Below are 66,029 nucleotides of genomic sequence, written 5' to 3'. Positions count from 1 at the left end.
GGTCCCAGAGGACGGAGGCACAGAAGAGCCTTGCACTGTACACTGAACTGCTTTCCGATGCTCTCTGTCCCCAGGTACCAACGTGTGTGCGTTAGCCAATGGTGGGTGCCAGCAGCTTTGCCTGTACCGGGGTGGCGGACAGCGAGCCTGTGCCTGCGCCCACGGGATGCTGGCAGAAGATGGGGCCTCATGCCAAGAGTACGCCGGCTACCTGCTCTACTCAGAGCGTACCATCCTCAAGAGTATCCACCTGTCGGATGAGCGCAACCTCAATGCGCCGGTGCAGCCCTTCGAAGACCCCGAGCACATGAAGAACGTCATCGCTCTGGCTTTTGACTACCGAGCGGGCACCTCCCCGGGCACCCCTAACCGCATCTTCTTCAGCGACATCCACTTTGGGAACATTCAGCAGATCAACGATGACGGTTCCGGGAGGGCCACCATCGTGGAGAGTGAGCTGAGCCTGAGTCCTCCCCGGGAGGGGTGTGAAGGGGCGGTCAGCACGGGCTCACAGGCACCAACCAACTCAACACTGCTGTGTGGTCCTAAGGCAGGGGTTCTCAGCCTGCGGGTCGACACCCCCCTCGTGGGGGCGAGGGGCCCTTTCACAAGGGTCGCCTGTCAGATTTGCTACATATCGGATATTTACATTACCGTTTGTAACAGTAGCAAAATTACAGTTATGAATGAAGGAGCAATGAAAGTAACTTTATGGTTGGGGTCACCACAACATGAGGACCGGCGTTAAAGGGTCGCAGCGTTAGGAAGGTTGAGGACCGCTATCCTAAGGGCTGGCCAGACCCAATGCTAGTATAGTGACCTGCACATTTTTTGCTTGTTTAGAGCCAGAAGGAGGCCGGTTCCTTCCTTGCACTGGTTTATTCTGCCCCCGGATACACAACGCCGGCAGTAGACGTGGGCCCATGCAACTCTGGTCACGTAGGATTCAGTAACTCCAGCGAGTGTCCTACCTGACCTCACCTCAGCCAAGGTCTTTTTTTTTTCCTGAGACAGGGTTTCTCTGTGTAGCTTTGCGCCTTTCCTGGAACTCACTTGGTAGACCAGGCTGGCCTCGAACTCACAGAGATCCGCCTGCCTCTGCCCCCCAAGTGCTGGGATTAAAGGCGTGCGCCACCACCGCCCAGCTTAGGAGTCAGGGTCTTAGAAGCATGCACATACATGCAGGCTGAGCTCGGCAGCCAGAGGCTTTACCAGAACAGTGAAAACCTCTGTCAGCAGAAGACAGCCTTTCACGGTCCTTTACCCCCTTACCCCTTCTGTTGTCTGGTCTTCAGCTTCAAACTGTCTGCTTGGGATCTTTGGCCCATTTGCCCCACCCCCCACCCCACCCCTTTTTTTAACTTTCTTGGTAGCCACAGATGGCCTTGATATGAACAACTGATTCTCTTCCTGCCTGTACCTTGCCCTGGCCTAGTGCTGGGGTCATTGGGGGTTATAGGTGTGCACTACCACACCTTTTTTATATGTACTAGGACTTGAACCCAGAGCCTTGTGCATGCTGGGCAAGGGCTATCACCTGAGCTCATCCTCGGCCCCCATTAGTTCCTTCTCTTTATCGACAGGTCCATACGGACCATCTAGGCACTGAACTAGGCGTAGCATATATATAGTGTATACAGCAGAAAAAGAACAGGCCTGTCCTTTGAGAGTTCTAGAACATTTCCTTCACACTGTCCTGTCTGTGTCCGAATGGAGTGTCCGAGGGCTGGTGGAGCTCAGTGGTGGAGTACGTGTTTAGCATGTACAGGACCTTGGCTCTGTCCTCAGCTGCTAAACTGGATCCTCTCAATCTGAGCTCCCTCAGGAGAGACCAGGAGCCGGCCCCTCCCTTCAAGCTGTTCATCCTACAGTGTACTCTGCCTCTGGTAGTAGCCACACAGACGTGCACTGAGGAGCCACTGAGCCTCCCCTGGCTGTGGTCCGCACCACTGACGAGCTCTGTCTCTGTTTATGTTCTTTAAACCTCATGTCTGCTTTACAAAACGTTCCTGCTCAAGGCCTCTGCCAGTAGGGTCTTTCCAGTCTGGCCCCAAGAGGATTCAGTTACCTGAAACCTCCGCACACAGATAAGCGGAACCCCAGCTCCCAAAGATTGTGACATAGGCCAAGTGTCGGGGGGCAGGGGAAGAGAAGGAAGGTGGACCATGGGTCATGGCACAGGTGGTGTGATAAGGTGATGTGGGAGGAGTTGAGGTGAGTCTGAGCTACACTCCCACATCCCACAGTTCCTCAGTGGAACAGGACCTAGTCATTCCCTTGGTGCCTGCCAGACTGCCCCTCAGCTTCTGCTCTCTGGCCCCTCTCAACCCACAGCTGTTTCTGTCTCTTCACAGACGTTGGCTCTGTGGAAGGCCTGGCCTATCACCGTGGCTGGGACACGCTGTACTGGACTAGCTACACGACATCTACCATCACCCGCCACACCGTGGACCAGACGCGCCCAGGGGCCTTCGAGAGGGAGACCGTCATCACCATGTCTGGAGACGACCATCCAAGGGCATTTGTGCTGGATGAGTGTCAGAAGTGAGCTGCCGGGCCCGAGGGGTGGGGAGCCGTGGCAGAGGGGACCTATGGGGGAGTGGGTGTGGGAAAGGCGGGCGCCGCCGTTTCTTGCTGTGTTGCCTCCTCGAGATGCATAACCTCTCTGAGCTTGAGGTTCCTCAGTGATGGAGAACAAGGATGATAATTCAAGTGTCAGAACCCAAGGGGAGGTTGAGGGCTGTAGGGGATGCTTCCAGCTTTGTGACCAGCATCCGTCACAGCCATGTTCAAAGCATTGACGCTAGTACCTTGTGATGCTAGGACTCAAAGCATCCACAAAGGTTCACTGAACCTGAGCATGTGGAAGGCCTGGGCTGGACCTGTTCAAGCCCCTAGCTGAGCCGAGGCCTTAGCCGTGAGCGACGGGGAGTACACAGGTCTGTCTACAGTGACCAAGGGGCACCGTGAAGGCAGTTGTGGGCACAAGACCTCAAAGCAGGAAAAGCGAGAAGGGAGCAGGGCAGGAGGACAGCAAGGGGGACCGTCACCGCTCTGGGCATGGCAGGCCTTTGCAGGACAGGGAAGCTGGCCCACCTGTCTCCAGCCTGCCCTGGTTTTCCTCAGTTTGCTGGGTGGACCGCTGGTGAGCCACACCCTCCCGGCTTGTGTCTAAGACAGACAGACAGACAGACAGACACACAGACACACACACACACACACACACACACACACACACACACCACCCCTGTCCCAGATCAGCTAGCGTTGGAATGTTTACCAGCAGCTTCACTAGGAAGCAAAGGGACCAACAAACCCCAGAAACAACTACACAGGGTGGTATGACCCTCACTCCTCATCTTGGCATAACTCTAGCCAGGTCCAGCCCAGGAGGCCCAGTACAAGGACCTTTTGTTCCCCTCTGCCTCAGCTGTCTGAGGACACACAGATTCCCTGCCCTGGACCTTGGTGACCTCACCTGTCTGGGCTGGTCCCAGGGCCTGTCCTCCTGGGCCTGGAGCCTCTGGGGAGAGACTGTCATGCTAAGTTTTCTGCCATTCTAGAAGAGACAGCCGCCTTGGTACTCCCCGGGTCCCTCTGGGCTGAGCCCAGGAAAATGCCCTCCCTGTATCCCAGGGCCAGTGGTTTCTGAAAAACCAGCATGACCATGCTAACGGCCTGCTCTGGCTGGAAGTCTGGGAGCATGTCCTCAGGGAGGCAGCTCAGGCCACTCTGAGGAGCGACTGGAGGACACCCATGGTGCACGGCACCCGAGGAGAGATACGAGATTGTCTTGGGGACCTGGTAGCTAAGTGTCTCAGGATAGAGGCTCAGCCATACTTCTCTCCTGACCCCCGCTGGAGCACTACTGGTCTTGGGAAGCATACAGTGGACAGGTAGAAAGTCCACTGTGTCTCTAGCTGCTGGCCACCTACTCCAGGAGAGCCTCCCCTCCCCCATCACACGACCCCACAGAATGGCTTTGACAAACTCTTGACCCACAGTGCATCCCACGTAAGCCAGGTTGATGCTCCGCTGTGAGTGTGGTCTGGGCTGGACCTGAGGGTGTGGAAGCCGCTGGCTAGACTGTATGAGTCAAGAAAGAACACTTAGGCCAGGCATGGTGGGTGCATGCCTCTAATCTCAGCATCAGGGAGGTAGAGGTAGGAACAGTGGAGTTGAGGGTCATTAGCTGCATAACTAGTTGAAGGTTAGCTTGGGATACATCAGGCCTTATCTGAGGAAGGGAGAGAGAGAGAGAGAGCAAGAAAGAGTGGTATAGCTGATGCCCCAGGACAGGCTGAATGAGATGCCACCTTCATCCATAAAGAGTTCTCTCACTAGCCAGGGATAGTGGTGCCTTTGGGAGGCAAAGACTGGCAGATCTCTGAGTTCGAGACCAGCCTGGCCTACAGAGTGAGTTCCACGACAGCCAGGGCTGCACAGAGAAACCCTGAGGAACAGACCCTACAAGGGCCTCCAAGGAGACAGTTTTGCTGTGATAGATTTGAGTCAGGAGACTAAAGAGGTGGAAGAAGCCTTAGATGTGGCTCAGTGGGTAGGCTGCTTGCCTAGCTTGTGTACAGTCCAGAGTTCAAACCCCAGCATTGCATAGTCCTGGGATGGTAGCACATGCCTATAATCCCTGCACTTGGAAGACAGAGAGGCAGGAGGATCCTAAGTTAAAAGACATCCTTGGCTACATAGAGAGTTCAAGGCCAGCCCAGGTTGGAGATCTGTGAGAGCAGGAAGGGGCTGAGGCTTGGGTGGCCCAGGGCGGGTTCTATTCTGAAACTGTTTTTTATGTTCTTGGTGAGTCTCAAAGGAAGGTGTGTATAAAGGGTCACCACCCCAGGTCAGGTGACTGAGTCTCAGAAATCAAGGTCTGAGGGTGACCATGCTGCCACGGTTGTGTTTGATATCCGCTGAGGTCCTCAACTGCCACTTCACAAGCAGCAGGGCATAGCTGAGGGGTCAGACTCCAATTCACAGAGGCCTTAAAATTATGGAGAATGCAAATTTTGAGGACACGGCCCACTTGTGCCCAAGACCAAGGAGACAGCCAACACTTATCAAGGGTTTCCTGGGTGGCTTGGTGAGGAGCTTCAGTACAGAGAGAACAATTAGCAATAAACGCACAGAAAACTCTGTCCTTGAGGTGAATATACCCTGTTTAATTTTTGCAACCCTCTGTGAGGCAGCAGTATTATCTCCCACTGAACAAGGGGAAATTGAGGCATGGAGCGCTCAGGTAAGTTGCCCAAAGGCACCTAAATGGAAAGTGGTGGAGGCAGGAGCCTGACCTGCTTGGCAACCTGGCCTCCCATCTCAGCAAATGCAGGTGGTCCTTTCCCACACCACAGCGCATCCCTGCGGGCACACGCAGTACATCGGGTCTGGCCATGTACTGCAGTAACTGCGTGTTCGGTGGCTAGGCTCTTCTCAGGCACCTAGGCTGTGTTGGCCTTTGCGGCTGTCAGGTTGTGGAGCACATCCTGGGCTCTAGTTGTCCCCGAGGCTGGCCGGTATCCTTCAAGGCAGACCCTGAGGTTCCTGCCCCCTCTGCCCCCTCCCGCCAGCCTGATGTTCTGGACCAACTGGAACGAGCTCCACCCAAGCATCATGCGGGCAGCCCTCTCGGGAGCCAATGTCCTGACGCTCATTGAGAAGGACATCCGCACGCCCAACGGCCTGGCCATCGACCACCGTGCGGAGAAGCTGTACTTCTCGGACGCCACCTTGGACAAGATTGAGCGTTGCGAGTATGATGGCTCACACCGCTACGTGAGTCTGGGGGGCAGGTGGGTGGGGACGTGAAGGGAAACCGAGTCAGAACCGCCAGGCTGCCCAGATACAGAGCACCAGACAGGGAGACCCAAGACACGGGTGAGAAAAGCCAGGAGAATAAAAATTGCCACCTGCGGTCTTGCCTTTGCCCTGGGGGGTTCTGACGTCCTTAGCCGAGGCAGAAGGCAAGAGGCATCACAAATCCTTCCCATTCCGTAACTTCCCAGGCCCCGCTTGCCCTGACCCCACTGTAGTGTTAGCATTGGTAAGAGGGCTTGAACCACGCGGGCACACTCACGCTCCTGTCTCCACAGGTGATCCTAAAGTCGGAGCCTGTCCACCCCTTTGGGTTGGCTGTGTACGGAGAGCATATTTTCTGGACTGACTGGGTCCGGCGGGCGGTGCAGCGGGCCAACAAGTATGTAGGCAGTGACATGAAGCTGCTGCGAGTGGACATCCCCCAGCAGCCCATGGGCATCATCGCAGTGGCCAACGACACCAACAGCTGTGAGTAGGGCCTCGTGCTCCTGTTCTCTGTGCTTGCACACGCGTGTGTACCTTATAGTCTTGTGTCTCTCCGGACTTCTGTTGTACAGATAAATATCTTTACATACCTTTAGACCTCCAGAAACTCCAAAAGCCCTAACATTCCTCAATCCCAGCTCCCTCAAGACATCTGTAGACACGCATGGACTTAATATACTTCGATCCATCTCGTGCAAACTGCGCGCGCGCGCACGCATGTGTGCGCACACACACACACACACACACACACACACACACACACACACTTGTATTGCTCATGCCTCTAGGAGCTTGTCCCCATCCCTGGAGATCCTGTCACAGAGCCTAGTAATTCCCTCCACCCAAAGCTACCCACACCCCAAACCTGACCTCATACCCACATGCCAGGTGCAGCCTATGCCCACCCTCATGACTGTACATAAACACATGCCTACACCTGGCCCACATGACCTGGTGTGTGTGTGTGTGTGCGCGTGTGCGCGTGTGCGCGTGTGCGTGTGTGTGTGTGTGTGTGTGTGTGTGTGTGTGTGTGTATTTCACTAACAGGCTTCCCCAAGTCTTATGCACACCCTTGGCCACCACTATACACATATCTCAAAACTTCTTAACCTAGAATCTCCTTCAAGCTTCATCTCAAAGCCCTCAGTGCTCACATACCTCAGCATCCCATGCCAGGTCCTCCCCACCGCTGTGAACCCCCCATGACTGCTGGGGTCGTACAGAGCCCTGGGATACTAGGTGGGCATCTTGGGAGTGTGCAGAATAGGGAACACTTTGCAGCTCCCTGTCTCCCTGTCTCCGCTCAGGTGAGCTTTCCCCCTGCCGAATCAACAATGGAGGCTGCCAGGATCTGTGCCTGCTCACCCACCAAGGCCATGTCAACTGTTCCTGTCGAGGAGGCCGGATCCTCCAGGAGGACTTCACCTGCCGGGGTGAGGAAGCTAGTGGGAGCCGGGGTAGAGGCTGCTGGGGGGACCTCAGTACAACAAGGGACCCTTCTTCCAGACTGCAGCCCAGGCTACAGAGCTGTACTCGGGCTGGGCCCCCACTCACGGAACCCTCTCCATCCCCAGCTGTGAACTCTTCCTGTCGGGCCCAAGATGAGTTTGAGTGTGCCAACGGCGAATGCATCAGCTTCAGCCTCACCTGTGACGGTGTCTCCCACTGCAAGGACAAGTCTGACGAGAAGCCTTCCTACTGTAGTAAGGAGCACACTCCAGCTCCCCTCTTCTCAGACTGCGGCCGCCTAGGACCTTCTCCCCCAGGCCCCTGCCCCGTGTGACCCAGCTCCTTAGTCTGAGCTCATAGAGGGCAGAAGGATTAGTCTGAACAGGGACCCTAGGAGGGGACTAAAGTCATCAGAGTTGCCCCCTGTGCCTCCTGTGACCCCACACATCCCCCCCCCCCTTTGCAGACTCCCGCCGCTGCAAGAAGACGTTCCGCCAGTGTAACAACGGCCGCTGTGTATCCAACATGCTGTGGTGCAATGGGATGGATGACTGTGGGGACGGCTCGGACGAGATTCCCTGCAACAGTGAGTGGGATGCTGCATGCCCCAGCTTCAGCCCCCGACCTTACCCTGGTTAGGTCTCAGCCTCCACCGTGTCCTCGCTCTGGCCGAGCGTGTGTCCCCAGGCCCAAGATAGCTAGTTCAGGGCACTCCAAAGACAGGCTGGAGCTCTGTCCTGGGCCTTTGTGCCCTACAGAGGGACTTTGGGCCTGATGGTACTCACGGGCCCTGTTCTAGAGACAGCCTGTGGCGTGGGTGAGTTTCGCTGCCGGGACGGGTCCTGCATCGGGAACTCCAGTCGCTGCAACCAGTTTGTGGATTGTGAGGACGCCTCCGATGAGATGGACTGCAGTGAGTGACATCCCTTCCGTGCCTACTCCATCCTCTGACCATCTCTGTCCTTTGTCCCTCCTGCCTCAGGCTGTTCTGCCCTATTTCCTCTCAGCCTTCCTGGCCCCACATAGCAGCCTGTAGCCCTTTGGGGCCCTGTCTCTGTCCCCCTTCCTGCTCCTGGGATCCATGGAGGAAGGGAAGGAAGGAAGGAGCAGCAGGGCATCTTAAGCTTTCTGAAAACAAAGGCAGCTGTTCCCAGAGTGTGTTTTAGAGGGAACTGGGAATAAACCCTGTCTTAGTTAGGGTTTCTGTTGCTGTGAAGAGACACCATGACCATGGCAACTATTATAAAGGAAATGTTTAATTGAGGTGGCTCCCTTACAGTTCAGAGGTTCAGTCCATCATCATCATGGCAGAGTGCAGGCAGACATGGTGCTGGAGCAGTAGGTGAGAGTCCTGCATCTTACAGGCAACAGGAAGTCGACTGAGACACTGGGCAGTCTCCTGAGCCTAGGAAACCTCAAGGCCCGCCCCCACAATGACACACTTCCTCCCACAAGGCCACACCCACTCCAACAAAGCCACACCTCCTAAGAGTGCCACTCCCTGTGAGATTATGGGGGCCAACTACATTCAGACTTCCACAACCCTTCCCCGCCCCCTCCGTCCACCAGGCGCCACTGACTGTAGCAGCTACTTCCGCCTGGGTGTGAAAGGCGTGCTCTTCCAGCCCTGCGAGCGGACGTCCCTGTGCTACGCACCCAGCTGGGTGTGCGATGGCGCCAATGACTGTGGAGACTACAGTGATGAGCGTGACTGCCCAGGTCAGCCCGTGGTAGCTGCCCACCGGGTAAACCTGGGTAAACGGTAGGCCCAGGGCTAGCAGCGGCATCTTCACGCCTCCCTTCCGCCCCCAGGCGTGAAGCGTCCCAGGTGTCCCCTCAATTACTTTGCCTGCCCCAGCGGACGCTGCATCCCCATGAGCTGGACGTGTGACAAAGAGGATGACTGTGAACATGGCGAGGATGAGACCCACTGCAGTGAGTACCCCAGCACCCCAGCATCCCCCACGGCGGGCATGGAGACCCTACCCGGGCTCCACACTCATAGTCCTTACGGGAAGTGCCCTTCACGGAGAAGACCCTGGCTTTTCCGTTATGCCTCACTCCCTCAGACTCAGAATAGGGTCGCCTCAGCTTTGGATGAGCCTCTCAGGAAGGGATGCCATGGGCATCATCTCTCCTGCCCTACCTGCCATCCCTCTCTCCACCTCACTGCGTTCTCCAACTCTCCCAGACAAGTTCTGCTCAGAGGCCCAGTTTGAATGCCAGAACCATCGATGTATATCCAAGCAGTGGTTGTGTGACGGCAGCGATGACTGCGGGGACGGCTCTGATGAGGCGGCTCACTGTGGTAAGGCATGACGGAACCGGATTCTGGGAGGTGCCCCAAGAACAGACGGTCGCCCTTCCCCTACAGGAGAGTCCACACGTCAGTGGGGCCCGCTAGGCCCTGCCCTCTCCTGAGCCCCTCTGTGTCCCCCTTGCTCCTCGTGCAGAAGGCAAGACTTGCGGCCCGTCCTCTTTCTCCTGTCCTGGCACCCACGTGTGCGTCCCCGAGCGCTGGCTCTGTGATGGCGACAAGGACTGTGCAGATGGCGCGGATGAGAGCGTCTCGGCCGGCTGCTGTGAGTGGGAGAGGCCGTGAGGCCCGGGTGGGCAGCGAGCGTCACAGCCGTGCTTGGCAAATGCTGGCAAACGAGGTCAAGGATGGGAGGAAGAAGTTCAGTGGGAGCCCCATGTTTTGTTAGTGCAGAGCAGTGACTTTAGCACCTGTGTCCAGACCAGCGCCCCGGCGCCCCGCCCTCCCCAGCGCCCCGCCTCCCCGGAGCCCCGCCTCCCGGAGCCCCCGCCCTCCCCGCCCTCCCAGGAGCCCCGCCCTCTCCACCTCCCCGGGCCCCGCCTCCCAGGAGCCCCGCCCTCTCCGCCTCCCCGGGCCCCGCCCTCCCCGGAGCCCCGCCTCCCCGCCCTCCCCGGAGCCCCGCCCTCCCTGGAGCCCCGCCCCCTGAGCCCTGCCTCCCTGGAGCCCCGCCCTCTCCGCCTCCCCGGAGCCCCGCCTCCCCGCCCGCCCCGGAGCCCCGCCCTCCCTGGAGCCCCGCCTCCCCGGCGCCCCGCCCTCCACGGAGCCCCGCCTCCCCTGAGCCCTGCCTCCCTGGAGCCCCGCCCTCTCCACCTCCACGGAGCCCCGCCTCCACGGAGCCCCGCCCAGGGAAGGGCTGGAGCCGGGCAGGCGGGCCTGAGAAGGGCTTCTGTCTCCGTCCCCAGTGTACAACAGCACCTGTGACGACCGTGAGTTCATGTGCCAGAACCGTATGTGCATTCCCAAGCATTTTGTGTGTGACCACGACCGGGACTGTGCAGACGGCTCCGACGAGTCCCCCGAGTGTGGTGAGTCCTGTGATTGGAGGGGACAGGCCCCTGCCTAGCGGGGAGGGTACTGTGCCAGGGTGGCGCCTCATCGCCCTCTGTCCCCCCCCCACACACACACAGAGTACCCAACCTGCGGCCCCAACGAGTTCCGCTGCGCCAACGGGCGTTGTCTGAGCTCCCGCCAGTGGGAGTGCGATGGCGAGAACGACTGCCACGACCAGAGTGACGAGGCTCCCAAGAATCCGCACTGCACCAGCCCAGGTGAGCCTCGACGGCCCGCCGGCGGCCGCTCGCCCCTGCCCCTCCCTCCTGCCTTCTCTCTTGTGGCCCCACTGACCTGTTCCCGCCACCCCTCCTCGACAGAGCACAAGTGCAATGCCTCATCACAGTTCCTGTGCAGCAGCGGGCGCTGCGTGGCCGAGGCGCTGCTCTGCAATGGCCAGGACGACTGTGGCGACGGCTCGGATGAACGCGGGTGCCACATCAACGAGTGTCTCAGCCGCAAGCTCAGTGGCTGCAGCCAGGACTGTGAGGACCTGAAGATAGGCTTTAAGGTACACCGGGATCTGGCCAGAACAGTTTGCTCCACCCCTTGGTTCATACATCAAGTACTTGCCCAGCACTCACCAGGCAGGGTGCTGGGCTCTGGGGATGTAGCAGGGGCAGACAGAAGTGCCCGTTAGGTCAGAGTCTCCATCCGTGTGGGTTTGTTCACAGATAAAGGCTAGGAGAAAATGGCTGGGGCTGTCAAGCAGGCAACAGATATTATGTAGCTCCGGGGCCCAAGGGAAGGGCCCAGCCTGGAGGAAAAATTGTTATCCTGGAGATGCTGTCTAAATCCCCAAGGAAATGAATATAGATGGTAAAGAGCCTTAGTCCTCCCTAAGCTATGCTGAGGGACCAGGAGATGAGAGACCCGTACTACAGGGGGGTGTGAGGGATACCACCTAGGTAGGCTGACAGCCACGTAGGAAAGCTCTGGGGGACAGGGTGCACACTGTCTGTGTGCCATCTGTCTTCCCATGCCCTCCAGAGGTCCTCCTGGTCCCTGGTTTTCAGAAGGGGAAGCCCAGACCCCCTGCTATATCCTCAGCCCCAGATTCCCTCTACCCACAGTGCCGCTGCCGCCCCGGCTTCCGGCTCAAAGACGACGGCAGGACCTGTGCCGACGTGGATGAGTGCAGTACCACCTTCCCCTGCAGCCAGCTCTGCATCAACACCCACGGCAGTTACAAGTGTCTGTGCGTGGAGGGCTACGCACCCCGCGGTGGCGACCCCCACAGCTGCAAAGCTGTGACAGGTAAGACCGGCATGTGGAGGGCGAGATGCGGCTCCGGGAGCTGGGGGCGGGGTGGGGGTAGGGGTGGTGGCAGGTCGGGAGAGGGCGTGGGACGGTATAGCTGAAGATCAGCTACGAGAATGTACCTGAGCCAGGACCCTCTGCCTACAGACGAGGAGCCCTTCCTCATCTTTGCCAACCGGTACTACCTGCGTAAGCTCAACCTGGACGGCTCCAACTACACACTGCTTAAGCAGGTGCCAAAACCCAAGCCTTCCTCTTACCTGTCGACTGCCCGGGCCCAGTACAGCCTCCCCAGTTCTTCCCACTTGTGCCATGGTTGTCTTCTACCTCTCCCTCCCTCCACGTCCTGACTTCAGACAGCCCTCCCCAGATGCACACGTGTCCCAGCAGCAGCTGACTCCCCTGTCCCCGTTCCAAACCCAGGGCCTGAACAATGCCGTGGCTTTAGACTTTGACTACCAAGAGCAGATGATCTACTGGACCGACGTGACCACCCAGGGCAGCATGATCCGAAGGATGCACCTGAACGGTAGCAACGTGCAGGTGAGGAGAAGGGCCGCCCCTGGTCAGCTGACAGGCACACCAGGGGCCCCACAGATGAGCCCCACACCCCTTGGCACACAGCTCATCTCCTCTAGTGATAGTGCTTCTTCCTCCTCTCGGAGCCACGGAAACATCCTGCCTGTTTTAACTTCTCCCTCCCTAAACTCAGAGAGCACTCTCCCTGCCTGTGTTCTGCGGTTCTGTGTGTGTGTGTTGGTGTTCCTGGAGCCCCTGCTGATAATCGGTGTCAGTCCCAGGGCAGGGCATATTAGATGTCATCTTCCTAACGAAGCCAGGAGCTGTGCTCCGTTTCACAGGAGGGAGAGGCCAGGCCCCAGAGAGACGGAGGGTTCCACTCGCCCACTCAGGCGTCCTCTTCCCTGGGTTCCCTACAGGTGCTGCACCGGACAGGCCTTAGTAACCCAGATGGGCTGGCCGTGGACTGGGTGGGCGGCAACCTGTACTGGTGTGACAAAGGCAGAGACACCATTGAGGTGTCCAAGCTCAATGGGGCCTATCGGACCGTGCTGGTCAGCTCTGGCCTCCGTGAGCCCAGGGCTCTTGTGGTGGATGTGCAGAATGGGTAAGTGGCCAAGAGGGGTGGGGGTGGGGAGGGGTGCCCCGGGAAGCAAGCCCAGACTCCCTGCAGGCTTCTGGCATCATCAGTCTCTAGATTCTTGGGGTTCACTGCCCCCCTCCACCTGCTAGGTACCTCTACTGGACAGACTGGGGTGACCACTCACTGATCGGTCGGATCGGCATGGACGGGTCTGGCCGCAGCGTCATTGTGGACACTAAGATCACATGGCCCAATGGTCTGACCCTGGACTATGTCACGGAACGCATCTACTGGGCTGATGCCCGTGAGGACTACATTGAGTTTGCCAGCCTGGATGGCTCCAATCGTCATGTTGGTCCGTTTGCTCGTGAGGCCAGCAGGCCTGCCTGGGGGTCTAAAGTAACCGGGTAGGGTTTAGGGGTGCAAGAAAGCATAGTGTATACAGAAACCACAAACCAGGGATCTGGGGGTTTCAAATACCCTGGTGTTTCTCCTCATCTGGCCCAGGCACCAGGCCTCAATCCACCTCCTTGCACCAGGTTTGTGTGTGTGTGTGTGTGTGTGTGTGTGTGTAATTCCATGTTCCGCCCAGGATGATGGCCTGAGGGTGGGCACATGAGAACTATCTGAGGAACATCTGTGATCTGTACTTCCGTGGAGGATTTGTGTGCTCCTCTAGAGTAGCAGTGTGGTTGTTAGACAGGCCGACACTATACAACCTTAGGAAGCCATAGAAACATCTGGAACTGGGGTTCATTCCCAACTCAGGGTTGTGGTAGGAGCTAAGGAGGTCAAGTAGGCGTGGGACCCAGTCTATACTTGTTGCCAACTACTGCTGTGTTTTTTCCCTGCATTCCCCTCTCACAGTACTGAGCCAAGACATCCCACACATCTTTGCACTGACCCTGTTTGAAGATTATGTCTACTGGACAGACTGGGAAACAAAATCCATCAACCGAGCCCACAAGACCACGGGTGCCAACAAGACACTCCTCATCAGCACCCTGCACCGTCCCATGGACCTACATGTCTTCCATGCCCTGCGTCAGCCAGATGGTAAGCAAGCAGACTCGGGGTGCGGGAGACATGGGGACCAGGCATGAAATGCCTTGTTCTCAGCACCACTCGGGACACACAGCCTTGACGGGAGTTCCTGCTCTTCCCTCCCTGGCACTGACTGAGCGTCCCTGCCAGGTCCCAGACTTACAGAAGCTATAGACAGGGTATAGTCAGGCTCTCCAAAGCCTCAGTCCACCCTGGGTTCAACACTGGGGTCTCCTGGCAGCCAGGCCATGAAGTTAGAGAGCCCAAAGAACAGTGAGTGTGGACAGAGCATCAAAGGAAACCCTGAAAGCAGGCAGAGATACTGGGGGACTGACTTCAGGTGTGAGTTCCAAGCCTGAGCTGATCCTGGGCCTTGCAAGGTCCTTTCCCTCTCTGGTGGTCTTAATCCCCGATGAAAGCGTCAGGATAAAGATCTCCCCTGCCTCTGTGCAGGATGGAGCAGACCAGACATCCTTTAGAAGGCCAGAAGCCATTCCCAGCAGGATTCACCATGACAGTCAGAACCCAGTGACCTGGGAGTCACATACCAGGACCCTCCTGACCCCGTTCTCTCCGGCAGTGCCCAATCACCCCTGCAAAGTCAACAACGGAGGCTGCAGCAACCTGTGCCTGCTGTCCCCTGGGGGTGGTCACAAATGTGCCTGCCCCACCAACTTCTATCTGGGCGGTGATGGCCGTACCTGTGTGTCCAACTGCACAGCAAGCCAGGTAAGGTTCCCCTCGAGACTCGCTCTGTCCCGTGCCTCAGCCCCCTGACCCCTCACGCCAGTGTCCCAGCACCCACTCTAGTGCCCACACACCTGGCATTGCCGTGCTAACACCTCCACACTTCTTGCCCGCCTCTTGTCTTCCCACAGCAGTGCTTAACACTTGCCACCTTACAAACCCCTCTGCACCTCAGTGCTGACCTCGCCAGTGCGCTAGCCCTGCCCTTCCTGTGCTCTCCCGTACAGACACCCCTCACCCGGCCTTCCTACCCTTGTCATACCCCAACTCTTGGTCCAGCCCCACCTCCCCACCAACTCTAACCCCACACTATTTCTTGGAAACATTTCTGCCCCTTGAAAGTCTGAGTTCCCCGTGCCCCACCGACCCCGACTCGCCCCCCTGCCCCCCACCAACCCCGTCTCGCCCCCCTGCCCTCCAGTTCGTGTGCAAGAATGACAAGTGCATCCCCTTCTGGTGGAAGTGTGACACCGAGGACGACTGTGGGGACCACTCGGACGAGCCTCCAGACTGTCGTGAGTTTCCGGGGCGTGGGAGGCAGGAGGCTCCGCGCTGGCCACCGGGACAGAGACTTTAGTGACGCCCTTTCTCCCTGCGTGTGAGTGTGTGTGAGTGTGTGTGTGTGATGTGCATGTATGTATGATGTGCATGTGTGAGTGTGTGTGTGATGTGCATGTGTGATGTGCATGTGTGAGTGTGTGTGTGATGTGCACGTGTGTGATGTGCATGTGTGAGTGTGCATGTATGAGTGTGTGTGTGATGTGCATGTATGAGAGTGTGTGTGTGATGTGCATTTGTGAGTGTGTGTGTGATGTGCATGTATGAGTGTGTGTGTGATGTGCATGTATGAGTGTGTGTGTGTGATGTGCATGTATGAGTGTGTGTGTGTGATGTGCATTTGTGAGTGTGTGTGTGATGTGCATGTGTGTGGTGTGCATGTGTGTGTGTGATGTGCATTTGTGTAATGTGCATGTGTGTATATGATGTACATTTGTGAGTGTGTGTGTGTGATGTGCATGTTTGAGTGTGTGTGTGTATGAGTGAGTGTGTGTGTGTGTGTGTGATGTGCATTTGTGAGTGTGTGTGTATGTGCATGTGTGTGTGATGTGCATTTGTGAGTACAGGCGTATGCATGCTCAACATGTGGAGGTCAGAGGGCAACCCTCAGAGATCAGCTTTCTCCCACCGTGGTTCTGAGGCTCTTCGGGTCATCGGGCCCAGGTGACAAACCTCTGGGCCGTCTCACGGAGCCACCTCCTACCCTTTTGACTCTGAGCCTTCCTTCTTGGCAGCCGAGTTCAAGTGCCGCCCAGGCCAGTTCCAGTGCTCGACCGGCATCTGCACCAACCCTGCCTTCATCTGTGATGGGGACAATGACTGCCAGGACAACAGTGACGAGGCCAATTGTGGTAAGGGGCGGCCTGGACAGCAGCCCTTCCTTCCCCCTGCCGGCCCGCCCGCATCCTCCACCTGTGATTAGTTACCTCCCCTCCCCCCACTCCCAGACATTCACGTCTGCCTGCCCAGCCAGTTCAAGTGCACCAACACCAACCGCTGCATTCCCGGCATCTTCCGGTGCAATGGACAAGACAACTGTGGGGACGGCGAAGACGAGCGGGACTGCCGTAAGTGGGCGTGCTCTCCCATACTTGTGCGCGTGCGCGCGCGCGCACACATAGACACACACACAAACATGCTTCTGCTTCCCCCAGAGGTGCTGGTCCACTCAGGATGACATGAGTCACAGTAGATGTCTCCTGATTGCTTATAAAAGCAACATGGCTCAGAGATTAAGAGCACTGACTGCTCTTCCAGAGGTCCTGAGTTCAATTCCCAGCAACCACATGGTGGCTCACAACCCTCTGTAATGAGATCTGGCGCCCTCTTCTGGCCTGTAGTCATACATGCTGTATATAAAATAAATAAATAAACCTTTAAAAAAAAGCAACCTGCTCAGTACGGACAGACAGCAGACAGCAGGTCCAGAAAACAAAAAAATACTAGACTGAGGATAAACCATTCCTTCCACCGGGTGGCAGTGGCGCACGCCTTTAACCCCAGCACTCGGGAGGCAGAGGCAGACGGATCTCTGTGAGTTCAGGGCCAGCCTGGTCTACAGAGCGAGATCCAGGACAGGCACCAAAGCTACACAGGGAAACCCTGTCTCAAAAAAACCATTCCTTCCTCCCGACCAAGGCCAGGACCAGACTTTTGGAAGAGGGAGAACATGGCGACCAGAAACTGGGAGGGGGTGTCCAGGTAGCGTCCTCATTCTCTCTTCCACCTTGCAGCCGAGGTGACCTGCGCCCCCAACCAGTTCCAGTGTTCCATCACCAAGCGCTGCATCCCCCGTGTCTGGGTCTGCGACAGGGACAATGACTGTGTGGATGGCAGCGACGAGCCCGCCAACTGCAGTGAGTCGCCCGTCGCCCCCGGAACCCGTGTCCCCACCCCTCACCCCCAGCATCTGTGACTCCATTACCCCAGCAGGCACACCTCCGCCTCCCCTCGGCTGCTCTGCCGTTGCCCGGCAGGCTCTCCTCACCCGTGCCCGTGCCTTGCAGCCCAGATGACCTGTGGGGTGGATGAGTTCCGCTGCAAGGACTCAGGCCGCTGCATCCCGGCACGCTGGAAGTGTGATGGTGAGGACGACTGTGGTGATGGTTCCGACGAGCCCAAGGAGGAGTGTGGTAAGTCTGTGGTGAGGAGACGGCCATCTCGGGTGAGGGGCGAGGTTCAGCAGCGGGCCCTGGGCCGCCTGCTGGCCAGGTCTCAGCATGGCCCTGGTACTGTCGTGTAGAGCGGACACAGGAAAAGCCTTCCCTGTGGTCCCCACTACCTCTCAACTCCTTGTGCCCCCTCTAGCCGCCCCTCAGACCAGACTGGTGCAGAACGTTCTGTGCCTGCCCTGTGCACCCGCTCCCCAGATCGGCCACCTCCCCCCACACCCCTCGGCCAGCTTGCCCAGACCCTCCTGGGGACACCGCGCGCGTGCATCTACCGCCAGAGTGTCTGTCGCCTGCTGAGCCCCAGAGCCAGGCTTTCTCAGACCGCAGTGACCACCTGCCCGCCCTATCCTCTGCCACCCACCCCGTCCCTGACTGCCCCGTATATCTCCCTCCCGCCGCCCCCCCAGACGAGCGCACCTGCGAGCCGTACCAGTTCCGCTGTAAGAACAACCGCTGCGTGCCAGGCCGCTGGCAGTGTGACTATGACAATGACTGTGGGGATAACTCCGATGAAGAGAGCTGCAGTATGTCCCACGCCCCGCCCTGCCCATCACCGACCCCCCCCCCCACCAGCACCGGCGTCCCTCCTGCCACTGTGCAGGGGGCTGGCCCTCCCGGGGCGAGGCGGTCAGGAACCCCTCTGCCTCTGCACTCCACCCCCTCCATGTCGTGTGTGCTTGAGCTTTTATACCATTTCACCTCATTCTCATGTTTCTCTCCATTTTTACACTGTCCTCTTGGGGTTGCAGAGGTAGGTGTCTCCGATGTGCCCCTGTTCCTGCCGCCTCTGCCCATCCCTGTATTGCCTGTCCTTCTGCCTATCATCCTTAACCGGCCTCTCCCCGGACCTGGTGCTTGTCTCCCCTACATGGTCTGCCCTAAGGACAGGACCAGGGACCCGTGCCCTCTCCCGTGGTGTGTCTGTTCCTACTGGGATCCGTGTGAATACCAACCTTTTGCCCAGCCCGTCTGCTGCCTGGGATTGGTTGATCATCACACCAGTCAGCTGTGGCCTTCACAGGCCTAGGAATGAGCCTCGGGCTTGGGAGTAGTATTTCCAAGGGCCGGAGATGCCCTGTGCCCACTGTGCTGGGGCCTGTCTTTCCCCAGCCCCTCGGCCCTGCTCTGAGAGCGAGTTTTCCTGCGCCAACGGCCGCTGCATCGCTGGGCGCTGGAAGTGTGATGGGGATCATGACTGTGCTGACGGTTCAGACGAGGTGAGCAGATCTCAAGGAAGTGGGGGGGGGTGTGGCCTCGGGAGAATCGGGGCAGGGCCCCAGGGGGCCTGACCAGGCTGCTGGCTCTCATGCCCACAGAAAGACTGTACCCCCCGCTGTGACATGGACCAGTTCCAGTGCAAGAGTGGCCACTGTATCCCCCTGCGCTGGCGCTGTGATGCCGACGCGGACTGCATGGATGGCAGTGACGAGGAGGCCTGTGGCACCGGGGGTGAGCCCCTCCTGCCTGGCCTCTCCACCCCCCTCCTCCCCCCAGACTATTATGTGGCCAGGTTTACTCAGTCTTTTCCCTCAGTCATGGTTCCTGCAACAAACCTTGATTGAGCATGTACTAAGAGACGTGCTAGGTGTTGGGGACGTAGCAGACAAGGCTCAGGTCCACTGGGTCTATCTTTTATGCAGGTTCTGCCCTAACCTTGCTGTGGGGGCTAGCTAGGTCCAGCTGAGGCCTGTAAGCTGTGTCCACCCACCGGCCTACCCACCTCCTACTCACAGCTGGGTGTGTTCAGAGGCCAGATCCTGCTCATCTTCCTTCCAGGGGCAGTGAGCCAGCATCTGCTCCGTAGCCCAGGGGAGCGGTGGGACACTTGTCGGGAGAGAAGCTGAGGGTTGGAGCAGGGGTTCCCACCTGGTTCTGCCCTGTAGGCTGAGGATCACTGACCTACAGCCTGCGCCTGCCACAGGCTATCCTCGGCTCAGGTGTCCTAGCTCATCTACTCAAGAATAGCATCCTGAACGCCTGTGGATACACCCCCTGAGTAGCCTCTCTTCCCCTAAATACCAGAGGAAGCCGTTGTCCCTCTGTCTGCTGGGCAGGAAATTACGACACCAGAGTCAGATTATGCTACAGCTTCCCTGGTGGCCCCAGGCCGCGGCCCCACCCACGGAGGGAGCGACAGGCACAGCCTGCCTTCATTTTTACCCCCTTTCCTCCCCGCTGCACCCAGTGAGGACCTGCCCCCTGGATGAATTTCAATGTAACAACACCCTGTGCAAGCCCCTGGCCTGGAAGTGTGACGGTGAGGATGACTGTGGGGATAACTCGGATGAGAACCCTGAGGAATGCGGTAAGATGGAGGATGGAAGGCGGGGACTGAGCGGCAGGGGGTGGGGGGGACACACGTGACTCCCAAACTCCCCAGTGGCCAACTGTGCCCCACCCCTCCCTCCTCCCCAAGTCTGATCCTGGCTGTTTCCTGGCTTCTACAGCCCGGTTCGTGTGTCCTCCCAACCGGCCCTTCCGATGCAAGAATGACCGCGTCTGCCTGTGGATTGGGCGCCAGTGTGACGGCATTGACAATTGTGGGGATGGAACCGATGAGGAAGACTGTGGTGAGCTGAGGGCAGTGTGTGTGTGTGTGTGTGTGTGTGTGTGTGTGTGTCGGGGGGAGCTCGGGAGCCTCAGCTGGAGAGCAGACATACTGCAAGGCTGTAGAGGGGCCGGAACCTGGGGAGAGGAATGTCCTTGGGAAAGGTACCAGAGGCCCTGAGGTTGCGGGTTCACACCCACCCCTGCCCTCAGCTTGATGAGCAGTGGGGACATGCCTCTGTCAGCAAGGTCTCTGTGGAAGGAGCGGGGTGGTGAGTGTGGCCAGCACCCAGAGCCTGAAGCCTCTTCCCTCCCCAGAACCCCCTACGACCCAGAACCCCCACTGCAAGGATAAGAAGGAGTTCCTCTGCCGGAACCAGCGCTGCCTGTCCTCCGCGCTGCGCTGTAACATGTTTGACGACTGTGGAGACGGCTCTGATGAAGAGGACTGTAGCATCGGTAGGACCAGGCGTGTGCAGGCGCAGAGGGGTGGGCGCAGGGGGCGGGGCTCAGGTGAGGGACCCCCACGGTTTGTCTCCCGCAGACCCCAAGCTGACCAGCTGCGCCACCAACGCCAGCATCTGTGGGGACGAAGCACGTTGTGTGCGCACCGAGAAAGCTGCCTACTGTGCGTGCCGCTCCGGCTTCCACACTGTGCCGGGCCAGCCAGGATGCCAGGGTAGGAGAGCCGGACGGGAGGTGGGCAGGAACCCCAGCTCTTAGACTCCCCATGACTCTCACTGTGACCCACCCCCCACACACACCCCAGACATCAACGAGTGCCTGCGCTTCGGCACCTGCTCCCAGCTCTGCAACAACACCAAAGGTGGCCACCTCTGCAGCTGCGCCCGCAACTTCATGAAGACGCACAATACCTGCAAAGCTGAAGGTGCTGGAGTCGGGGGAGGGCGGGCGGGCGGGCGGGCGGGGCGGGGCCACGTGGGCATGGAAAATGGAGCTGGGCTGGCATGGAACATTCCCAGGCGCCCGTCCATGCTCAGGCACGGACCCAAGACTCAAGGCACACCGGGCCACCGTCCTGAGCCAAGCATTGGAAAGTTAGAGGACACCCACAGGGTTTCTGGGGGAGTTCTGTGAGAGCCGCACTCCCCCCGTGGCATACAACCCTACCTCCCCACCCCCAGCTTGAGAGTACCCTTAGACTCACAGTCACGGGGGCCCACCCGCCTATTCCCCCATGCTCCGACAAGGCACCGCACGCTCCATGTGCCCGTGCTCACACACCGTACACGCACATGGGTGTGTGTATACACACACCCCAAGTATACACACACCCCAAGAGGACTCACGTGCCTGTGCCCTCTCAGCAGCTGATGCTACCCAGAGACCACAAGGCAGAATTCCTGGAACTGTCGGGTAGGGAAGTGAAGCACAAGAGCAGATTTCTAAAGGACCTGGTCACTCTGTTATCAGTTTGGGGCACAGGTTGGAGTCCTCAGGCCTGGTGTTAGATGCACCAGCACAAGAAGCGTCTCTGTCTGGAACAAATGGTTTGATCAGATGGGAGGCTACTGTAGACGGGCAGGGTCTTGGCTGGAGGTCATCTTTCTCCAGTGCTTGGCCATCCGAGTCCCAGGGATCGAACTCAGGCCCTGGGCTCTTGCCTCTCCCCTCTCAAACCCACCTGACAGGTGGTCTCTGACCCTGGCAGGCTCCGAGTACCAGGTCCTGTACATTGCTGATGACAACGAGATCCGCAGCTTGTTCCCGGGGCACCCCCACTCAGCCTACGAGCAGGCCTTCCAGGGCGATGAGAGCGTCCGGATAGACACCATGGATGTCCACGTCAAGGCCGGCCGTGTCTACTGGACTAACTGGCACACGGGCACCATCTCCTACCGGAGCCTGCCGCCGGCTGCACCTCCTACGACTTCCAACCGTCACCGGAGACAGCTTGACCGGGGCGTCACTCACCTCAATGTAAGTGCCCAGCCTGTCAGAGATTTGGTGGAAGGACTCCCCAGAACAGAGGATGGTGGGAGCAGGCAGAGCATCAGGCTAGACGGCGGGAGCTGTCAGGATGGCCTTTTGAGGCACAACTAATGGCCAGAGCAGTGAGAACTATGGGTAGTTGGCCCTGCCATATGGACAGGCCCAGCATAGGACACCAGGACAGACTAACACTCAGCATCAGAGCCTGCTCCGATTCCTGCTTGTCACTCCATGTCAGTAGTAGCCCACTTGCTCAACTGCTTGGGGCCTCACATTATCGATAGTACCTATCCTAGATTTACATAGAGTTCAGTGGTAGAATGTGTGAAACCCTAGGTTTGATTCTGAGCAACAGTGATGAAACTATTAATAACCATAATGACAAATAAATGATACCCAATCTTACAAGCTTCTTTATATACCTAGTTTCTTGGGTTTTTAGTGCTAGGCCCTCACGTGTGCTAGGCAAGTGCTTACCAGTGAACTACACTCCCAGCTTCCTAGACTGCATTTTTTTTTACGTATGTGTGTGCCTGTGTGTGTGTATATATATTACATGCCATGGTGCACATGTATAAGTCAGAGGATTTATTTCTCTGCTTCTACCATATGAGTCCCAGGGATTTGAACTCAGGCTTAGCAGCAAGCACCTTTATCCACTGAGCCATCTCACTCCCCCTCCCCCACCCTGTAACCTTTTTTTAAAGTGAGGATTAACTTGAAAACATGAAAAGGTGCCAGGCACGGTGGCTCATGCCTGTAACCGCTGTGTGATTAGCAGAGGATGGAACACTAAAAGATGAGAGGTCAGCCTGGGCTACACAGTGAGTTCCAGATCAGCCGGACTGTGATAGAGACCTCGTCCAAAGAAAAGCCGTGGTGGTAGCCGTGTTAGTCAGGGGTGACAGGCCAGGCTGACGGACGGACGGACGGACGGGGGAGTGGGGGTAATGACCAGGGGAAGATGGTAATCTCTGAATACGTGACCTCACTTAGATTTCAGGGCTGAAGATGCCGAGGGGGATTGCCATCGACTGGGTGGCCGGGAACATCTACTGGACCGACTCAGGCCGAGACGTGATTGAGGTGGCACAGATGAAGGGCGAGAACCGCAAGACGCTCATCTCGGGCATGATTGATGAGCCCCATGCCATCGTGGTGGACCCACTGAGGGGGTGGGCAAGGGTCCTGGGGGGAGGTATTGGGGCTGCTGTCAGGAAGCGCTTAAGACAAGCCCAGCACCCACAGGCGACAGAGACCGCAGGCTTCTAGGCTCCCCCGGCCAGCCCTGGCCCTCCTCAAGCCAGTGCTGGGGACTCACAGCTGGATGGCTAACCTCTGCTTGACCAGCTGTCGTGTGCAGCCAAGAACTGGGTCCCGCTCCAGGGGCCGCTCTGCCCCAGCATACTGTAGTTAGAGTAGATGATGTTAACCCGGGTCCGAAGCTGTCTCCTGGGTCTCCCTGTGAAGAGGGCAGCCATCTTCCTCCCATAGCCCGGCAGCATCTCTGTTTCACTTTGGTCTTCTCCTTGGCCCTGGAGACCAACCTGCTCTCGCCTCTCCCTCCTTAGTACCATGTACTGGTCCGACTGGGGGAACCATCCCAAGATCGAAACTGCAGCGATGGATGGGACCCTACGAGAGACCCTCGTGCAGGACAACATTCAGTGGCCCACAGGTCCCCGGGGCGCAGGGGTAGGGCGCGGGAGGGACAGGCTCTGGTCACCCCGCTGCTTCGAACGTCACCCAGCATCGAGGGCAGTGAGGCAGGCGGTTTCCAACAGACTGGGCTAAGGGCCGTGGGAGCGTTTTCCAGATGGGTGACAGGGAGGGATCACATGAGCGAGGCGGTGCTGCCCTGGACACCAGACAGAATCAGCTCTATTCTCTGCAGCCAGCCTGGTGTGACAGAGGCTGAACCCTCACAGCATTCTCTCACCTCAGGCTTGGCTGTGGATTATCACAATGAACGGCTATACTGGGCAGACGCCAAACTTTCGGTCATCGGCAGCATCCGGCTCAATGGCACGGACCCCATCGTGGCCGCGGACAGCAAACGAGGTGAGAGGATGGCGGCGACCTCCGACCTGAACCCTGCCATCAGGCCTCCCACCCTTCCGTCCGAGCTGGAAGACCTCATGTCCCTGCTCCCGCCCTTCCGTAGCCGCCCGCCCTTCCGTAGCCTGGCCCCCCAGCCCATTCATTCACTACCAATACTAAGTGGGGAGTCAGCAGGGGTAGAAAAGTCCCCTGAAGTCTTGGGGTGATGAGAACTTTTGCCAGTAGCGGGGACCGTTGGTTTGGATGTGTGAAGTCTTGTGGTGCCCAGGCAGACAGAGCCAAGTGTCTTAGTGAGTCCAGGGCCCAGACGCCACCTTGATCTAACCTAAACCCCCCTCCCTGCCCCCACAGGCCTAAGTCACCCCTTCAGCATCGATGTGTTCGAAGACTACATTTATGGTGTCACTTACATCAATAACCGCGTCTTCAAGATCCACAAGTTTGGACACAGCCCCTTGATCAACCTGACTGGGGGCCTGAGCCATGCCTCCGACGTGGTCCTCTACCATCAGCACAAGCAGCCAGAAGGTGTGGCAGAGCGGGGAAAGCCCGGGGTGTGGAAGGGAGTGTGCTAGAACCTCGGGGCTCGGGGAGGAGCCCTGCTCAGCATCTACCCCCTCCACACACCCGCAGTGACCAACCCCTGCGACCGTAAGAAGTGTGAGTGGCTGTGTCTGCTGAGTCCCAGTGGGCCTGTCTGTATCTGCCCCAACGGAAAGAGACTGGACAACGGCACCTGCGTGCCTGTGCCCTCTCCAACACCCCCTCCAGACGGTAGGCCCGGCACACCCCTTCCCCGGGTACCCTGGGATCTTTTCCCTAGAGCCTCTGGCTTCTCTGACCTTTGACCCCACTCCTCTGCCCTGCTCACAGCCCCGAGGCCTGGGACCTGCACCCTGCAGTGCCTCAACGGGGGCAGCTGTTTCCTCAACGCTCGAAGGCAGCCCAAGTGCCGCTGCCAGCCCCGGTACACGGGTGACAAGTGTGAGCTGGATCAGTGTTGGGAGTACTGTCGGAACGGCGGCACCTGTGCAGCCTCCCCGTCTGGTATGCCCCCAGCCAGGACCGGCCCTTCTCCCCCAGCCCCTGCTCCCAGCCCCGGTGCCCCGGTGCCCACTCCTTCTGGTCGCTGCTTCCCTGGGGTCCCTCCCAGCTCGGTTGCAGGCCCAGGCGGTTCCCAGTACCCCAGTCCCACTTACAAACCTCTCCCCTCAGGCATGCCCACGTGCCGGTGCCCCACAGGCTTCACGGGCCCCAAATGCGCCCAGCAGATGTGTGCAGGCTACTGTGCCAACAACAGCACCTGCACCGTAAACCAGGGCAACCAGCCCCAGTGCCGATGTCTCCCCGGCTTCCTCGGTGACCGGTGCCAGTACCGTGAGTGAATCATCCAGGCCTCAGGGAAGGACGAGGGAAGCCACGGGGGTAGGCTGAGAGGAGGGGAAGCCATAGGCAGATGAGCCATGCCCAGGCTGTGGGTGCTGCCCACCATGTTGGCACACCTCCCCAGTGTAGGGAGCCTCCAGGCAGCAGGATTATTCAACGGGATGGACGCTCTGTCTGAATGCTCAGGGACACCCTTGTGTCCTGGGGTCCGTGATAGAGCAGTAGGGCTCAGGAGGAGGGAGGGAGTCATCCCTAGGTCCTGGAGATTCCTTACCCCTGCACACTGGACCCTTACGAAGGTAGGGTTTGGGGCACTTTGTCTCCGTCCCCAACCACAGGGCAGTGCTCAGGCTACTGTGAGAACTTTGGAACCTGTCAGATGGCCGCCAACGGCTCCCGACAATGTCGCTGCACGGTCTACTTTGAGGGATCCAAGTGTGAGGTGAACAAGTGTAGCCGCTGTCTCCAAGGAGCCTGCGTGGTCAATAAACAGACCGGAGACGTTACTTGCAAGTGAGTGGAGCCCGGTCACAACCGTGCACCCCGGCCCTGCCACCCCCTGGCCCTGTCCTAGGGTCACAGACACCTGCCAGCCCCAGCTGCAGATTCTGCTTCCTTCCCACAGCTGCACCGATGGCCGGGTAGCCCCCAGTTGTCTGACTTGCGTCGACCACTGCAGCAATGGCGGTTCCTGTACCATGAACAGCAAGATGATGCCCGAGTGCCAGTGAGTTGGGCCTGGGCCTCCCCAGGAGCAGGCGGGCCCTCTCCCTCCAACCTAAGCTTGAGAACCACCTGGGCCCCTGTGGCTGCGCTAGTTCCTGCTGCTGCGGAGGTCGCCGAGGTGACGCCGGCCCACTCAGCTTTGCTCTCCTGCCTACAGGTGCCCACCCCATCTGACAGGACCCCGTTGTGAGGAGCAGGTCATCAGTCAACAACAGCCTGGACGTAAGTGGGGGGGGGACTAGCGAGAGCTTTGTGGGGCCCCCCTGCCCCCATTTCCCTGTGCTTCAGACTCAGTCTTCCAACCAACGTCTGTCTCCAGATATGGCCTCCATCCTGATTCCTCTCCTGTTGCTCCTGCTGCTGCTTCTGGTGGCTGGAGTGGTGTTCTGGTACAAGCGGCGAGTCCGAGGGTGAGCCACTGGGAGTCTGGAAAAGTCTGTGATTTTACCACCCTCTTCGCCAGCGCCCCTGTTCCCTGACTGCTGCCTCTCCCCAGGGCCAAGGGCTTCCAGCACCAGCGAATGACCAATGGGGCCATGAATGTGGAAATTGGGAACCCTACCTACAAGATGTACGAAGGTGGAGAGCCCGATGATGTCGGAGGCCTCCTGGATGCCGATTTTGCCCTTGACCCTGACAAGGTAGACCAGAGGCCCCTGAAGGGGCTTCCAGGGTCCAAGGGCTGGGGGTGGGCAGGTCAACCAAACATGTTGACGGCACAGCAGGGACAGCTAAGGGGTGTCTAACCCTCTGAACATCATTTTTACAGCCTACCAACTTCACCAACCCGGTATATGCCACACTCTACATGGGGGGACACGGCAGCCGCCACTCCCTGGCCAGCACGGATGAGAAGCGAGAACTCCTGGGTCGGGGACCTGAGGACGAGATAGGGGACCCCTTGGCATAGGACCCTGCCCCCACCGGACGTCCCCAGAAAGCCCCTCCCCCAGCCAGCCCTTCCCCCGGCCCTGCCGGATGTACAAATGTAAAAATGAAGGAATTACTTTTTATATGTGAGTGAGCAAGCGAGCACAGTATTGTCTCTTCCATTCTCCTTCCTGCTCCTCAGCATCCCCACCCCACACCCCCCCATGCTGCCTTGAGGGGTCAGGGAGAGCTCTGTGGCTCAAAGGTTTGAAGGAGCCCATCTCCATTCCCTACCAGACACCCCTGGAAGCTGGTGGTACAGCCTTCTGCCTGTGACAGACACATGTCTGGGCCTCTTGTCCCAGGTTTTCCCTCCTCAGCTCTCTGGGGGTTAGTTCTGGGGAGGTGGCGTGCTCCACTGACCCTGTCTGGAAGATTTGGCTTTGTGAGGTAGGAAGAAAAGAACGGAGCCCTTCCTTGAGGGAAGTCCTCCAAGCCCTTGTAGGGCACCTCTGAGATGGCCTTGCTCAGTATCCCTTCCAGACAGGCCCTCCCTCTCCAGTGCCCCACTGTGGCTCCTAAGGCTGTACACATTCTTTGGTACCTGTCCCCCAGCTTCTGCTCCCGAGGACCAGGAAGAGTTGGGGCGCACCAAGGAAGGGCAAGCGGGCAGCCCCATTTTGGGGACATGAACGTTTTAATAATTTTTGCTGAATTCCTTTACAACTAAATAACACAGATATTGTTATAAATAAAATTGTAAAAAAGGAAAAAAAAAGAAAAGAAAAGAAAAAAAAAGCCACTGTGTCTGCTACCTGATAGTGTGAGACTCTGGGAGCTGGGGCGCTGTTCACCTGCTTCGGCCGCCAGAGGGAGCCCTGCTGTGCGCTGGAGGCCAGCCTGAGAACCCTGAGGTCAATGTCTCCAGCCTCACGCCATCCTCCAGTCTCCCTTATGGCAGGAAGAGCTGTTTTTTCTGGGTATATGACCTTGAGCCTGTGGCTTATGGTGGTTGGACCTGGTGTTCTGGCCCCAGCACACCAACCTGGAGATCTGACTACTTTATACCTTTCACTGTGCACCTGTCCCTCACTCCCCCCCACCCCCACGTGCCAGAAGAAATGAGGGCATTGGGTTGTGAAGGCTTTCCAGACCTTCAAGATGGTCGGCTCCAGCTCTCTGCTCCCAGCTCCCTTTGAAATGTTGACATCTCACTCTGATGAAGCCACGAGTAAACCCATGGCTGTATGGCCAGCAGGATGCTACCATGGGGAGACGTACTTGCTCTGCACGCCTGATGCCCGAGTCTGATCTTGGAACCCATGGAAGAGTGAGCAAAAACCAGCTCCATTGGGTTGGGGATTTAGCTCAGTGGTAGAGCACTTGCCTAGCAAGCACAAGGCCCTGGGTTCGATCCTCAGCTTAAAAAAAAAAAATTGTCCTCTGACCTCCACGTGTACACTTTGGCACACACACCCAGAATCACTTATTTTTCAATTAAAAACTTGAATTAGGGGAGAGGGGCTTGAGTGAAGTTTGCCCACCACCCTCCAGTAAATACTAGGGGCATTCCAGGAGTTGCCTTAGGAGTTGGGGATTTAGCTCAGTGGTAGAGTGCTCGCCTAGCAAGCGCAAGGCCCTGGGTTCGGTCCTCAGCTCTGAAAAAAAAAAAAAAAAAAAAAGACTTAAGCCTTCTAAGTTATTCCAGTCCTCCTTGGACCTCTCTCAAAGGGGACTGATGCTCTTGCAGAAGGTGATACAGCTTTACACTGTTCAGGACTGAGGGAGGGCTGGAACCCTGTGCTCCCAACAGCAGCACACACAATGTCTCCCAAAGGAGCAACCTTGCTTTTCTTCCCTGACCCTCACCGGCTCAGCTTCCCCAGGGCATTCTTCCCTAGCTTCCTCCCTTGGGGAAGTTTATGGGTAGACGCACGTCCAGGAACAAGAGTATTCTTCCTTTCCCCCCATCCTCAAGACCAGACCATCATCTCCAACTTTATCCCCAAAGCCCGCTCTGAGACCTTCCTCGGACTCCCTAGGGCCCTGGGATGAGCAACCCAGCTGGGGGAAGAACAGGAGTGTGTGTGTGTGTGGGGGGGGGGTGTCCTTGTTGATCCTGAAGTGATAGGCTTGGGCTCCTTCTGGCCACCAGGTGGCATATGGCATATACACTCCTGTAGCACGCTTCTCCTAAAGCCCAACACACTAATTATGCACCTGTCGAGGACCCTAGCCCAGCCTCTCACTTCCTTCCCTGAGGCGATTTTGTACTGACCCATCCACCCTGTCAGCCATCTTCCTCCCCTCCCCCAGAGCCGGCTTTTTCCACCCCCTTCCCCAACAGCAGGCCCCCCCCTTCCCAGGCCCCTCCTCCCGCCAGCCTGCATCTGTAGCCCCCCCGGGAGCCACTGATTCTCTGCCTGTCACCTCAAGATGATCCTGGGTAGAGCGAGATGGCCCCCAGCTGCAGCTTAGAAAGCACACCCCTCGGGTTAGCACCCTCCCTCCAGGAGCCGGCCAGGACCAGAAGGGTCCACCTGGAGCAGTCTCCCAGCAATCTAGCTAGCCAAGAGGGAGGGGGTCTCAAGATCCAAAAAGATACTGAACAGATACATAGAGAGAGAGGGATGAAACCAAATGAAAGGTAGATTGACAGATGGAGATTCTAGGGAACAGAGGCCAAGACTCAGCTAAGCAGTGTGCACGTGTGTCCTCTCCGAGAGGATCAGATGACCTGAGGTTAGTTAAAACAGTGATGCTGATGGGGTGGGTCTGCTCTCCTAAAGATGGACACTTTGGCCATGGGTGTCTGTCCTGGGCACCTAAGGCATGGGACCGCCCTTTGCCTTCATCCAGTACTAAAGCAGGCCGGGCTCTGGACCAGCCCTGAATTGGATGGGGCCTGGCTCCTTACTCGGTGGTCCTGCCCTTCCTCCTTCAGCCGTGACTGCGGCCAAATCGCTGCTTCCTGGTTTTTGTCTCCTTGGGTATCAGCCTCATTCCCCTCAGCATCCCTGACCTTTCCCTGACCCTCTCTTTTTGGTGTCTGTCACATCCTATATGTGTCTGTCTGTCCTTTTCATATTCTTGGGCTTGTCTTCAGGAGTGCCTGTGTGTGTGTGTGTGTGTGTGTGTGTGTGTGTGTGTGTGTGTGTTGTGGTCTCTGTATGTGTTGTGGTCTGTGTGTGGGGGGGGTATGGTGTGTGTGTGTGATGTGGTCTGTATGTGGTGTGGTGTGTATGATGTCTGTGTGTGGCATGTGTGGTGTGGTCTGTGTATGTGTGTGGTGTGGTGTGTGTGTGTGTGTGTGTGTGTGTGTGTGTGTGTGTGTGTGATGTGGTCTGTATGTGGTGTGGTGTGTGTGTGATATGCTCTGTGTGTGGCAGGTGTGGTGTGGTGTGTGTGTGGCATGTGTGGTGTGGTCTGTGTGTGTGTATGTGTCCAGCTCTGTGGATGTTTGCCTCTGTCAAGGCAAGGCAGAAGAGTGCTTTGCCTACCTAGCTGTTTATGCATATCACTGTGTGCTCCTGTGTGTGTAAATCCTGTGTGTCCCTCTGAGTGTGTGTCTGTGTGTGAATGTGTTTTGCTCTGTGTGCATTCACTGCACATACAGGCTACTGTGAACGTGGCGGGCGCCTGGAGACCCATCTTGGGGTGTGGGCCTGCCTCCTCCTTTCTGTGCTGGCTCCTGTCTCTTGCTCTCTAGGTGTTGGTCATGCTACCAGCTCAGACTCCGCCGCCGCTGCAGCGCATAGCAACAGCTGACAGTTGAAGACTCCCCGGGCAGGGAAGACAGAGACCAGTGGGAGGGGGGAACGGATGAAGAGACAGCCCGGAGGATGCGGACAGAGACAGAGCTGGGGACAGAGACAAGGACGGGGATAGCCGGGGACAGGATGAGCAGAGCTGGGAGAGGAAGACGGGACTGTGGGGGGGGACCTCAGGGACGGTACCAAGAGGCTGGGCAGACGGCCCTGAGGACTTCCTGCCCAGCCCCCACGTAAGGTTGCTCTGGGCTGGGCAGGGGTCAGCAGTGCGGGTCGAGGGGCGAACTTAAAAGGAGCCGCTCTAGCCAAGGGGTCCGGAGCCCGCAGGGGTGCCGTGGGGCGGGGGCGGGGCGGCGGGCACCGTTTGTCAGCCCTATTGACAGACGTGATGGGGTTTCCGTCCGTGATCAATGATTCTCATCTCCGGGCCGAATGAGCCGCGGGGCGCCCATCCATCCCCGTCAGCGCCACGCGCCGTGGTAGTCGCCCGAGGCCCCGCCAGCCCTCACCTCGGCCCCTGTCCCGCCCTCTGCCGGGGACCCACCTGGGCCTGGAGCAGAGAGGGGGACCCCTCTGCCCGGACCCCGGATTTCCGCAGGAGCCTGGTCCTGCCGCGCCCGCCGCCGAGCCAGGCGGGACCCCGGTTCCACGACGCCCCCTTGGCGCGCACAGTCCAGAGCCGGGAGCCCCGCGCCCAGTCCCAGCCCTCCCCCGCCCGCGCCCAGACCTGGCATCTTTGGGGTGCCGCCCCCTCCACCTACCCCCCCCCAAGCCCCTGGAAGCCCCTCGACCCTCTCCGGCTTCACACCTGAGCCAGGGGCGTGTCACACCGGGGCGTGTCGCGGTGAAAGTCACCTTCCGTGCCCCCAGCTGGGCGGGAGGGGGCGCGCGGGGCGCGGCCGGGATTGGAGCCCCGCGGAGCCCCGCCCCTCCCGCCCCTCCCGCCCGCCCGACTCAGACCCAACTTTCTCCCCCGCCCGCGCCCCGCCCCCAGCGCCGCCGCTCCGCTGCGCTCGGCGCTCAGTCCGCGGGCCCAGCCGCCCGCTCCCGCCGCCGCCGCCGCCGCCCTCTGCCCGGCGCCCCGCGCCCCGCCTGCACCGCCTGCACCCAGGCCGGCCCGCCCCGGGACCCGCCCTGCCCGGGAAGATGCGGCTGCTCCCGGAATGGCTCCTCTTGCTCCTTGGTCCGTGGCTCCTTAGGAAGGTAAGGGTGGCAGAGCCGAGGCACCGGGGGTGGGTGGGTGGGTGGGTGGGGGTCCCGGACGCCAAGAACCCCTGCGCGTGCCCAGGGGCTCGGTGCGTCCGCCCCGCCCCCAGCACTAAGCGTCCCAACTTTGTGCGTCGTGGAGGGGGGGACGACGCGGACGGACAGACTGCCCGCTCCAGGACTGGCACGCGCCCAGCGCAAGTTGGCTGAGGGTTAGGAGGAGGTGCGGGGTGGAGGCCGGGCTCCGATCGGCTTCGGGCGCCACGCCGGGGGGAGGGGACGAAGCGCGACCCGCGAGTGCGCCAGACAGGGAAAAGAGTGCGAGACAGACAGACAAGCCAGAGGGTGTTAGCCTAGCCTCCTCTCGGCGCCTACTTTGCTGGCCTCCCTCTCTGTCTGTCCTTCCACCCCTCACCCTCTCCCTACCTTGCCGTCTCGGTTCTCCTTACTTGTCACGATGCCAGGTAGGCTCTGCGATCCGAGCATGCACGGCCCAGGCACACGCGCTTACACGGACCCACACCAGCAGGGCCGAACTTGGCTACCATCTCCCATCACATTTCCCGCGGAGACACCATCTCCCCCGCACAACCTCACAGACACACCCCCCTTTCGCGCCCGCCCGGTGGATGGGGGTTGTCTGGAAGGGGAGTCTCTCCTTCCACCCCCTCCCTGCCCCCACCCTCCTTCACTGACTCTTTTCCGGGGGTTTTGGGGTGAAGACCCAAAGGCTAAAAAGGGCCCAGATCTCATCCTACCGGACTCTGTACTTGAAATCATCGCCAGCTCATATACATGGTGTGGTCCCACACGCCGCTGTGGAGTGTGTGGCTTTCACACCCATCGGCCCCTGTGTGCTAGCATGTGTCCAGGGAACCCAGGCTTGGTGTTTATCACCGGGGCCCAGAGTGAATGTCTGTGTGCCTGGTGTCTTTCCATGGGCGACTGCTTTCACAGAGTAGCCATCTATTTGTGCCTTGGTACGTGCTCCACAGGATGGTCTAGACCCTGGCCCCCCAACTTCTTCCGGTCCCAACTATGACCTACCTAGTTTAAGGGCAAGCAGATGGCTCCATAGCCTTCACTCTTGGACCTCAGTCGCCAGCCCCTAAGAGAGTCCAGAAGAAGCAAATAATTCTCTAAAACACCTGGACCCCAGGTGTCCTCAACCACCGCAGTAGGGTAGAGAGTGCCCCAGTGAGCTAGGAGAGCCCTCTGATTCTCCCAAGCCCGCCTGCCTAGTGACCTTGATAGGGTGGAAGCTGGGGAGTGGGAGGCCCCACCGCTGTGTGAAAATTGCTACCTCTGGTGGGAGCTTCCTTTGAACCCCAGGAAGGCTGCAGGAGAGGGTCAGGTCCAAACCCACAGTGTGTGAAGGCCTGGGGTCACAGAGGAGGGAGAGATACCAATGCCCTGATCCCCCTTCCCCACCCCCACCGTCTCCACTCTCTCTCCCCATCAAATTAACTCCCCTGTGGACAGCTCTGGTTTAATTTCCTTTGCCCCCTGAAGGGGAATGAAACATCTGGTAGAGACTTGAGGGAGGGCAAGCATGAGGATATGAGAGATGGGATCTATCTGCCCGTGAGAGAGCTGCAGCTGTGGGTGACTGTGTCGGAATCAGCAGGGAAGCGCCTATCTGCCGTCTGGTCCAGCCTGTGGACGTGTGAGAATCCATGTCTACGTGTGGGGTGCGAATGTGTGTAACTTTGCATAGGGAATTGTGTGAAGAGACGTGTCCTCTGATGGACTTGTGAGTAAGGTGTGTGCACATGTATAGATGTGCCCCCCCCAGGGTCTCTGATGCATTTGCATGCTGGGGCACATCTGTCGTTTGCGTGTGAGTCTGGGTTTGTGAGTGTCTATTTGTGGTGTGTTCATGGCTTTGAGTCCAGTTGAGTGTGAGCATGGATTGTGAGCCTCGGATATGTTCTGGTACACCTGAATGCAAACATGTGCACTCCTGAGTGTGCCCGCATTGGGGGATAGCTTGATGCCAGTGTTGAGAGTGGGCAAACGGTGGGGCTGTCCCTGAGAGGAGAGCTAGTGGGCACAGTCTCTGAGACAGAGAGGAGAGAGAGCTGGTGGGCACAGTCTCTGAGACAGAGAGGAGAGAGAGCTGGTGGGCACAGTCTCTGAGACAGCTCTTTGGGAAATCTTGACCGTCAAGTCAATACTGGGAGCCCTACCTTCCCTCAGAGGCTCTCTGCTTTCTTCCTTGACTTCTAGGCTCCTGAGACTCTTCTCTGGGTACTCTGGGCTTCCACTGCCCCAGGGGCTCTGGCCTCTTGGCTGGCCTGGCCTCTTCAAATCTCCGACTCCTTTCTGTCCTGTATCTCTGCCTTCCTCACCCCTTGCCAAAGCAGCTGCCTACTGGGAGAAACAGCAGGCGATCAATAGTCACTAATCACTAATCACTAATTACTAATTAGCTGGGGGAGGGCAGGGGTGGGGAAGCCTGGGGGACCTCTCAGCTCTATCCTGCCTCAGGGAAGAGATTAGACCTATGCAAGTCTCTCAGTCTAGGCCAGCTACAACCTTTGTGCCAACCACCACCTCACCCCGCTGCCTCCTACCTCCTTACCCACCTCAAGCCCCCTAGCTAATCTCTGGCTGGGCCACTTAGGCACGCGCAGCCTGGGCTTGGGCCCAGAGCTGCTGCCTGGGATTTGGGGGCGGTAATCAGGGGCCGCAGCTGGGCCAGGGACACTGGAGGAGGAGGGGGGTCTACAGTGACAGTTCCCTTGGGCCAGAGCTTGCAGCCAAGCCTCACATCCTGAATGGGAGGGGTTCTGTTGGAAGGGAGAATTTACAGAGAGAGGGTCATGGTTGGGCTGGGTGAGCTAGATAGATAGAGAAGAGATTGGGTGATGAAGCACCAGGAAGGCCAAGAAGAGTCACTGGGGTTGGGGACCCACACTTGGAGAGTGGCGAGAGATAATCCTTGAAGGACAGCAGCAGGTAAAGGGGTCAGGGATGGAATCCTTGGCAAGGAGCTAGGGAACTTTGAATAGGGGGAGCCCCTGCAACTCAGCATAGGCGCGGGCAAGGGGACGAGGTTAACAGAGATGGGGGGTCAGGTCGCAATGGAGAGGTCCGGGGCTCAAGCTCCAAGGGGATCCCAGGATAGAGGGCAGTGGAAGGAAAAGGAACCGGGATAAGGAGTGGGAGTGCGGCCTTGAGCACTGGAAATTGGCGAGTCTCCCCTTCTCCCCACGCCCGCCCCTCCTCCACCTCTACCCCGCCCACTCCCCCTCCGGCTCAGGCTTCGGGAAATTACATCCCCGCTCCGCGGCTCCCCCCACCCCCACCGCGCCCTGGAGCCGGCGCCTTTATAGGCACATTTATTGCAATAATAAAGTGAGGCGCGGGGCGGGGGGCGGGGGGGGGGGCCCGGCCGTTCCCGGGGGGACCGCGCCGGCTCTAGGAAGCAGGGAAATAAAATAAAATAAAATAAAATCAAAATTCAGATAACGGTGAGCCTTGCGCAGCAGGCCGCGGGCAGGCGAGCGGGTGGGGCTGCGCGGGGAGAGGGCGGTTGGCCCAAGGACAGAGCCCACCTCGCCAGCAGGCCCTCATCCCTGCCTGCTCTGTTGCAGAGTCTGGAGGCCCCTGTGCCTCCGCTTGCCAGGCCCCCTCCCCAACTTGATCCCCAGGCCCGCCTTCTGCCTTGCTCTCCTCCGAATACTTGTCCTCAAGTGCCTGTTCCCATCCATATTGCCTATCACTTTCCTGGCCCCCTATTTCCCATTCCAGTCCCCAGGGGCTCCCCCACACCCCATCTCCTAGGCCTGTCTCCACCAGCAACCTTGTTTCTACTTAATAGCCTCCTTTCTTCCTTTCTGTTCTGCCCCAGCCTGTGCCCATCACTGTCTCCCTGTCCCGTCCTCACGCCAGCCAGTTTCTCATTGGTCCTGTCCTCATGTTAGCTCCCACCCTGTCCTACACCCCATCTTCATTCTTCCGGTCCCTCACCCACCAGCGTCTAAGTCTCCACCCAAACACCTAGTCACCATTTCCAATCTCTTCATTCTTGCCCCCAGGCCTCTCCTTGTGGCATCCCCATCTCTGTGCCGCATGCTACCACCAGCCCAGTACCCAGCCCTAGGCCCAGTCCATGTCTGCCCAAGTAAATGCACCTCAGCCTGTCCTAGCCAACCCCACCCCACCCCCATACACCAGCCAGACTTCACCCCACCCTGTCCTGACTGCAGTGACGGTCCTCTACTTACAAGGACTCAGTGTGCCATTTGCTTGCTTCCCCGACCCAGGCCTAAACTGTTCCTTCCCCAAACACAGGATGCTGTGGCCTCCCCTGATCAATCCTAAGCTCCTTCTGACCCGAAGGGAAGAGGAAGCAGGACTAGTCTGGAGGCCCAGGGGAGGTGCACCCTGCAATGCGGCTGAGGGGGCCTGGCAGCCCATCCTCCCTCCCGATTCCCAGCAGTCCTGTCCCCAAAGAGCCCCTGCCTCCCCACCTTGGTGGAGTTTGCTTAGCATCAGGAGGTGGCCTCAACTCCCCCTCAGGTGCGTGGGCCTGCTGCCTTGGGGCAAAAGTGTTCCTGGCTGAGTTCCTCCAGAACAGGCCTGAAGGAGTGTCTGCTTTAAGGCCAGGCTCAACCATCACACACCTCTACCTCCCACCCCAGCTGACAACCAGCCGGCTAGCCTCTCCCCTCTGCAAATGTCACCGCACCCAATTAGTTTAATTAAACTAGCTTTCAAGTTGGGGGCGTTCCCTCCTTGGACAACACCCCCCCCCCCCGACTCAGGCCTTTAGTCGCTGGGGGGGGGGCTCTGGCAAAAAGAGGCTCCCTCACCACACCTTGTCACACACACACACACACACACACACACACACACACACACACACACACACCAATCCTCTGCTGGAGACTGACAACCAGAAGGACCGAAGGACAGAGCTGCTCGATTAGAGAGAGAGGCAGAAATGTCATGGGGTGGGGGGCACTTCCCAAACTGGAGATTAGAGACAGAGTAGAGGAAGAAATGGAGACTGAGAAAAGAGTGGGGGGAGAGAGAGATAGGGAAAAACAGGGAGAGAGGGAGAGCGAGAGCCTGAGCGATCAAGGAAGCCAGAGGGAGGATTTTATTTTATTCTATTCCATGTTCCCATTTCTCGGCTCGTTTCCTCTCAGACTCTCCCCCCTCCTGGTCCGAGCTCCCCACCCCCAAGGTCGCTTCGGCTGCCTCCCCCAACTCTTCTTCCCTTTTATCTTAGCTGTCTCCCGCAGTGGGTGGGGGCTGTGGGCACCAAAGCCCAGGGATTTGCCAGGATCACAGAAGCAGACAGCAATTTGTCTGGGATCAGAGGTGGGGGGACATCCTGGCACCTCTCTCTGCCCCGCCAGACCTCATTTCCACCCCACCCCTTCCTCCGAGGAGACTGAACCTACCACCCTGAGCAGTCCCAGGCTGGGTGCAGGACACAGAGTGCTAGGGTGTCTTGGGAAGTAATAGCTGGAGGCATTTGGCATCCTAGTGTTGAGCAGCTTTGGGGGGGCGGGAAGGCTGGAAATCAGAGGTTTGGGCCCAAGGGGGGAGATTTGGGTTAAGACTTCAACACCACACGCTCTGCATTCCCGGAAGCCTCACCCACCTCTACCTCCAACCCCCTGCCTGGGGTTCAACCCCACCTCCTAGGGCTTCTTCCTTGCCTCCTCCACCCTGACCTAAGTCTCTTTCTCTAGCCCCGCTCAGGTGTCCCCTCCGGGTGTCAGATGCCAGCTCAAGCTTGTCTGTCTGAGTCAATCACTCTTGCCGCCCCCGCCCCCCTCACCTGGGTTGGGAGGAGGGCTGGGTGGGAGAAGGAATGAGGGGGGCGATAAATATGTATGACGAGCGGGTGGCGGCAGCATTAATAACCTGGGATGGCGGGGCGGCAGCGACGGAGACCAGGCAGTAGAGAGTCTAGCCCAGCTCTGCCATTCTCGTCCCCTGTGGACACAGCGTATGGACTCCTCCTCGGGTGTATACAAACAGAGGGGTCACCCATGCTTCCGGGCCCTTTACCCCTCTATTCTCAGCCTGCAAATCAGCACGCCTGGCATCCATATACAATGTGTGCATGCTTGTGGGAGCACACACTCATTCCTGTGGTGTGAACACAGACCACTGTCACTGTGGAGACAACCCCTCAGACCCCGACACATGGACAGGTAACAGGGATTCATACAGGGAAAATGACATATCTAGACAATCACACAGCCACCCTGTACCCAGGCACACAACGACTGCAGCTACACACACACACACACACACACACACACACACACAAAACCACAGACACACATTGACACACAGCTTCACACACAGAGATCGGGACATAAGCATACCCCCGCCCCCAGCTCCCAGGTAACCCGGGCACAAATACACAATTAATCGACACAATCAATCGACTGGCAGCCACAAGTAGATGGGAACACCCACAGGGCCTCCTCTTGCTGATATACACAGGCATACTGTCACAGACACACAGAGAATCAACACCACCACACGCACAGCCATCACAGACTGAACACATGGACACATATACGCAACCATTTCAGGATAACCACCACCCCAGGCACACACAGAACTGCCTTTCCCAGGGGACTTGCAGGCAGTCAGGGCCCTACTACCGGTGGTGTCTGTCTAGCCCAGGCTGACTGACACACACTGACACGCTCGCTCTGCTCCTCTCCCTCCCGCTCTGGAGCGGCATCTCCATATTTCTTCTCACTCTCCTGTCGCTCTCTCCCAGCTCCTTCACTCCCGGCCACCCCCTCCACACACACCCCAAGATAATTGATGGCCCAGGCCTGGCCGGGGCCGCTCCCGCCTCTCGATCCATCTTGTATTGGCATCAGTACCGTGTCTCCCAGATCTCCGCCACCTGAGACAGGCAGGCTAGCAGGGTGGGCAGGCAGGGTGACTCCACCAGCTCCTCCAAGGAGTGGGAACAGGAGGAGTGCCCCTTTATTCAACCCGTGGTCTGGGGATCTTCTCTGCTCCGTTGGTTCTTAGAGGCCCCTCCCGGAAGGAAGGAGCTGGTCTCTGCAGAAGCCAGCTCTTTCCTGATGCTGGGTGTTGAGGATGCCACCGTCAGGCCTATCCCTGGGAACACCACAAGCCCAGACTATCCAGAAAGGGTCTCTCCCTTTTCCCACCCACACCAAGGCTGGCTTTGTCTCTGAGCCCACACTGGAGCTCTGTGTCAATCCAGGGATCATCAGGTCATTTCCACAGGTATAAAAGCTAGGGGTCCAGATACGTGAAGTGTCGTGGGGCGAGATCACAGAGCTTGCAAAAGGCCTACAAGGTCTGACCCCAAACACACTCCTGAGCCAAACCGCTGCGGTCGGCCCAGCCTAGCGTCTCTCTTCTCTCTCCCCACCCAGGCGGCCAGTGGCCAGATCGCCGAGTCGGGAAGGCCGCAGTACCTGGAACTGCGACCCGCCATGGCCGGAGGGGGCGCCCGCAGCCAACAGCTCCCGGCGCCCGGCTCTTCCGAGGGCCTGGGCACGGCGCGCTCCTGGAGCTGGGCCTGGCCCTCTAACCACACCGGGGCGCTGGCCAAGCCCGGGGCTGCCGGCGGCCTGCCCGCGCCGCGCACCAAGAGGAAGCCGTCCATGAAAGCGGCCCGCGCCAAGAAGATCTTCGGCTGGGGGGACTTTTACTTCCGCGTGCACACCCTCAAGTTCTCGCTGCTGGTGACCGGCAAGATCGTGGACCATGTGAACGGCACCTTCAGCGTGTACTTCCGCCACAATTCCTCCAGCTTGGGCAACCTGAGTGTCAGCATCGTGCCGCCTTCCAAGCGCGTGGAGTTCGGGGGCGTCTGGCTGCCCGGGCCTGCCCCCCATCCTCTGCAATCTACGCTGGCCCTGGAAGGGGTGCTTCCTGGACTGGGGCCCCCTCTGGGGATGGCGGGTCAGGGTCAGGGTCAGGGGCTGGGGGGCCGCCTGGGGGGCGCACTGGCCGGGCCCCTCGGAGGCGCGCTGGGCGTGCCGGGGGCCAAGGAGTCGCGCGCCTTCAATTGCCACGTGGAGTACGAGAAGACCAACCGCGCGCGCAAGCACCGCCCCTGCCTGTACGACCCGTCGCAGGTGTGCTTCACCGAGCACACGCAGAGCCAGGCCGCCTGGCTCTGCGCCAAGCCCTTCAAAGTCATCTGCATCTTCGTCTCCTTCCTCAGTTTCGACTACAAACTGGTGCAGAAGGTGTGCCCAGACTATAACTTCCAGAGTGAGCACCCCTACTTTGGATAGCCGCCCCTGCCCTGAGCCCCGAGCTTTTCCCACCAGACCGCAGCCTCCCCAGGTGGGACCCTCCCCTGTGCACCCCCGTGTCCCTGTGACCGCCCCCCCGCTTCTTCCACTGTGGGTAGGGGTGGAGGAAAACAGCCCCCCCCCCCCCCCGGACTACCAGCCAGCGCGGTTCTCCACGTCCTTTTGGCCCCGAGTGTCCCTGAGGCTCGAAACGGGACACTGGAGGGGCCCGAGCACAGCCCCAGAGTCGGGGGGTGGTGGCTGGAGGCTTTCTTAGGGTTCCCCTTGCCCACCCTGCGGCTTTAACGACGCCTGGTCCCCTTTCTTCCCCCAAGCGCTGGTCCCACCCACCCCGCAAGACTGTCCGAGTCTCCGCGCCCTTCCTTCCCTCTCTGCGTGCCCTACGTCAGTCCCCCTTCCTCCAAACCTCAGTGAAGCAAAAAATCCCGAGCAGGGGGCGCTCTGCCTGGCCCCTGTGCTCTGCCCCCCACTCCCTCCCTCGCTCGCCCGCGGCAGGCCGGCTCCACCTGCCCTCTCTGGCCGCTCCCTCTCGGTGATATTTTTTTTTCTACGCCGAAACAGACGGGAAAGGGAACAAAATAAAGCGAAATCCAATACCCGCCTGTGTGAGACCTTTGCAGGAAAGTGGGGGGTGGGGGCAGGTGTGGGTTTTTACCCCGTAGAGGCTGAGCCAAGGCCTCCTTCCTTGGCGGCTGTTGGGGAAACCGAGGCAAAGACCGACAGACCCGGCAGCACCTTGGGTCCATTTGAGACCTGATCAAAGAGCGACCGACCAGTGGGGTAAAAGTCAGCCGAGGTGCAGGTCCTCTTTCTAAGGAGGGTGGGTGTTCGTGGGGGCAGGACAGGATGGGGGTTAGACCTAAAGTGGGACTTCCGGCCGTGTATCTGGGAGACTTAGGGGGAAAGGAGGTTTAGGACCGTGAATGGGACGGAGAAGCAGGGACAGTGTAGGCCCAGCGCTGGAAACCCGCTAAGCTCCACGAGGGCTGGAGGGAAGAAGGGGAACGGTGTTGGCGGCATCTGGAGTCATCGATCTTCCTTTTCCTTCCTAATTTCGTGGGCGCTGAGTTTGCAGACGGATGAGGGAGGGAGGAAGCAGCATTGGGATGAGGGGCTGGGGGAGGGGGCGGAGGAGTGCAGGTTTGGAGGGCGGGGCAGAGCCGCTGCTGGTCGCCGCCAGCACACAGCCCCCTTCCGCCAGCTGCCCACCCTCTCCACCTCCGCCTTCAGCTCCCTCCTGCAGCCTTGGCTGCTAATTTTATCCGCCCCCAACCCTGGCCCGGGCGTTAATTGGCTGCGGTTTCATTAGCTGTTCTCAGCTCAGCAGCCCCCCTCCCCTGGGGACCCCCTGACTGGGGCTTGGAGGGGGTGTGTGCAGACAAGCCGAGGCAGAGAGTCTCTTCTGGAGTCCCCGGGTAAAGGTGCCCACCGGGAAGATTGCAGTGCCCTCCACAGGATTGCCCACAGCCCGGTCGCATACTGAGTATAGGGGCGGATCTGACCCCCGACATACCTGAGAGTTAAAAATCACAGGCAGAAAATAAATACCCGGAGCTCGGGATGCAGCTCTTACCTAGCATGTACAAGGCCCTGCCTGGGTCAGGTACACAAACCAGTGAAGGAAGGATAAGCAACCGGTTGGAGAGAGAGGAGAAGGAAGATGGAGAGGTTCTAGGTGAGATGGGAAGAAGATGGAGTGGTTTCCCTCATCAGGGCCTGTTGGTAGAATCACCCCGGAGAAGTGAAGCTCCAGAGAGACCTCGTGTGTGAGACCCAGGTGGGAGCGCCTGGGGTGGCCATGACCGGAACCAGCAGGCTTGGGCCTCAGTCTCCTCACTTGCAACTCCGCAATAAAATAGCGTGCATACGTGAGAACCTAGATCCTGTCGGTAGCACTGACAGGATGTCTTTCCACGGATTACCCTCCTCTGTCCGTGACTGTGACTCACAAACATTCCTCCTCCAAGGCGCTGTCCTCCTACTCTGTTCCGTACACAGCTGGATGTGTGAGAACAAAATGAGGTGTTGAATGTTGTCACGGTCACCCCTTCCTGGCCCATCAGTCAGGGAGCCCTGTCTCTCCAGGGCTAAGGCACCCCTAGCGTGGCTGACTGTCTACTGAATGAATAAATGCAGAGAATGGCTGCATAGGGCAATGGGTCTCAAAAACAAACAGTGCTTGCCGGAATCCGCAAGAGAGGTTTGGTTGTGTGTCTCCATGGCTGTCTTTAGAGCCATTGACCCAGAGGTTTTAACAAGGTGTCCCCAGCTCCTGGAGAATCTTCCCTTGGAGAGGTCAATGAGTCCCCCACTCAAAGATTTACTCAGATCGGTTTCAAGAACTCGGTGAGCGCTGAGTTCTCATGTAAATAAATCCTGAAATGCAACAAGTATGACGAGGCCAGATGGCTCACTGGGCTCTCAGCTGGATGGAGCAGGTTTGTGAGTCAGGACAACCCACAGGGGAGCATGTTTACATGCAAAGTTTCATTTAATCCCTACCATACACTCTTTTATTGTGTTGGGGGGGGGACAAGGTGTGACAGGCTCACATGTGGTGTGCACTAGCCTCCAGCTTCATATGTAGCTGAGGCTAGCCTTGAACCCCTATTCCTCCGGCCCCCACCTCCTTATGCTGGAATGACAGGCGTGGACCATCACGACTGTTTAATCATGGTTTTACAAGTGAAGAAACTGAGGACCGAGAGGCTATTTTACTGTAATCCTAAAGCAGGGATTTGGGTCTTCTGCCCTTTCAATCACATGGGCTTCCACTGTGTCATAGGTCTTTACCTCTTGGATGTGTCCCTGAATCTCCCAGAGGACCTTCTAGTGCTTGCTACTTGGTAGGCACAAACCAAACAAACCAAAAAGCGCTCGCCTGGACAACTGGCAGGAAAAACAACAACAACAACAGTAACAACAACCGTGAGCTTCAAGACCCTTCCAGGCAACCCGGAGGAACAGAGAAGCGATAAGGATGAAGAAAAACTACAACTCCCAGAAGGCCATTTCCTAGAGGCCCGCGACGCGCACGCGCAGGCAACTCCCCTTTAACTCGGACTTCACGGGGGTATTTTTCTCGCGCATGCGCCCTAAGACCAGTCGGCTTCCGACCCCCGTTAAGTAGTCCGGGCCAGAGTTGGTGGCTGGTCCTCCTGTGACCTCTGGTAGCCATGGTATCCTTCTCTTTGCTCTGCACCACTCGGGTAAGAACAGGGTCTGGACACTGGATGGCCAGTGCGGAGGCCCACCCCACTTTAGTTCCTTGTCGCCAAGTGGGGTCCCCCGGCTGCTTGCCCGCACGTGCTCTGGGGCCTCGGGCAGCGGATGCTGGGACCAGGAAACCCCTGAGAGTCCCGGGCGCACGTGCGGTGCCTGGGCCCCTGGTTGTGGCGGTCAGACGCCCCAGGGTCAGCGATCGCACCGCGCACACGGCTCCGGGTAGAGGTCCAAACCCTGGGTTGGCGATGCCCTAGCGAACAAGTGGGGTTCCCGGCTTCCATGTGCTGGTTTAATTTTTCCCGCCAGCTCTGAGCTATGGAGATGATGCAACCGAGCCTCGGTGCTTTCGTCAGGCAGGGGTCCCGCTGCAGCGTGGGCAGGAAGGAAGGAGGGAGGTGGTGTGTGCGTGTGTGTGAGATAAAATGAAGATTTTGGCTTCCCTCTGGGCAGACACCTCCACTCTGCCCCACTCCCGCCCGTACACACCTCTTTCCAAGAGCTGCTTAAAAGTCTGTTCTGCCTTCGTTGCTCTGGAAACTACCCTTACAACACACAGCCTGTGGCGTGAAGGCCTGTTAACTTGGTGTTGTCTTCTCTCATTGGGGTAGTCTCTTAGGGAAGCCCTGCAGGAGGTCCTCTCCCTTTATATTCATGATATTTTGCCTGCGTGTATGTCTGTGCGTCACATGCATACCTGGGTACCCACAGAGTTCAGAAGAGGGCATCAGAGCCCCTGGAACTGGAGTTACAGAAGGTTGTGAGCTGCCATGTGGGTGCTGGGAGCTGAACCTCTGTCCTTTGTCCTGTACAAGAGCAACAAGTGCCCTTAACCACTGAGCCACCTCTCCAGGCCCAGGAAGGCCTCTGTTCTTGTGCGTGGGGAGACCCTGGAATCCGTGTGTCTCTTCTGAATTTTGGGGCGGGGGCAGGGGGATGGGCTTCTGGAGGGCAAGCTTTGGTCTGTGACCTTGGGGAGCAACTCATAGGATGAGGTGGGGGGAGGTTTGGAGGGAATTGAGTAGAGCCGATCAACACTGCCCTTTGGATAGTGATCTGAACCTTGGCTTTTCAAGGTGACGGTGGGGGTGGTGAGAACTGAGTCTGCTGGCTGGACCAGGCTGCCTACTTAGCCAGAGGGCTGTCTGTACCCATGACTGAGGGTGACTGGGAGAGGTCTGGACAATTTTTAATTAATCCTGGCTCTTCTGCCCTAAGCCTCTGCAGAGATGTGGTCAGCTGGTCTGGATGGCTGCTCGGGCTCAGCACAGCAAGGTGGCCCAGACACAGGCTGGGGAAGCAGCTGGAGGCTGGACAGGCCAGGAGACTTTGGCGGACAGTGACCCTGAGGTGTGGGAACTACTGCAGAGGGAGAAGGACAGGCAGTGTCGTGGCCTGGAACTCATCGCCTCAGAGGTAGGACATGAGGATACGGGTCAAGAGCAAACTGCCACTAGTGCAGGAAATAACATGCCATCTCACTGTCGTTTTCCGCATCCCCCGGTCAGACTCAAGAGCTTTTTCCTGGGCCTCTCCCTCTCTCTGGGCCTTTTCCTCTGAAGCATAAGGCAGGACCAACCCAGTTTGTGGGGCTTGGGCATTAGGGAGCTTCTAGAGTCTTTACAGTTCCGTCTCTTCCTTACCTCCCTTCTTGTCAGAAGAAAGAGGAGACACAGGGTGAGTGGACAGGTGGCCTTCCTGGGGACCACCCGTCATGGCAGCTGAGTTTTGAGAATGCTGCTTCTGGTCCTGCCTCATGCCTGGCAAGGGACCCAGAGTGCACAGAGCTTTTTTTTTATGCAGCCTGTCCCCTCCCCACCCCTCCAGCCTGTGGGCTCTGGCAGGGGTGGGGCTGTGGGAATCCAGGGGAAGGGGCTCATTGCCTTCTGACACTGCCCCCCCCACCACCCCAGAACTTCTGCAGCCGAGCTGCGCTGGAGGCCCTGGGGTCCTGTCTGAACAACAAGTACTCGGAGGGTTATCCTGGCAAGAGGTGAGGGCTAGACCAAAGGGCTGGAGGGCAGCCTCAGGGATGGCATTCCCAGTGGCGGAACCTTCGTCCCGATAGTGTTTTTGGAGCAGTGGCCTTCCCAGGCCTTGGCTTCTGGTCCAGGGTCCTTTCTCTGTGCCCTTATGTACCCTCTCCATGGTAGATATTATGGAGGAGCAGAGGTTGTGGATGAAATCGAGCTGCTGTGCCAACGCCGGGCCTTGGAAGCCTTTGACCTGGATCCTGCACAGTGGGGAGTCAATGTCCAGCCGTACTCGGGGTCCCCAGCCAATCTAGCTGCCTATACAGCTCTTCTTCAGCCTCATGATCGCATCATGGGGTTGGACCTACCCGATGGGGGCCAGTGAGTATGGACGGGATGAGTGATGGGTTTGGTGGGCTGTAATGACATGGGGTAAGACTCAGTAAATGCCTGTCAGGTCCCGTGAAGATGGACCACACCTGTCTCGTGTCCCAGTGGAGAACAAGACCCTAGTACCCAGCTCGGAGCGGACAGAGCATTGAGTGTGGGGCAGACTAGGGCCAGTGTTCCAGGGACAGGCCTGTGGGGGTGAAGCGGCCGGTTAGGTCGGGTTATTTCACATGGAGACCCCTTTCCTCCCAGTCTCACCCATGGCTACATGTCTGACGTCAAACGGATCTCCGCCACATCCATTTTCTTCGAGTCCATGCCCTACAAGCTCAACGTAAGTGTTGTAGGGCCTGGGCACTTGGCCCTGACGGTTGGTTGGTTCTTGGCCAGTGGGAAGGCCCGGAGGGCTGGGCAGCCTTCAGCCTCCGGGAGCACCATCTTCCCCTGTCACCACTTGAGGTGGTTATCTGTTTCTCCAGCCCCAAACTGGCCTCATCGACTACGACCAGCTGGCGCTGAGTGCTCGGCTCTTCCGACCGCGGCTCATCATAGCCGGTACTAGTGCCTACGCCCGCCTCATTGACTATGCCCGCATGAGAGAGGTTGGTGAGGGGCTGGAGATCCAGCTCTCCCCCACCCTGTGGGTGGGCTAGGGGGCTGAGAAGGACAGCAGGGCTGCCCTGCGTATAGACCTGCTTGGGTCTTCCCCGGGCTGAGGCACGTCTCTCTACCTGCCCAGGTGTGCGATGAGGTCAAGGCTCACCTGCTGGCAGACATGGCCCATATCAGTGGCCTCGTGGCTGCCAAGGTGATCCCCTCACCTTTCAAGTATGCAGACATCGTCACCACCACCACTCACAAGACTCTTCGAGGGGCCAGGTCAGAATTGCCTGGGGTTAGACCTTGCTAGGGGACTTGGGGGGATCCAGGGCACCAAGTACAGCTGAGGGGACCCAGCGCCCCTGAGTGTCTGCACCAGCCATCTCCTCTGTCCCGTCACGTGCCATTCATTGGCTCAGATCCCGACAACTCATCTTCCACGTAGGTCAGGGCTCATCTTTTACCGGAAAGGCGTGCGGACCGTAGACCCCAAGACCGGCCAAGAGATCCCTTACACCTTTGAGGACCGAATCAACTTTGCTGTGTTCCCCTCCTTACAGGGGGGCCCCCACAACCATGCCATTGCTGCAGTAGCGGTGGCCCTCAAGCAGGTTGGGGAGCCTTCCCTGGTGTCGGGGGTGCATTGGTCTAGAGGTCTTGTAGCTAAGGCTGAGGCTGATAGACGGGAGGTGGCTAAGGTGGGAGGTGGCAAGGCTGGGGTCACAGAGTCTTATGAGTACAGTACTAGAGAAGGTGACGGGGGCTCCTGTCTTGTCTGCAGGCCCGCACCCCCATGTTCCGGGAGTACTCCTTGCAGGTACTGAGGAATGCTCAGGCCATGGCTGACGCCCTGCTGAAGCGAGGCTACTCCCTGGTGTCTGGTAAGCCGGTGGGTGGGTGAAGGTTTTCGTGGCCTCAGGCAGAGGCCCCGGACTCTCCAGTCCCCGATCACTGTGCCCCTCAGGTGGCACTGACACCCACCTGGTGCTGGTGGACCTGCGGCCCAAGGGCCTGGATGGGGCGCGCGCTGAACGAGTACTGGAGCTTGTGTCCATCACGGCCAACAAGAACACCTGTCCTGGAGACCGGAGTGCCATTACTCCCGGGGGCCTGAGGCTGGGTGAGACCCCGGGTCTGAGGAGGGAGGGGTGGCCACGCACGCGGCCGTTGCCTCGTGACCCTGACCGTGCTGTGCTAATTGTCTGTCTTCCACGCTCTCCCAGGCGCCCCAGCGTTGACTTCTCGGCAGTTCCGCGAGGATGACTTCCGCAGGGTTGTTGATTTTATCGATGAAGGAGTCAACATTGGCTTGGAGGTGAAGCGCAAGACTGGTGAGTGGCCCCAAAGGCCCCCAGCCGAGCGGTGGGTGTCACCACTGTCTCTGCTTCCCCTCCCTGCTGTTGAAGCTCACCGCTCCGCCCAGCGCTCTGACCACCTTTCCACACTCCTGTTTTCAGCCAAGCTCCAGGATTTCAAATCCTTCCTCCTCAAAGACCCAGAAACAAGTCAGCGGTTGGCCAACCTCAGGCAACAGGTGGAACAGTTTGCCAGGACCTTCCCGATGCCTGGGTTCGATGAACGCTGAGGGCCTGTGAATCAAGGCCCACAGACTGGAAGTTCCCCTTCTTTCTGCCTGCCTGGATCATACAAGAGACACCACTGATCCTTCTGGGTTTCAGTGGAGGGAGGAAGGCCTTCCGTCTAGGGCAGAGCCAGGCATAAGCCCCTCCCAGAATCTGTTACCATTTCTAGAAGCCCCCAGCACACACCCAGCTTGTTTTTGAGACAGGGTCTCACTTAGCGGAGGCTGGCCTTGAACTGATCCTCCTACTTCCATTTCCCGAGTGGTGGGGTTAAAGGTGTGCACCATCACACCCAACTTCATCCTCCGCTTTCCGCCCCAGCCCTCTGCCATATCTCAGTGTTACAGACTCTTGCTCTTTCTTGGGGAGGGTGAGTTGCATGCTGAGCCAGAGGAAAGGGTGGGTAGGCGCCATCCTTCCTGTCTTTACCTAATAAAATACTAACCTGCCCAGAGCTCCTATTACTGTGGGAGGGTCCCCTGGGCCGACCAGCATTCGACCCCCTCAACATGTATTTCTCCTCCCTCCCACCCACCACAAGGACCCCCGGGGCTGTAGCCTCCTCTCCCTGTCTCTGATCAGAGCCGACACCAGACGTGATTAGCAGGCGCAGCAAATTCAATTTGTTAAATGAAATTGTATTTTGCCCACGGCTGCTTCTGTTTGATCCCCAGGGACAGAGGAGCAAAGGAAGGGGGGGGGGGGGAGGGGCAAGGAAGGCCCAGGTGCAGGGTGGGAGGGGGTGCCGTGGACGGGAGGCACAGGCTTGGGCAGGAACGCACTGCCTGGTAGAGGCGACCCACCCTAGGCAGGCTGGGTAGCCAGGACGAGCCCAGTCGAGCCTGGGCAGCTGCTCCCCCTAGACCTAGCTCCAAACTGGAGCTAACGTGGGGCCTGCCACGTCGCTTGGCACTCAGGCCCCTGCTTGCTGTTGGCACACGTCTGACACGCTCAACACGTAGCCTGTGCCACGCCCAGTTAGGCGTGGGGGGGTAGGAGGGGAGAGGGGCTGGCCTGGGGCCCTTTGGGTCAACCCCAGCCTCTGCCTGCAGTCTTGACTCCCCTCCCCCACCGTGGGACTCAAGCTGAGGGTCAGAGGCTCTTCCTCTGCTGGGAGCAAGGGAGGGGGGTGGGGGTGGAGCCGCCTCCCCTCTGCGTGGGAATCCAGCCCGTGTGAGCAGAGGCTGAGCAGTGTTGCTAGACTGATGCCCCGGGGTCTAGGGCAGGGAGTGGAAAAAAGCGATTCACACGGGGACCCCCCCCCCCAAGTCCTGCCTCAGAAGTCCGGCCGGTCCTTCTTCAGCTTCTTGTAGTCAGTGGAAACAGCAAGGAACTAGAGAGGGAAAGGAGAGTTGGCGGGGGTCTCGTGTGTGTGTGTGTGTGTGTGTGTGTGTGTGTGTGTGTGTGTGTGTGTGTGTGTGTGTCTCGGGGCGGGGGTACAGTACAGATCTAGGGGCTAGGAGGAAGTGGAGAGGGCCACACTAGCCCCGCGGTTACCTTGTACTGGTCATTGGGGCTCATGCGGTTCCAGGGCTCTGGATTGTTCTTTCTGTCCCAGCTGTAAAGGGGAGAGGAAGGTTGGGGGTCTCTCTTTTGGGGACCAGGACTCAGGCATTAAACCTCAGCATCACCACCCCTGGGGAGGGGAGCACATTCCTCAGAGATTGACAGGCTCAGGGGGCATGTTAGCAGGTGCTGGCTAGAAGCATGATGCCCAATGACGTCCAGCCCAGAGTCCCCAGAGTTCCTGCTCTAGGTTAACCACTTAGAGCAGTCGTGGGAACCAGGAGACACCCTGAAGAGCGGGGCTCCGATGGTGTCCCTCAGACTCCAGGACCAGAGTGGGTAGGTGTTTTGGCCTTGTCGAAGGACCTCTTGACGCCTCTTTGGCAGGATATGAACTCTGGGTGCCACCAGAGACCCTCAGTAGCCCCAGACTGCCACACCTACAGCCCTTCTGGACAGGCATAGAGGTACCTAAAAGCCAGGCCTGGCCAGGAGAGCTGTGTCGCCATGGCAACCCGTGGGGAGCCGGCTGGGATTCCAGCTGCCCCACGTGGCTAGCCGCCGCCAAGTGAGCCTCCAGGTGGTCTCGATGGGAGGTGAGGGTCTCGGGTCAGGCAGCCAACCCTCCGAAATGCTGGGTGGTACCGTGGGAATAAGGACACAGACCGAGGACCCCTTCTAGGGTCACCCATTACCATTCTTCCTAAGCAGTCCCATTTTGCCCCACCCAGGACCCCTGCCTGCCTCCCAAGCCCTGTAGTTACCAGACATCCGGGCTACGCAATGCAAGTCTCAGCAGGTAGAGTCCAGCACTGCCCATGCCCAAGCAGATGAAGCCGATCATTGGGATGAGCTGCGGGAAGAACCAAGTACTCTCAGGGTCTGACCACTACCCAGTTCCCACTCGCCCTGTACGAGCTTTTCTGTCCCTTTTATCTTTATCTGGTGCCACCACCCCCTAAACACCTCCCTTTTGAGAGCGGGACCTGAAGCCTACAGCCACATCCTCTCCCTTACCCTACGGTGATCCTGCCCAAGGTTGATTCCAGGGACATAATGGGATAGTTTACAGAGACAGAATGTGGGTGCCCCTGGGAAGGTTTGGGAGCATTAAGGAAACTAGACAGGAGGCAGAGTTTGGGGGGTCTTGAGAGGTTGGGACGGCAAGAGGGAACTGAGGATCTGGGACTGAACTCACCCCGGGGTGTCTTTTGATCTGCCGGTAGAAGCGGGCCCCTGGACTGGTTCCTGCCATCTTTTTCCAGTGTCTGGTCTCCAGTAGATCTGTTCTATTCCTCCCTCTGGGGTCCCGCCCCCCATGGGGAGGGGTCAACCCAGCCCAGCCAGCCCCACCCAGCTTTCTTCCTCCCAGCAATCCCAGACCCAAAGGAGGCTGGAGTTTGTTGGGGATCCTTGAAGTTTCTCCTTCCCAACTTTCTCCTACTGGTGGTGGGGGGGAGGGAACTCTGGCCCATGAGACACCATGATACTTGGGTCTTGGGGTATCTGAGGGAGGAGCCTCTCTGGCATCCAGAGACTGAAGGGGGATCCAGATGTGGGACAGGCAAGCAGACAGCCCTCTTAACAAAATGGGGGCATGGAGTGTCCACTGGAGGGACCAAGCAGCAGTGAGGGCGTCTGCAGCACTTCCTAACACTCCCAGGAGCTTGCAGGTTCGACCTCAGCATCATGCAGTGGGGGGGGGGGGGGAGGCAAGCCCGCCTTGCTACTTCTGCCCCCCCACCCCCCCATTCTGGACAGTTTTGCTGAGTTGTGCTTGGTTTGGCCTGGAGTCGTTAGGGGTGGAGGATGTAGGTGTGTGAATCTCTGCACTGCTCAAGATGTAAGACCATGCTGGGGCAGTTTAGGGCCTTGAGACGTTGAAAGTAGAGTTCTCTCCAAGGAGGCCACCATATTCATCTCCGGCTTTGAGATCCGAGGAAGAGCTCTGAACGAAGGAAGCAGTCTTGGAAAGCTGGAAGAGATGTCGAGAAAGGGAAGAGAGCAGCCAGCTCAGGTGTATGCTATACTGCCATGGCGGGGAGTCCCCCACTCCCCGTCTTTGGAGGACTGGTTTTGGGGACACGGGAGGTGAGCTCCATCTCCTTCTCACCCCTATATTAATTTCCATCATTACCCCTTCCCACTTAGCTGCTGGATCCTGTGAATCTCCCCCGTTTCCCCCCTGAAGAACTTGTCCTACGGTGGGTACCCGCTGGGCTGAGCTGTGTACCCGCCACTGTCTCCCCGGGGTACAGGGAGGGAGACGACCCTTCCTGAGAGGCCCCTCCCTTCCTTACACACCGATACCTCGCCCGCCCCTTGAGCTGACAAGCTCAGCTGTAATTAGGCTGCGGGGTCCGGGCTCTCCGCCTCCCTCCGGCGGATAATGAGATAAAGTGTCAGAGACATGGTGAGAACAAAGAGACAGAGACTCGCTGAGATGGGGGGGGGGGTGGGGGGGGGTGGAGGAGGGGGACTGATGGGATGTCAGAGCCTGGAGCAGAGCAGGGCCCTTCCGCAGCATTGGCACCTCCGGGGCTGGGCCAGGGAGGGTGTGTCCTAGAACCCCCTAGCCTGGACGGCCGGGGAGTCGGGGTGGGGATGGAGCTAAGTACCAATCCTGAAGCTCCAACTCCAGCAGCTGCCCAGCTGGGCTGCACATCTGGTGCTCTGTGGTGCAGCTGGGGAGCCAGGACTCCGGGAGGGACGCCTGGCCTTTGCTTGATGCCCCTTTGCTGTAGGGCCCTCGCTTGCCTAGTCCTGGTGAGCTGGGCCTGGGGAGACGCAGAGGCTGGCTACCTCCGGGTACCTCCACTGTTTCTCCTCCCTCGGGTCGGCTCCAGTCCGCTCCTAAGCTCAGACTGTCACTGCCGCCCTTGCCTCCCCGCGATCTCTCGACGCCCCATCTGCTCCTGATCCGGGTCTCTGTGGGCCCGTCTCTGAGACACCCCCCCCACACACACACACGCCACCGTCCTGTGTTCCCATATCTGGATCGTGGTCCTCGGGGCTCCGGGCCTCACCCCCACCTCCTTCCCTGCACTTCCCAATCATTCAGGCCACGCTGCCCCAGCAGGTGAGGGACAGCAGGAGTCGTTAGCCGAGGATTAGGCACAAGCCGTGGTCCCAAGGGGACCGGACTCTTCAACTCTAAACCGCTCCCGGATACTAATCCGCGCGGCTGGCGGCGCAGCAAGTCAAATGCAGCTGGGCTCTCCGGGGCGCGCAGACTGGGGGGCCGTGGGTGCGGGCGCCCTCTGGAGGCCGAGCCGCTCTCCAGCTCGGGGCGGAGGTCTCGGGCTCCCCCTGTCGGGCAGCGCCCGCTCTGCAGCCCCGGTGTTAAGTCTGCGCCTGGAGCGTGCACTCGGGTCGGTGCCCAGTGGTGTACTCGCCCCTGCGGCCCAGTTGGTGGAGCCGCTCGGCCTCCACTCTTCCGTCGGAGCCAGAGGACACAGATGGGACGAGGACTCTACCTCGCCAGGTGTGGACAGCGTCCAGGCTCAGGCTGGATCCTCTCTGTGGCCTGGCACACCTGGGGCTGGCTTCATCTCTTCTGCTCCAGGACTACCCGGATTTCCCTCTGACTCGGCCTCCCCTCCGCCCCGGGTCGACGTCTGGGCTTCTCCTTGCCACTCTGCTCTCCACCTAGCTGTGTCCTTCCGTGTCTGTTTCTCTGTGTCTCTCGACAGCCGCTCCTTCCCTTTACACCTTGCTGTGGTCTCTTTGCAAATGCCTGTCTCTGCCTGTCTCTCTCTGCCTGTCTGTCTGTCTCTGTCTGTCTGTCTGTCTGTCTGTCTCTGCCTGTCTGTCTGTCTGTCTCTGTCTGCCTGTCTCTGCCTGTCTCTCTCTGTCTGTCTCTGTCTCTGCCTGTCTGTCTCTGTCTGTCTGTCTCTGTCTGTCTGTCTGTCTGTCTCTGTCTGTCTGTCTCTGCCTGTCTCTCTCTGTCTGTCTCTGTCTCTGCCTGTCTGTCTCTGTCTGTCTCTGTCTCTGCCTGTCTGTCTCTGCCTGTCTGTCTCTGTCTGTCTGTCTCTGTCTGTCTCTGTCTCTGTCTGTCTCTGTCTGTCTCTCTCTGCCTGTCTGTCTCTGTCTGTCTGTCTGTCTCTGTCTGTCTGTCTGTCTCTGTCTGCCTGTCTCTGCCTGTCTGTCTCTGTCTTTCTCTGTCTCTCTCTCTGTCTCTCTCTGTCTCTCCCCCCCACCCCTCCCCATCCATTCTTTAGCTCTATTTCTATTCTGTGGTTTAGAACTGGTCCCTGGGGAGTTGCAGCAACCCCACGGAACAGCTCGCAGACTCCTGGGGGCACTGCTCAGGGTCCCCTCCCCATCACCTCCACATTCCTGTCATCCCGCTGCAGCTGAGGTACTGGAGAGGGCACCCGAGAGGGAAGCCACAATGCCCTGCATCTGCTCAGGAACCCCCGGGGGCCCTTGACCCCCACTGCCACTATTAAGGGCGCTGGGTCCTGAGGCTCTGAGATGATCATGATTGCAGCAGCCAGACAGAAGTGGAGCCAGGAGCCTGGCGGCAAGCAGGCTAGCAAGCGAGACAAAGACGCCCGCGCCATCTGTTTATGCAAAGCGCTCACCACTAGGGACCCTGGTGTCCCCGTGCCTTGCCCAGACCGGGGCACAGGGTCGCGAACCCACTTCTGCCCGGGGCTCCCGCTATGCCTGGGCATCCCCTCCTCCCTGGCAGCCAGAGGGGCCACGGGGCGAGCAGAACAGGGAGGGGGCGGGGTGTTGATGTGATTGGAGAGGACGCGGCTGTTTCTTCAATAATGGATGGAGATGATGCGGACGGCGAGCCGGCCGGGAAAGGGGAGAGGGATAGAAATAGGGAGAGAAAGAAGCGGGGGCGGGCGACTCAATCAGAGGCGCTCTCCTCTCTCTCTCTCTCTCTCTCTCTCTCTCTCTCTCTCTCTCTCTCGTGCACGGGGACGCGCGCAGCGCGGGCGTCACACTGTCATTCGGGTACATGCTGCCGCGCAGCTCACACCCAGGCACACGCCCACGCACTGTCACCGAGACACACACACACACCTGCAAGCAGAGACGCCAGAGCAGCGCGTGCACGCACACGCGCACACACACACACACACACACACACACACACACACACGGCAGTGACTCTTGAATTACACACATACGATCCTGGAGGCACGGACGCCTGCACACCGGGGCACAACCAGTCTCAAAGAGCACACAGACACATCGACGACATGTCAAAGCACGTTTGAAAAGAACGCTCAACACACCTAGCCACCCTGGGACTTACGGCCAGAAATCATAGAAATGCGGGCAGACAAACCGGGCATCACAGACACACAGGCCGACAAAAGCAGAACACATACAGGTACACACGGACCTGGGGCTGGGGTACAGACACACATCACATCCTCAGACAGGCACAGCCCACACACCAGGAGCACACAGAAAGAGACCCTCCCACATGCTTTCAAGGGGTTGCACCCAAGCAAAGGCCCGAGCTGCCATTTGTGCCCTGCGGGGGTCGCCGGGGCAAGCCTTGTTAGCCTGCATTAGCCTAGCCACGTAATGAGGAAGTGTGACAGGAGGTGCCTGGGGCTGTGTGTGGACTCAGAGGCCTAGCCCCCCCCCCCCCCAGCTTCCTACTCAGGCCTTCAGGTTCAAGACCTCGGGCTGTCCCTGCTGCAACAATGCCAACAGGCCCTGACAGCCGGACTTAGCCCAGGAGAGGGAGCGTGATGGCTGGTGGGATACAGGCAACAGCCCTAGAAGATGCCCAGGAGCCCGGCGGAGGTGAGGTGAGGGTTGAAGTCAGGGTCAGCCCCTATCTCACCTCCAGGCATGCTGCCCAGTCAGCTCAGAAGGAGCTCTTTCCTTTTTTCCTTTCTTTCTTTTTTTCTTAGAACCTGGAGAGGGGTGGGTGTACATTGTGTCCTGGACCCTGTAATACCCCGGCCCTTCCTCTGCTCTATTTTCAATTCAGTCTGCTCCTTGGCCCAGACTTATGACCTTTGCGGTGTGTGGCAGCACCATCCATCACCCAGGCAGCTGGCTTGTGGGAGTGGGAGGCACTGGGGGCCAACCAGTGTCCCTGTCATACCTCCTGCCTCCCCTGGGATTGGCCAGGGTTCAACTCAACCGGCAGAGTGCTGAGGGACAGGGTATGATCACCGGGTTCAATCAAGACGCTGTTCTCCACCCCTGGGACCCCAGCACCCCTCCTTTCAGTTAGGCGCAGCCTGTCTCCGGGCTCCTCCCGCCCCCCTTCTCTCGGGCCCTTTGCTTAATTTCCTATTAACTGCTGATAAATCCAATTAAACCGCCGCTCTAATTAGGGACAGCTGCCGGCTCGGTAAGGCGAGGGAGAAGGGGGGGCACCCTGCGAGCATAGGGAGGGAACAGCCGCTCTCCCTGCTCCTCCACACCCCTACACCAACACTGCCGCCCAATGAGCCAGTAAATTGGTTTTGCTTCAGCATTTTTGGGGGGCTCTTGACAGTCCCGGGGGGCGGGGAGGAGCTCAGTTGGTGTGTCCCCCAGACCCTTGATGAATACAGGCAGTGGGCATCCCCATCCTTCTTCTTCCCCTTACTTGTGTAAGGAGACTGACTGTCCGCGTGTTCCTCTCCTGGCCTTCACACCGCCCGCCCGCCCGCCCGCCCGGCTTTCACAAGTGACAGTCAAGGGCAAAGGGAACAAGAAACGGAACCCGCTTCTGCGGCGAGTTTCGTGTGCTTGCCTCTCCTACAACACCTCATCCTTCTGCCGGGGAGGGCAGGGAGGGCTGGCCGTCCCGGGGCCCTCCTCTTCCCAGACCAGCTGAGCCTCTGCCCTCCCCTCCTCCAGCAGCAGATGGTGCCCGGGCTCCCGCTGCCAACCTTGCTAGGCGGTGCCAACCTCAGTCCTGGCAGGCACCCCACAGACGAAGAAGAGGAGCTTCTGGCTGCCCAGCCCGACCCTCCCCCACCCGCTCTCAAACCCAAGACCCCCTCCGCCTGCCCGGCTCCAGCGACCACCCCAAGCCGCTGCTCCGTGGTCGGCTCCTAGGTCCCCAAACTCCTCATCTCCTCCTGCTCCCTCCTGCACACCTTCCCGCTCCTCGCCACCTGCCGCCCTGACCGGGGCCGGCGCATTTGCATATTTGCATATGCAAATGATAACATTTGCATCCGGCGCGCCGCAGGGGGGGTCCGCCGGGCGTCCTCTCGCTGCGTACCTGTCGGGCAGGGCGGGGGCAGGGGCCGCGCGGGAGGGCCGAGCCCCCCGGCCTGGCTCGCGCCGTCCCCCGAGGACTGGAGGAAGTGTTGCCATGGAGACGGCACGCACCCCACCCCCTCCCAGGCCTAGGGTCTCGGGCTTGGTGTCTCCGGCTCTCTCCCCTTAGCCACCCCAGCCCCTCCCCATCCCTCTCTCCAACCGAGATCTCGCATCGCCCCCTGGCGGCCACGCCGGGCTCCGAGCCAGGCTCTGCACCGCCAGGGCTACACGGCCACGGGGGGCGTGGGGTGGCATGCCAGTCCGGCCTTCCAGCGGGAGCCTGGACGAGCCAGTGCAGGCCTGCCCTCTCCCACCAGCCACGGCTTTCCATAACCCGACAAGATGAGGTGGGGCGGCCGGGGACAGCAGTCTTCCCATCCGCAGTTACAAAGACAAACTTCTCTAACTTTTGTCAAAACTTTAATAGATCCGCAACCTCTGACAGTTCGGGCCTCGGCGCCTCTTTATGGGCGTGCACCCCGCCCCCCAGCTCTTGGACGGGCCTCCAGTGTGGGTCTTACTGGGGCCGCCTGCTCAGCGCTCCGGGTATCCGAAGGCCTAGGCAGGGGGAGAGGTGGGAGACAGGCCCCCAGAAACATCGCCGTGCTCCGGCAGGCCTTTCCAACCCTCCTCATCCGGTAGCCCAGCAGCCCCACCTCCGGGCCCGCACTGGGCCCCGCCCAGAACCAGGCCTAGGTGTCTCCGGCCAGCAGGCGCCAGAACCCCTAAATCTCCTCCAGGAAGTCGGCGGGGAACAGCCCCACCTTGCGGCCGGTGTAGACCTTGACATAGCCGCCAGCTTCGTCTCCTTTCTGCACGACGATCTAGGGAGTTAAAGGATGGGAAGGAGCTGAATTACAGCCAGAGGAGAGCAGGGAAGCCGGGAGGGGCTTTAAATGGGGTTAGCGTCTCCCGGGTGTGTGGAGCCGGGAGGTGCGATCAGGCCTGGGAGGAGGTTAGGGCACCCGAGCTACCTGGTCTTTCTTCAGAGTGATCTGCCCAATCTCACGGTTGCCCACAAAGGATCTGGTTACACGGTGCACACGTTCCCCAGCCCGGACCCGAATGATGAAGTTTGGAGGGAAGAATCCGACCTTCTCTCCGATTTTCCCCTAGAGAATGGAGTAGGTAGGCTGCGGATCTCAGGTTCTAGACACCACCCATGGCCCACCTCAGCTTTGGGCATTTGTCTTACCCGCCACCACTCCTCATTGGAGTCATCAATGACGGTGATCTTCTCCCCTGGCCTGGGACAGGAAGGAGAGCTCTCTGGGATTTACATGCACCCACCAGTTCCTGGCTGTGCTGCTGTCCCAGCTCCAAAACAGAAGCCCAGGGCACCTGCCCTTCTCCATTCCCACAGGGCACCTGCCCTTCTCCATTCCACAGAGAGCTCATCTCTTACTCCTCCGTGCTCCCCACACTCCCGCCTCCCTGGAAGGCTTCTCACGGGAAATCCAGATCATCCTTCTCCAAGGCTTTGAACCGGTACAGAGCCACAAAGTAATGAGACTGCTGGAAGCCGGGCTGCTTGTGCTGGGGGATGAAGGGGGGCGGGGTGAGTTTCCCGACTCCTTTACCAGCTCCTCCAGGAGGGGAGTTCATTGAACGGGTGGAGGGCGATGGGAAGATGAGGGCCGGGTTTGTACAGGTAGAAAAGTCTTACTCTGTCATCTGGTGTTTTCTTCTCAGCCTTCTTGTCTCCTTCTGCATTGTTTCCTTGGATGGAAAATACAGACCGATGGCTTCTGCCAGTGCAGGCATCCACCACCCCTTCCCTTGTGCTGGAGGACTCTCACCCTGGGCCCAGCCTTTCCCTCTCCACCCTTGACTACACTGATGACTCTGGATGGAGAGGGGTGGTACTCACTCACCATCCTGGGACTTGCCTTCCTCTGGTCTGGCTGACTCTGGTTCCTCCTCCATCATGGCTGCCAGAGGCTGGAGGGGACACCACAGTTAGAGAGATGCTGTCTTGGGAACCTATGTTTTCCCTGCTTCTCCGGGCAGGCCAGAGAGTTGTAGGACAACAGTATCTGAGCACTAGAAGGATACTTGGAGAAAATATTAGTCCCGCCACCTGCCTAATACAGGAATTTCTTCTGATATATGCTGGTGCGTAGGCTAAGTGCATTGTGCCAGAATACAGCTAATGACAGGAAGTTCACGACCTCACAATACAACCCCATGTGATTTTCCTTTTTCAATTCCTTTTATTAAGCCGATATCAGCTTCCCTCTTATCTTTAGTTATTTGTCTTGGGGCTTTAAATGTGAAAAACAGTCTCTCTAAATATCTAAGGACAGCAGACAAATCCTTTCTGGCTTCTCTAATTTTTCAGTCCCTGCAAATCACCTCTATGATCCAGATTTCAGGCCCTTCATTATACTGTATGATTAAAAATACTCCAATGTATGAGAGAGGGCACATGGGGGGCACTGCAGTTCTCTCTCTCTCTCTCTCTCTCTCTCTCTCCCTCCCTCCCTCTCCCTCTCTCTCTCCTCTCTCTCTCTCCTCTCCCTCTCTCTCTCCTCTTCCCTCCCTCCCTCCCTCCCTCCCTCAGTTGTTTTGAGGCAGAGTCTCAGGCAGCCAGCTGTCCTCAAACTCCTTATGTGGCCAGAATGACCTTGAACTCCTGCTCTTCTGGCCTCTAGCTCCCACATGCTAGGATTAGAGGCATGACTACCTTACCTGTCTGGCAACATAGTTTTCACAGTTTCCTTTTAAGAACAGAACCTAAGAATATGGATGTTTTTCCTGAAACAGTCTTGTAATTCATAGTTCAATTGACTGGAACTTGCCATCCATACCCAAGCTTTATATCAACTACTCTGAGATCAGATTTCGTTGTTTCCAGAAAGTTTTTTTCCACAAGTAAATTTTCTCTTATGAAACTTCAAATTATTATTATTATTATTATTATTATTATTATTAATTATTTTCAAGACAGAGTTTCTCTGTGTAACAGTCCTGGCTGTCCTGGAACTCTGCCTCCCGAGTGCTGGGATTAAAGGTTTGGGCCACCACTGCCCAGTTGAACTTTCAAATTATTAAAGCCAGGCAAGGCTGTGCATGCCGCCAATTCCAGCACCAGGATGCTGAGGTAGGAGGATTGTGAATTCAGGGACAGATTGGGTGATAAAGCAAGTTACACGAAGCCTGTGCTACATAGCAAGACCTTTAGAGCAGAATGGAACAGAATATGTGTCAGAGATGTAGTTTAGTTGGTGGACTGCTTGCCTAGCATGAAGAAGCCCTGGCTTTGATCCCAACCATCACACAGAGCAGGTGTGATGACACATATCAGTAAACCAGTACCTAGGAAGTGGAGGCAGGAGGATCAATGTTCAAGATCACCCCAATGATGCTGGTTTAGGCCACCTTAGACCCTGTCTCCATAGACAGGGGCGGGGCTTGCTGGAGAGTGGTGAAGAGCACTCGCTGCTCTAAGATTTATTTATTTATTTATTTATTTTAAAGATGAATTTATTATGTACACAGAAGAGGGCACCAGATCTCATTACATATGGTTGAGAGCCACCATGTGGTTGCTGGGAATTGAACTCAGGACCCCTGGAAGGACAGTCGGTGCTCTTAACCTCTGAGCCATCTCTCCAGCCCCTATTTACTGTTATTTTATGTGTATGAGTGCTTTGACTGCATATATGTCCGAGCACCATGTGAATGCCTGGTGCCCACAGAGACCCCAGAACTGGAATTGCTTTAACTAACATCATAAGGTTGTCCAGGGGGAAATTAATCGCTTGCCCAGGCCAACCCACTCTGGCCTTACCAACCTGGTATCTCTATTGTAAAAGACAGGGGGACTGCCCTTGACCAGGAGTAGCTCTGTGCCTCAGTTTCATCTACAAGGTGAACAGATCACACCAGATGACCACCAAGGACACCTGCTGGCTCCAGAATCCTCTAGTTACCTGGAATGACAAATTCTCTTGCCCAAATGCAAAATGCACAGATCCTGCCCGTTGCCCACAGTGCCAGGCCGGGAACTTAGCCTTCTGTGGCCCTTAATCGCCAATTTTAGAGGGGAGTTGAGGAAGCATGTTCTGTGGCTGGAGTTTGTTTTTCAGTGTTGGGTATTAAACCAGGATGCCTTACACAAATACTAGGCAAGCACTGCACCACTGAACTATATCCTCAGTCCTGTGGCAGGAGCCCCCCCCCCCCCCCCCCCCCCCCCCCGTGAGGTGCATAAAGTGCTAAAAAAAAAATCTAGTTTCACACAGCAATGTTTTTCTGTTTGGTTATGCTGCACCATCTGGGGGCAGAGGATCCATAGCTTCTATTAGTTTCCCCGAGGGGGAAATGACCTGTCCCATGGAGCTCCTGCCACGGGCCTCTGTGGTGACATGCGGTGCTCACATTTTTCTTATCTGCCTGTCCTTTCTTCCGTTCCTTGTTGGCCATGATCACCCCGACGCGCAGGGTCTCAAACACAGGGTCGTTGCGATTGGCAGCGGCTAGTAGGATGGGAGGAGAGGGAGTCTATTACTGGGAAGGCCGAGGAGGGTTTGGAGGGAGGGCCCTTTCAAAGGACATATGGGAGCCAGTGGATACGCATGCACGGGGACTTGTTAGGGAGTGGAGATGGAGAGGACAGGGAAGGGCCAGCTGTGGAAGACCGAGGTCAGCAGTCTATAAAGGGGTCTAAACACCACTAGGAATGCCCTGTGACGGGACCCCTTCCAGCAGAGTATTATACTGCTGGCTTCTGTCCTGCTGGGTGGCATGTGTGCAAGCCGGGTGCTACCACCAGCACATTCCTTTTGAACCCATACTCTTCATGGAGTTTAGCTTCTCTGCCAAACACATTTGAGCACATTTTCAGCGAACACATGTGTTTTCTTTTTAAAGACAATCTCACCATGTAACCCTGGCTATATGTGGAAATCAGGGAGCTCTGCCTGCCTCTGCCTCGTGAATGCTGGGATTAAAGGCGATGTTATCACTGCAATCTCAATGAATATACTTTTGAAGGTTGCCAAATTAGGAACTTGTCCAGGGGGTATCTGTAGCTCAGGGGCTGGCCCTGAAACAGGGTGAAAACAGGCTAGCAGCCTTGTTCTTGCTTAGAAATGGTTTGAAAGGGACAGACTATGGTGTCATTCCTATCTCTACCTCTGGCTATTTGTGGTCCTCACTCACTCATGTCTCTAAAATGACTGTAAAAATACTAGGCTGAGGAAGAACTATGGAAATAGAACGATTCCATTTCAGTCTTGACTTTCCAAAGAGGCCGTGTGGAAGAATCTCTGAGACTTGCCCACTCCCTCAGGTCCGAGACGGGCACTTACAGACACAAGCATACTGCTGGTTGCTGTAGAGTGGGGAGCTATAGGCACGACGGAAACCTGGAGGCTGTAGGATGGGATGGGGAAGCATTAGAAGGAGCAAGGTAGGGTCCAGAATCCCCTCCCCCACGAGTACTCAGCCCTTCTCAGAGTATGGGATAGGCTGAGAAAGAGAAAACAAGGTGATGTGTGGCTTTAGGGGCCAGCAAGTCATTGATGGCCTGGGTCTCCTCTTCCACGTTCTTGCTCCCCAGAGCAAGCCTTGCTACTCACCATCTTGCCGAAGCATCTCTGCATCTCCACGTAGGACTGGCAATGTTCATGGATGTTGGTTTTGCAGTTCTTACAGCGGAGCCCAAATTTGTTATTGACTTGAAGGGGAGAACATTTGAGTAAGGTTCTGGATTCCCATTGTCCTCTGTACCACTGTGGCTACTTCAGCTCTGATGGGCCTGCCCTCTTCTGACACCCTACACTATCAATCCCAATGTTTTCACAGGGTGAATCTTGCCACAGTGTGTCTGTGCAAGACACAGCTTTCCTAAGCCCTCTCCCACCTCACAAGCCTTCCATCTCACTGTCTCTACTTTCAAGACTCACGCACAATCATCCGGGCACAGACATCACAGAACTTGGGCTTCTTGAAGAAGTGATCTTTGAACTTGTGGGGCTTATCATTGACAAGCTTAGGAGGTTCTGGGGGTGGTTCCTCCTCCTCCTCCTCTTCCTCTTCTTCCTCATAGATATAGTAGATGGGCCCACCCCCGGCCCCGACTGCCTCTCCATTGGCCTGGGGCTCTGGGGGAGGCTCCATCTCTGTTGTCTCTGGAGGGCCCTTCTTGAACATCTGCTTCAGGCGTTGTAGCTGAGGGAGGGGGTGAAGGAAACTGAACGTTAAGTGACGCCACTTGTTCGTTTTCCTGTCATGGGAAAGCAATGTCCCTGGGTTCGTGGATTGGGGCTGCAGGGATCGGCTAGCCCAATAGCAAACGAGCCACACACAAGTGGGGTCTACTCAGTTTTCTTTACACGTTGTGAAGGCTTCCCAGCCCCTCCGACAGCCCTGCCCCCAGTGACCAAGGGTCCAGACTCACCCCACTTTGTGGAGTCTCTGATGGGAAGGGGGGCTTAGGGGATTCCGGTACCTCCTTCTCTGTCATCCTGCAAGAGGTTGGAGCCCACTGAGAGCTAATCCCCGACTGCCTGCACGCAGTGGGGTGGCCCTCCAAGGGGAGGCTTTGGGAGAGACTTGGTTCAACAGCCTTTGGTAGATGGTTGAACAGATTCTACTGAGGTCCAGAAAAGAATGTCCAACAGACAGAAGACTTCTCAACCTATCTTTCCAGGTCAAGCAGCCCCAGAGTCTACAAATCCAACGCTGCTCAAGGCTGTTGGCTTCTAGGTTCTCCTGTGGCAGTGGCTTTCAATCTTCCTAATGCTGCAAAACTTTAACACAGTTCCTCGTGTTGTGGTGACCCCCCCAACCATAAAGTCATTTCATTGCTCCTTCATAACTGTACTTCTGTTGTTACGAATCGTAATGTGAACATCTGATAGGCAGATCGGACATGCGACCACATGAGAACCACAGTCCTACACATACTCATGACTGATGCAATACACACCTTCTCACGGCTTCAGGTGTTCTTGTCTACATGTATGAAGGTGTGTCCTGAGATCTGCCCTCCCCTGCCTCGCTCCTGAGCCTTGGGGACCTTGTGCCTAGTTCTGTCCTGGCCTGCCTCAGGCCTCTGCTATTTTGGTTTTCAGAGTAATATGAGCCTTTCCTTCCCTTACTACTCCATTCTCTGGACCCCCCACCCCCACCACCTCTCCAATCTTGACTCATTCTGAAGTAGAACAATTTCACTTCGAAAATTCAAACTACTCACAGATAAGGAGAGCCAGGAAGAAGCCGAACAGACTCAGGAAATGAAAGGATGAGGAAGAGACAACTTACTTTTGAGACTCCCTAAGTCAGATCAGCGTGGAAAGAGGGAGTCCCTAAGACCTTGATGGTGGTGCTGGGGGAGGGCTAGTCCTCTTCCTCCAGGGCTAAGCCCCCAGTACCTTCTGGACTCACACCAGCTACTCAGACAGTATTGGTCGGCCTCCTAGCCTCTCACCGTGGTGGCAGGGCTGAAATGACAGGGCTGGAGGACCGGAGACAGCTGAGGACACAGCTGACGGGCAGAAATTGGAACCAGGTCTGGGGCAGGGCTGGACCCTGACTCCTCCCATCCCCCCAGAGCTGCTCTTCTGAGTTTCTGCTGAGCTGCTTAGCACTGGTTCCTCAGGAAGGGGCATTTCCTACTTAACACTGCAGTACCCTACCCCACTCCAAGTACTGGGGATTGAACCCAGGGCTTTTGCCATGCTAAGCATGTTTCTGACCAGCAAGCTATCACCCTACAGAAACGGGCTTCTGTTCCCCATACTCACTCATGTGATTTTAGATGTCTGAAGGTGAAGTCAGGATGACTTCCCCATACTCTCCCCTTAATGTTAACATAACCTTTCCAGTTCTACCTTCCCTGGGCTTAGTCACTTTCTTGGGTTTTGTTTCCTTTGGTGGGGGGAAGGGCTTGTTTTTTTGAGACAGGGTTTCTCGTGTAGCCCTGGCTGTCCCAGAACTTGCTCTTGTAGACCAGGCTGGCCTCAAACTCTAAAATCAACGATTAAAGGTGTGCACCTCCATGCCTGGCTAATCCCAAAACTTTAGGCCAGGCAAGGGCTGGGAGCTGAGGAGAGGCTGACTCCGAATTCAGTTGGCCATGCATTCTCATCTCCAGCTGAGCAGAGTGGTGTACTACTTGACTCCTTTGTCCTCTAAAATTCTATCCTTAAGGAAAAGAGAATATACGAGTTACTGAAAAGCCGGTGGGTGGTCAAACCCAAAAGCTATGGGGCTGGAGAGATGGCCCAGCTTTTCACTGAGGACCTGGGTCGGTGCCCAGCACCCACACACTGGCTGTCTGTAACTCCAGTTCCAGAGGCTCCACACCCTCTTCCGGCCTCTGTAGGCATCAGGCACAGACACAGTACACATACACATACATGCAGGCAAAAACACTTATATACATAAAAAAAACAAATCTTAAAAAAAAAAAAAAAAAGCGAGTTGGCACCAGAGGTCTAAGGAACAGATGAAAATTTAGTTGACCCTGAAAACGTTCCAGCTGCCTGTGGTCTTTCTTCTGAGTGTGTGTGAGTGCAGGTGTGTGTGGTCTGGACAATGCTTGCAATCAGTTCTTTCCTGCCCCCTTGTGGGATCCAGGGACTGAAGTCTACTAGGCTTGCACACAAGCACCTCTACTGCTATTAACCAACCTCACCAGCCCACAGCTGCCTCCTATAACGAGGTTATTTACCTTAAAAACTACATGTTGTGTATTTATTGGTGCATGTCCCCTAATGTGAGTGGTGACTGAAGGACACTCACCCAGGGTCAGTTCTCTCCTTGTCCTGGCATCAAACCTGGGTTGCTAGGCTTGGCCGTATGCACCCACTGAGCCATGGTGGGGCCGTATAGCGAGTTTTTATCATCTGTAAATGTTCCCTTCCCCCATGAGAACTGTATACTTTAGAAGTTAAAAACGGCCAAGCCTTATACTCACACATTTATTTATCTATTCATCTATTCATCTATTCATTCATTCATTCATTCATTCATTATTTTCAGTCAGGGTTTCTCTGTGTAGCTTTGCGCCTTTCCTGAAACTCGCTCTGTAGACCAGGCTGGCCTCAAACTCAGAGATCCACCTGCCTCTGCCTCCTGAGTGCTGGGATTAAAGGGATGTGCCACCACTACTTGGCAGTTTTAACCATTTTAATTGCAATTCCATCTCTCAACTGATAGTCCAGCGTAGGAACTGAAAGGCC

At 57.8% G+C, this 66,029-nt stretch overlaps 5 protein-coding genes across 5 annotated transcripts in view; 3 read left to right on the top strand and 2 right to left on the bottom strand.

Annotated features, from left to right (window-relative positions):
* The window catches only part of Lrp1 (LDL receptor related protein 1), an 80,479-nt gene extending 52,634 nt beyond the window's left edge, over positions 1-27,845 (top strand). Inside the window, exons 41-89 of the mRNA XM_036169737.1 lie at positions 75-452; positions 2,355-2,544; positions 5,580-5,784; positions 6,102-6,294; positions 7,119-7,244; positions 7,386-7,514; positions 7,727-7,846; positions 8,060-8,173; positions 8,830-8,979; positions 9,073-9,195; positions 9,452-9,568; positions 9,714-9,842; positions 10,480-10,602; positions 10,705-10,845; positions 10,948-11,138; positions 11,701-11,884; positions 12,035-12,120; positions 12,311-12,430; positions 12,826-13,013; positions 13,139-13,344; positions 13,857-14,045; positions 14,614-14,762; positions 15,202-15,295; positions 16,073-16,189; positions 16,286-16,405; positions 17,072-17,194; positions 17,345-17,470; positions 17,917-18,033; positions 18,620-18,726; positions 18,826-18,958; positions 19,695-19,814; positions 19,957-20,079; positions 20,375-20,515; positions 20,601-20,735; positions 20,826-20,945; positions 21,729-21,997; positions 23,006-23,184; positions 23,581-23,687; positions 23,954-24,070; positions 24,422-24,598; positions 24,704-24,844; positions 24,944-25,117; positions 25,286-25,447; positions 25,795-25,969; positions 26,082-26,183; positions 26,340-26,404; positions 26,502-26,592; positions 26,679-26,823; positions 26,952-27,845. Of these exons, the coding sequence (XP_036025630.1) occupies positions 75-452; positions 2,355-2,544; positions 5,580-5,784; positions 6,102-6,294; positions 7,119-7,244; positions 7,386-7,514; positions 7,727-7,846; positions 8,060-8,173; positions 8,830-8,979; positions 9,073-9,195; positions 9,452-9,568; positions 9,714-9,842; positions 10,480-10,602; positions 10,705-10,845; positions 10,948-11,138; positions 11,701-11,884; positions 12,035-12,120; positions 12,311-12,430; positions 12,826-13,013; positions 13,139-13,344; positions 13,857-14,045; positions 14,614-14,762; positions 15,202-15,295; positions 16,073-16,189; positions 16,286-16,405; positions 17,072-17,194; positions 17,345-17,470; positions 17,917-18,033; positions 18,620-18,726; positions 18,826-18,958; positions 19,695-19,814; positions 19,957-20,079; positions 20,375-20,515; positions 20,601-20,735; positions 20,826-20,945; positions 21,729-21,997; positions 23,006-23,184; positions 23,581-23,687; positions 23,954-24,070; positions 24,422-24,598; positions 24,704-24,844; positions 24,944-25,117; positions 25,286-25,447; positions 25,795-25,969; positions 26,082-26,183; positions 26,340-26,404; positions 26,502-26,592; positions 26,679-26,823; positions 26,952-27,092 (7,172 nt within the window). The 3' untranslated portion in view covers positions 27,093-27,845. The remainder of the gene's footprint in view (positions 1-74; positions 453-2,354; positions 2,545-5,579; positions 5,785-6,101; positions 6,295-7,118; positions 7,245-7,385; positions 7,515-7,726; positions 7,847-8,059; positions 8,174-8,829; positions 8,980-9,072; positions 9,196-9,451; positions 9,569-9,713; positions 9,843-10,479; positions 10,603-10,704; positions 10,846-10,947; positions 11,139-11,700; positions 11,885-12,034; positions 12,121-12,310; positions 12,431-12,825; positions 13,014-13,138; positions 13,345-13,856; positions 14,046-14,613; positions 14,763-15,201; positions 15,296-16,072; positions 16,190-16,285; positions 16,406-17,071; positions 17,195-17,344; positions 17,471-17,916; positions 18,034-18,619; positions 18,727-18,825; positions 18,959-19,694; positions 19,815-19,956; positions 20,080-20,374; positions 20,516-20,600; positions 20,736-20,825; positions 20,946-21,728; positions 21,998-23,005; positions 23,185-23,580; positions 23,688-23,953; positions 24,071-24,421; positions 24,599-24,703; positions 24,845-24,943; positions 25,118-25,285; positions 25,448-25,794; positions 25,970-26,081; positions 26,184-26,339; positions 26,405-26,501; positions 26,593-26,678; positions 26,824-26,951) is intronic.
* Positions 27,846-31,914: 4,069 nt separating this feature from the next.
* Nxph4 (neurexophilin 4) lies at positions 31,915-40,917 on the top strand. Its single transcript, XM_036169909.1, has 2 exons — positions 31,915-32,025; positions 39,429-40,917. Exons 1-2 carry the CDS (start codon positions 31,969-31,971, stop codon positions 40,296-40,298), a joined length of 927 nt encoding a protein of 308 aa, XP_036025802.1. The 5' UTR covers positions 31,915-31,968; the 3' UTR covers positions 40,299-40,917.
* A 2,453-nt stretch (positions 40,918-43,370) lies between these two features.
* On the top strand, positions 43,371-48,537 carry Shmt2 (serine hydroxymethyltransferase 2). The gene is made up of 12 exons (XM_036170092.1): positions 43,371-43,528; positions 44,760-44,957; positions 45,455-45,534; positions 45,695-45,895; positions 46,157-46,238; positions 46,384-46,506; positions 46,644-46,783; positions 46,950-47,115; positions 47,286-47,385; positions 47,469-47,624; positions 47,728-47,835; positions 47,962-48,537. Exons 1-12 carry the CDS (start codon positions 43,496-43,498, stop codon positions 48,087-48,089), a joined length of 1,515 nt encoding a protein of 504 aa, XP_036025985.1. The 5' UTR covers positions 43,371-43,495; the 3' UTR covers positions 48,090-48,537.
* Positions 48,538-48,704: 167 nt separating this feature from the next.
* On the bottom strand, positions 48,705-56,938 carry Ndufa4l2 (NDUFA4 mitochondrial complex associated like 2). Its single transcript, XM_036170093.1, has 5 exons — positions 56,795-56,938; positions 50,792-51,568; positions 50,358-50,446; positions 49,585-49,645; positions 48,705-49,420 (listed from the first exon to the last, which is right to left on the bottom strand). The coding sequence occupies exons 2-5, from the start codon at positions 50,846-50,848 to the stop codon at positions 49,364-49,366; spliced, it is 264 nt and encodes an 87-aa protein (XP_036025986.1). The 5' UTR covers positions 50,849-51,568; positions 56,795-56,938; the 3' UTR covers positions 48,705-49,363.
* A 314-nt stretch (positions 56,939-57,252) lies between these two features.
* Stac3 (SH3 and cysteine rich domain 3) lies at positions 57,253-63,621 on the bottom strand. The gene is made up of 11 exons (XM_036169466.1): positions 63,242-63,621; positions 62,748-63,012; positions 62,421-62,518; positions 62,151-62,214; positions 61,219-61,316; positions 58,710-58,776; positions 58,502-58,554; positions 58,286-58,371; positions 58,031-58,082; positions 57,810-57,947; positions 57,253-57,659 (listed from the first exon to the last, which is right to left on the bottom strand). Exons 1-11 carry the CDS (start codon positions 63,305-63,307, stop codon positions 57,561-57,563), a joined length of 1,086 nt encoding a protein of 361 aa, XP_036025359.1. The 5' UTR covers positions 63,308-63,621; the 3' UTR covers positions 57,253-57,560.
* Positions 63,622-66,029: the final 2,408 nt, after the last annotated feature.

The sequence above is a fragment of the Onychomys torridus genome, chromosome 20, assembly GCF_903995425.1.
Source record: "Onychomys torridus chromosome 20, mOncTor1.1, whole genome shotgun sequence".
NCBI lineage: Eukaryota > Metazoa > Chordata > Mammalia > Rodentia > Cricetidae > Onychomys > Onychomys torridus.
The sequence above is the reverse complement of the archived record's forward strand: the minus strand, read 5'-3'. Positions and strand labels throughout refer to the sequence as shown.

Coding starts and splice junctions, on each gene's coding strand:
- Nxph4 (XM_036169909.1), top strand. CDS start 31,969: ATGCGGCTGCTCCCGGAATGGCTCCTCTTGCTCCTTGGTCCGTGGCTC. Junction 32,026..39,428: donor GTCCGTGGCTCCTTAGGAAG/GTAAGGGTGGCA, acceptor CTCCCCACCCAG/GCGGCCAGTGGCCAGATCGC.
- Shmt2 (XM_036170092.1), top strand. CDS start 43,496: ATGGTATCCTTCTCTTTGCTCTGCACCACTCGG. Junction 43,529..44,759: donor CTTTGCTCTGCACCACTCGG/GTAAGAACAGGG, acceptor TTCTGCCCTAAG/CCTCTGCAGAGATGTGGTCA. Junction 45,896..46,156: donor GACCTACCCGATGGGGGCCA/GTGAGTATGGAC, acceptor CTTTCCTCCCAG/TCTCACCCATGGCTACATGT.
- Ndufa4l2 (XM_036170093.1), bottom strand. CDS start 50,848: ATGGCAGGAACCAGTCCAGGGGCCCGCTTCTACCGGCAGATCAAAAGA. Junction 49,646..50,357: donor TTGCGTAGCCCGGATGTCTG/GTAACTACAGGG, acceptor TCCCCTTTACAG/CTGGGACAGAAAGAACAATC. Junction 49,421..49,584: donor GCCCCAATGACCAGTACAAG/GTAACCGCGGGG, acceptor TTCCCTCTCTAG/TTCCTTGCTGTTTCCACTGA.
- Stac3 (XM_036169466.1), bottom strand. CDS start 63,307: ATGACAGAGAAGGAGGTACCGGAATCCCCTAAGCCCCCCTTCCCATCA. Junction 63,013..63,241: donor CAGAGACTCCACAAAGTGGG/GTGAGTCTGGAC, acceptor CCCCTCCCTCAG/CTACAACGCCTGAAGCAGAT. Junction 62,519..62,747: donor CTGTGCCCGGATGATTGTGC/GTGAGTCTTGAA, acceptor CTCCCCTTCAAG/TCAATAACAAATTTGGGCTC.